This window comes from Coptis chinensis, chromosome 2 (genome assembly GCF_015680905.1).
Source record: "Coptis chinensis isolate HL-2020 chromosome 2, ASM1568090v1, whole genome shotgun sequence".
NCBI lineage: Eukaryota > Viridiplantae > Streptophyta > Magnoliopsida > Ranunculales > Ranunculaceae > Coptis > Coptis chinensis.
Genome location: NC_141457.1, coordinates 66,633,075 through 66,705,163, shown reverse-complemented (window position 1 = coordinate 66,705,163; position 72,089 = coordinate 66,633,075). Strand labels below are relative to the sequence as shown.

The window sequence follows — 72,089 nt, the reverse complement described above, 5'->3', positions numbered from 1 at the left end:
TAACAAAGATTTTCCCTCACATGAGTATTATTAACTCCCCACAAAGGGAAGGTTAGTTCATGATCCTTAGGATAAAGGATGACAAGTGTAGATAGAGAGAGAGAGAGAGAACAAAAAGAAAAAACTATCTATATAAACTCACTTGCATTTAGATTTGTTTTTAACTAGAAGAACACAAGGTTTCCTCCATTAAAACTATTACAAGCTTTCTACAAAAACTCAAAACTAAAATAAAATCTAAGACTAAGGAACTAAAATAATGCATGGTAAAGGAAAAGAAGTCAAAGGAGTAAATGGAGTGTCTCTCCCCTTGTTTGTTTTTTTCCTTCCTTTTTCAATTCTTCCCCCTCATCCCACATGAAACACCAAACCTCATTTACTTCATTTTTATCCACCACATTAAAGCAAAGTGACACCTTGCTTTTTTTTCACTATTAACACCTAATCCAATTAATTACATGCAAGGTGTCAACTTTGCACCAATAATTTGGCATTTTTATCTTAACATGCTCTATGATTGATGACTCATCAAATCTTGCAAGCCTGCATAGTGGGTCCATGTGTAGTCCAGTGGCAGTCCAGTCTTTTGGCAATTTTACAACTTTCCGCCTATGTGTAGAGTTCATCGCCCTGATTGTCTGAGCAGCTCACTTGTTGCATTTGGAGTCCTGGTTCAAGAGGTAGGAGCTCCAGAAGTTTGATGCTTCTGTGCGAATTTGTTGGGCTTCACATGGCTGATTTGGAAGAATTCATATATACATCGTTCCTCGTGCTTTAACGCATGTTTAACCAATATTTTCATGTTTACTGCGAATACCTACAAAAGTACGAAAATATACTTATTTCATGATTATTAAACACATAATTAACCAAATTTATATGTCTCAATGGGGTTTCATATTACAGTTTTGGGTGTTTATCACACTACCCCGAAACAGCACTTTGTTTGTCCTCAAGCAAAGAAGAGACATTAAAACAGATAAATGGCAAAAAATGTATAGTCCTAACTAATTCTCGTTTCGCAGAGTGCGGTTGCATTGACCATATGCAACAAGGCCTTAAACTACTAGGAATTCCCTAGTGGACGAGTTATAGCCTCGTGAGAGTTTTTCAAAGAAGATACTCACAAACTTCATTTATACTACAACGACTCAGTGACAAAAACTCGTTTCCTAAATTAATCTTAGATATCCATACATCTCCTTAGCAGGGAACGGGGATTGATTTCTTTAAAATTCAAGTTAATATGCATTCAATAATTAAAACATCTACATATGATCATGCATGCAGTGAACGTTTTATTGAAATATACTAGCAAGGTCGTTTCTGGATCCTTTGGAGAGCGTACCTAAATGGGTTCTCACAGGTCTATGTCGAAACACAAATTCACTCAAAAAATTTCTACTCAAGTTTCGTTAACTCCAGTGTGCAGTGGGCACACGTTTCCTCACATCTCAATAACAGTCAGAGGAGCCGAGGTAGATCAATCACGTCTACTACTTATTATCACACCTTCCTACTCCTAAATGAGTTAGAGGTCTTTATTAGGTATTATGGGGTTTAGGTGATGGTATAGAATAAAATGGAAATGGATAATCAAAATTTACGAGTATGAGAGAATAGGGTCTTCAAGATATTTATACTAGAGAAATCCTTGTTTTCTTTCCTTCATTTAGCTGCGTTTTCCAACCTTGTTCTTAAGCCTCTGGATACTGATGATTTTATATATATATATATAACTTAAGAACATGATTCTATTTTTCTTTCCTGAAGCAAGTAACTGACTTTTATTTGGGACAACTCTTTCTCTTTATTTTTCCACATTTCATCCTATTTCTCATACTCATCACTTAGGTAGGTTCTTTTATTTGGTTTACTAGATGGGTAAGGAATTTTTGGTGAAAGTGAAAGCTTTGATGAAAGGTTTAGTGGAGTGACTAGCAGTAAAATTTGTAACAGGTAAGAATTATTTTAGCTGTGTCGATCCAAAGAAGGCCTAAATTCTCGCCTAGGGTTCGGGTGGTGATCAAGTAAGTAGACGTGTGATTTTCTCTAATCGGAAAAACTACTCCTCTATGTCATTACTCACATATCACACATATCGAGGCTTTTTTGTTAGATTCTCACAGGATTAATCGTTTAATTAACTAACCGTTGGTTCTAGAAACTTACTGCTATGTACACTCGATGATACTTAGTACATGAATGTTCATGAAAAGATGTATAAACTATTGCATACGTATTATCTTAAGTTTCTTAAAAACGAATCCTAATTCAGATACTAATGTGAGATTTCTAGACAATTTTCCTCATTGAAAAGGAAACAAGACTTTGTCACGAAGTACAATTATTAACCAGAAAATAAAAACTATATACAGGTTACAATTTGCCTAATTTTTGCTACAGGTTAAAAGCACCCCCAAACAGAATGATGCTTAGTCTTCGAAGTATCAATAAATAAAGAGAGAAATTACCTAAGAACCGTGAACAAAATTAAGGCTAGATTGCTGGAACAGAAAGGTTAGAGAACATAATATATTATACAGAAAGGAACAATGAAATGTATAATAGCACACGAAACATAGCACACGAAATAATGAAAGACAATAGCACACGAAACATAATTTTTAGCTAGATATATGTACAATGGCAAGCTCAAATTTACCATCCAGCAGGATGTGTAGGTCTGGCGTCCTCAATAAGAAAATGCATTTCCTTAGCATCACGCCAAAAGATAATAGTCTGCCAAATTTATGCACATTCTTTGTCTCCGGATTTGTTCAAATGTTTCTTCATATTTTCATCCTTCGGGTAACAACAAACATGCCTCAGGTACCGAGCGGGACGTTTCCATTGCCTAAACCTTAATGAGCAAATGATTTTGTTTGCTGGGCACATAAAATCTACCTTGACCCAGTCATGAAAAGTAGCTGCAAACTATGGGAAATGTGTCTTCATGATTCGGCAAGCGATTACAGGTAAAAGAGAGCTCATTTCAGGTTGGAGATAACACAACCTAAAATGTTAAATAATGTATGACCTTGAGCTAGTGCACTGAATACTACGCAGTCAGCCTCATTGGCAGTAGAAAAATGCCAATCTCCCATGATGTTCAGGAGTATAAACAACATCGCAGTCCCCATGTTCGTGGTCATGCTTGTTAAGGGAATGGTGATGTCGCGCCATGGTACATGGCCATCTCCTTCTCGTTTAATCTCAAGACCATCACCGTAAGTTTCGCGAAAAACTTGCCACTGAAAGGAACGGTAAGAATTATGATAGATGTAATGCCATGATGCGGCCGGTTCATGATATGGAAGATCCAAAGTTAGGGCAAGCTGTTGTTCAGAAAAAAAATATGATGTGTGTCACCAACTAGGATTGTGAACCCATCTAAGTAGAATCCATGCGCATGATTGAATGCTGGTGTGTCCTCCATATTAGCATAAAAGTATGTGGCCAAACTCGGAGAATAAGTTTGGTCAGGTTGAAAAACTAGGGAAGAACACCCAATGTTAGTGATGTAGTCACGGAAGAGATGGCCATAAGTATTGGAATCCATTATAGACTGAAAGGATTGCTCAGGAATGAGTTTTGGAGGTGTCATGTTTGATGAAGATGCAATGTTTGATGAAGATGTCACGGTAGATGAAGTAAAGAAATGGGTAATGATAAAGGCAAACTGGATGGATAAATGAGTATGGAAGAAAATAGACCCTCCTGTAATGACATTGAAAATCACATGTTAAAATTATTTTAGTCACAACGTAAATGATGACAATTCTAGTAAGCATTTCAAAAGAATACATAAAGATAGCAACAAAATTCATAATACGACGAAAAACATAATAATATATACGATTATTTATTTATTGACTTAGTATTATTATTCTATTTTTATTTAATAAGAAAATCATGGATTATTATGATGATTCTGGAGACACAAATCGTGCACCACACTGTTTAGTTCTTCTATTTGTTGGCGGAGCTGCATCTGAATGTCCCCTTGGCTGGTAGAGAGTGTAGTTTGATTCTACATTAGGAGAGCGTGATTTTGCAAGGACTGAGAATGATTTTCCAAGATTTCCTCCTGTTCAACATCATGCATTGCTTGATGTTCTTGGAAATCCTTAAGAGTTGTAATGATGATATTCTGACGAGCGTATAGTTCCCGCATGTCGTGATGAAGAAATTGAATGCCTTCCATGGGATTAAAAATGTTTAGCATGGCATTTTCATCAAAGTAAAGTTCAGAGTTTGAGCTTAGGTCGTTCTGTTCATCTGTCAGAGTGTCAGAGTGTCAGGAGTCCAAAAACCAATGGAGTAGTCTGTTTGGAGTACACTAATATTTGCTCTTTGAAGGGGTGTCTCTGGAGAAATTATTGGATAACCCCAACGCATCATAATTTGCATGACTAAAGTAGGTAGAGGTGCTGACCTATTTGTTTTCCTGGTGATCGCGTTCCAGAGGTGTTGGATTAGACAAAAATCATCCCTTTGAGCCTGCAAAACCCAAAGTAGGTGAAGTTGAGACTTTGTGACTTCTGATTGGTGTGATGTACCTACCACATTGTGTCCCAACCAGTGGAGCACAACTCGTTGATTCTGTTTCAAAGAGCGTTGAAGAATAAGGTGATGTCTATTTCCGACTTCGCCATGAGATACGGTAGCTCGTAGTAAAATTTTGATGGAATCAAATGATGACTCTGGAAAAAGGAACTCCTGGGTATTCATTGGGATTTGAAGTATGTCGGAGATAATTTCCCTAGTCAATTTCAATCGTCGTCCATAAGCATTGAAATAGCATTTTCCATTTTCAGTTCCACTAAATTGGTAGAACATCATAACCAATTCTTGGGAATAACCAGCTACTGAATGATATAGAAGAGGTGTCCATCCTCGACGTACAATTTCAGTGTCAAAATAAGGAGAAAACCGGCCATCTTCAAAAAAAATCAGGTAGTCTTTCTCAGGCATTATTTTTCTTGGTTGATCCATTTGGAAGTATTACGAAGGGAAGTATAGTGAAGAATGCTTGAAAGAGAATGGCTAAAAAGAAAAGATTTATAGGCAATCTATGAGTCTGTACCAATCAGGATTCCAAGTTTAGTTAAATCCAAAATTAATATATGAAAACACAAGTGACTCATGTGTTGTTGTGACACCGACCTTTATGAACAGCAACAATGGATATCCATAGTAAGTATTTTCATGTCAGATTTCTACAAACAATTAATGAAATGTTAAAATGATAGAAAGTATGGGGGAAGGTTTCACATAGCAGTTAGACCTACCCATAATTTTAGAATTTATGAGCATACCTCAGTAATAGAATATGGATAGAATAATCGAGCTGCGTGTGTGATAAGTGTTATGCGTATCGTGTAGCGTGCGCGATCTTTTCTGAACACCATGAGTAGAGATAGAATTATTTTGGTGAGATTTGGATGGTAATTTCTTTGTTATGGTTTTCTTAGTTGTTGATTTTTTTTGTTTTTTTTTTTAGGTAAAAATACAACTAATACACACAAATATTTAATACATAACTTCTCCATTTAATACGTAAACCATACAAATGTGTGAGAATTATTTAACGCACCATACTAATATACAAAATGACAGAAGGAAAGAGAGTTGTCGGTTACATAGATTTAGATATTCTGGATCATGTTATGCATGATCGACAATAGTATAATGATAAACACTGTTATCACGAATACTGTGATGGCCCATTCGCATTGCTCCTTTTCCCATCGCTCGAGTTGATTCATTATGTTGAAGAAAATGAGAATTTGTGAAGAGGAGTATTTGAAAAGTGAGAGAAAGGGATGAGTGAAAGTGGAAGAGGAGAGTTGGATTTATAATTAGAAATCTGACTGTTGGGCATCTGACCGTTTGGATCAGTCCGTTGGATTTTTACCGTTGGGTTTTTGAGAGTAGGCCCAGTGCATCAAGGAACAACTAATATATTACGAAGTACAATAATTTCATATCATAAACAATTTCTCATTCAAACCATCTGGAGATACAAAATTATGAGAAATCAAACGATATATAATTTTTTTATCACTAGAAAAATAAAAATGCAATGCATAAGGGAAATAAATGACATAGTCATTTCTAAACCAAGGAAAATAAACAACTACTAGGAATCCTCAGGGTTAGCAGAGGATGAACTAGGGTTTCTACGTCATCGGCCACGACGTACTCCTGGCTGAGATGACTGGTCTGGAATGTGGCTCAAAGACTGTAGCAGTTGATCTTGGAATTGTTGCTGATTTGCCATCATCATTCTCTGGAAATGACCTTGGTGATTACGCATTTATTGCTGGAAGTCATTTTAGGAAGTAAGCATCTCTTCCTGGCGAAGAAACATCCTGTGCATGCTAGTGTTCATGTGTCTTAAAGCTTCCATGGGAGTGCTGATTCGGCTCATGGTATCCTCATTAAAATAGTTGGGTGGTGAAGGAGGAGGAGGAGGTACGTTATCACGCTCAATATCATCTCTCGCTATCGGGTCCCAGTGATCCATAAAACAAGTCTCGAAACTCGCAAAATTTTCAAAAGACCTTGTTGGAGTTAAAGGACTAGTGGACTGGAACCCTAAGTTAAGCATAAGCTGAGTAACAAGTACAGCAAGAGGAGCTGACCTGGTTGACGCAGACGTAAGAACATGGCCCAAGAAATGGACCATACAGAAGGTATCCTTCTTCTCCTAGAGGATCCACAACAGGTGTAAGAGTGTCTTGTTCACGTCAGACGTTTTTGAAGTTCCAATGACGTTGTAAGCCAGCCACTGAGTAACGGCTAGTTGGTTATGTTTGAGCGAGTGCTGGTACACGCAGTTTGAGGTAGCATTGTATTCGCCCTTGAAAAGCGTGTCAAACATCAACTCCATTGTATTCGGATACTCCGAAATCAGCAGTGTCGCACTATCGGAGTTGATTGGAATATTCGTCATTGTCGAAATCAATTCCAACGTGAGTTCACGTTCCATCCCATCCGCCGTAATCCAAAACTCATTCCCCCGAAAACCTCCATTGTTATAGAACTTCAACACTAAATCTTCGGAATAATGAGCTGGAATTCGATGCAAAAGATATTCCCACTCTCTACTAGCAATTTCCCCATCGAAAAATGGATGAAACATTCCGGAATTATAGAGATTTGAAAATTTTCTCTCAACTGTGATTCTCCAATTTCCATGCATAGAGGGATCGAGTTGGATTTTTGAGGGCCTATATTGGTTGTGCGGAGGGAGGGGATGTTGGTGTAAAAAAATTGGATGAATTGGTGGTGTAGTGTCCACGTGCGCTGATCAAATTTAGGGCTGTGATACCGCGTGCACAAAAGATTTCTATGGGGGACCAAGATCCGGATTTTAGGGGAGGGAGAAAAGTGAGGGGCTGACGCCGTGGGATGCCCCGCGTGGGTTTTGTGACCGACGATGATTTTGTCGTCCAATTTTTGGCCCAAACCCATAGTAAAATCGGAAATTACCCATATGTCCTGAAATGGTTTGAAATTTCAAAAGTAGAATTTCGATTCGTTTTAACTCCAAATTAAACGAATGAGATATCAAAACGATCGGCATTAAAAATGTCATCCACTGGAATATGACAAAATTGCATTCAAACTTTTTTATTTTTATTTGGAGGGGATGAATCTTATAAAAACAGAACGCAACCCCACATTTTTTTTTTCAGTTTTTATTTATTTACAAATTTTATATACAAATGTACAAGGGGAGATGAACGTGTTAACAACACCGGATTTCAAGAAGAAAATCATTACTGTAAAATCAGGCAACTGTCATGTCGGCTCTGGGGCGAACCCAATCCAGCCAGACTGTGGCTTAACCTTTATGTTTTGGGGGCCTAGGGTTCAGGACGATACCATCCCTAACCAATGTGCAATGGTCTAATAATAATATTACCCTTAGTACATATGATATAGCCTCAAACCACCCCGAAATGTCATCAAATTGAAAACTATTCAGGGTTGGCCTGGTGAAATCCATTGCCCGTGCGAACGAGGGACCATCCGATGTCGCATATCACGACTCTCTTTGTGCACAACACTTAGTGCAAAAGTGAAAATAAAAGACACGAGTATAAACAAGTTGAGTCTTTTAATGTCAGATCCTCAAGACGAATGTGAGTCTTTTAACGTCAGATCCTCAAGACGAATGTGAGTCTTTTAACGTCAGATCCTCAAGACGAATCCCAACCTGTGGGAGCAACGGGACGAAGACGAAGTTTATCCTGCTAAGCTGGTGTCAAACAATAATATACCTTATATCGGCTCATATCGGATAGTAGATCAAGACCTGGACATAAAGGTGTTTGACAATTCATACACCACCCCATCCTTTTCACCCGTCTCTTTTGAGCAAAAGTACTACGACCATTACCTATTCGAGATGGGTGAGATTTATACCAAATGATGAGCTGAAGTTCGCGAGGAAGAGAATAGAAAAGGGAAGAGAAGGAAGGAGTTGAAATTTTTGGTACCCATTGTTTACCAGCAGGCATGTTTGCTCGATTAACAGAAGACATTTATACTCAGTTCCGAAGTAGAGTTTTTGTGGACTAAGGTTCTGGCGCTTGCAACCACACACTCTAGGGATTTTTAGAAAAGAAAATAGAAGAGGGCCCGGCTACCCTAATGGCGTACTTTCCCTGTTTATATCACATGGAAAGAAGTACACCAGTGAATCTATTAGTCTGTGTAGACTGGATCTTTGAGAAGAGTCTCTTCGACATCTGGAAAGCACAACTCATGATAATGTTTAACGCGTTGGCCATTTACTTGAAATTCACTGTCATCATTTACGTTTTTCAAAGATATAGCCCCATAAGGGGTGACAGCAGAGACAATGAAAGGACCAAACCATCGAGTTTTTAATTTTCCTAGAAAAATGTGTAATCTTGAGTTGTACAACAAAACTTTTTGACCAACTTTGAAATCTTTTCTCAATATGTGCTTGTCATGCACTATTTTCATGTTGGCTTTATAAGATTTCGAGAGATCATAGGCATCACTCCAAATTTCCTCAAGCTCATTTAACTGTAATTTTCTCTTTGCGCCTGCCGTATTAGTATTATAATTGAGGCTTCTGATGGCCCATAGAGCACGATGCTCAAGTTCAACTGGCAGGTGACAAGGTTTTCCAAAAATGAGGCGATAAGGAGACATCCCTATAGGTGTCTTAAAAGCTGTTATGTATGCCCACAAGGCATCAGATAATTGTAGAGACCAGTCTTTTCTAGATGGATTAACATTTTTTTCCAAAATGGATTTGATCTCTCTATTAGAGACTTCTACTTGGCCACTGGTTTGAGGATGATACGGAGTTGCCACTTTGTGCGTGACTCCATATTTCTTTACTAATGATTCAAAAAATTTATTACAAAAATGTTTTCCCCCATCACTAATTATAGCTTTTGGAACGCCAAATCGAGAGAAAATATTTTCCTTTACGAAAAAAAATGACAGTTTTATGATCATTAGCACGACATGCCAATGCCTCAATCCATTTTGACACGTAGTCAATTGCTACCAGTATGTAAAGGAAACCATGAGAATTTGGAAAGGAACCCATGAAGTCGATGCCCTATACATCAAAGATTTCCATAATTAAAATGGGATTTAAGGGCATCATATTACGTTGAGTAATGCGTCCTAGTTGCTGGCAGCGGTTGCATGCTTTGCAATGCTCATGTGCACCTCTAAACAGTGTTGGCCAATAAAATCCACATTGTAGAACCTTGGCTTCTATTTTCTTACCACTAAAATGACCACCACAAGATTGTTCATGGCAGAAGGATAACACGTCATTGTGTTCCCAGTCGGGAATGCTGATAAAACATAAAATGAATAGTTTACCTACGAAATGAACGATGAAACTCAAAACATAAGTAAACTAAATCTATTTTACGTGTCTATGTTTATCAAAGATTATACTCTCAATCCTATGAGATATAGTGGAGTAGAGTGATTCGTCCCACTCCTAGTCCTTCCGCATGCTGTGTTCTCTACGTATAAGTATTCTTACTCTAAAAAGTCTAATGAGAGATTTACGAAGTGGCAACTAGACTATGATGCAACTACCCACAAGATGCAACTAGTCGATTATCAGAACAACTATGGGAATGCTATGTTGATTCGATGATAAGGAGTTAGAGGGGGATTGATTCCACCTTAACTCAACTTAATTCTATTAACGACGAATCGTCGAAATCCGACTTGAATTGCTTCGCAGAACAATTAGTTCTTCCTAATCCCTAATTACACATGGCATTCCTACCAATTCATAACTAGCATGTGAACGATTAAACCCATTCTCATGGTGAACTAATCGTTTCTAGAGTGGAAGGGAAATTACGACGACTCTACGATAATCGGAATCAAGCTTTCATCAAGGCTTCTCAACCCCCTCTAATGAAGGTTTAGCCGAGAATCATTACGCAATCATTTCCAATTAAATTAAAACTAAACATAATATAAAGAATTGAAATTTATTAATCTAAATTAAACAATAATTAAAATCTAATTAATAACTAAGAATTGAATAACAAGTAATAAATGAAATCAAATCTAACACAAATGTAAATGACAAGAATCGAAATTAACAAACTAGCTATTTTATTAATCAAACTAATTAAGAGTAATGATTCTAAGAGTTTAATCTAAAACAAGAATTGAATATAAACTAAACTCAATTTAATTAAATAAAAACTAGATCTATTGTTTTAGGTCTAAAACTAGCTACCTTAACTATCTACCCTATCTACCATTAACAAAGAGCTAAGCTTTGGTTTTTATACTTTCAGATCCAAAAATCGTGCATGGGCTTGGAGCCACGTTTTGGGCCAGAGAATCAGGCCCAAAACCCAATTCTTTCAGTCCAAAAAGGCCTCTTCAGCTGCAGTTGGCTTCAACAGACTTTTCATCCATGTCTGCTCCTCTGATTGGATCAAGACTTAGACCATTGGAAAGCTCTTTCCGAGCCGGTCGTTTTGACATAAGGTAGGCCCTATTCCGAGGTCTGAGTCCAAAGATATGGCCTTCGGAAGTTCTGCTGACTTTGTGTGCTGTTTCTGCCCGCGTCGACTTTTTAGCTTTTAACCGGGCATTAGAAAGGCTTTGTCTTCTTGAATCTTGGCCTTTAACCACGGAACTCCTTAGTAACCGACCTTTGCTTCTTTATCTCGCTAAAGTGGCACATTTCTGCACATTATGGACTTTGAAGCCTGAAATGCATAAAAACATGTAATCAGTGTTAACTCTTAATTATTACTCACATAATTGGTCTAAAAGTATGTCTGTTACAGGGTTAAAACTATAGTTTTGGGCTCTTATCAAACCAACGATGGATTAGTTGGTTGGAACAATACTTGAAGAGGTAGGGATCATCCCAGAAATAAAATTTCACAATGGATAAGAACCTTTTTCGGTCATTACGAGACCAAGATGAAGGGACTTCCTCGGTAACTAAGTAGTTTACTATGTCAGCGTACTAGGGGGGCGAAAAAATGGAATATAAGTGTTCATCCAGAAAGGAATCACAGATAGGTTCGGTATTAGTATCAATATCACTGACAAGTCTTGATAAATGGTCTGCAACCACATTTTCGCAACCTTTTTTATCTCTAATTTCTAGGGTAAACTCTTGCAAAAGGAGAATCTAGCGGATCAACCTCTGTTTTGCATCTTTTTTCGCTAATAGGTAACGAAGCGCCGCATGGTCAGTGTAGACAATTGTGGAAGAACCCACTAGGTAAAGACAAAACTTATCCAAGGAATATACAACGGCGAGAAACTCTTTCTCAGTGGTGGTATAGTTACGTTGAGCTTCACTAAGGGTTTTACTCGCGTAGTAAATGACAATTGGCTTATCTTCTCGGCGTTGCCCTAGTACAGCTCCAATAGCATAGTCACTCGCATCACACATTAATTCAAAAGGTTTAGACCAATCAGGTGGTTAAATTATGGGAGCGGTAGTTAAGGCGGATTTTAAAGTCTCAAAAGCTTGTTTGCAATTGAAACTGAAGTCAAAAATGGCATCTTTAAGCAAGAGATTGGTTAAAGGTCGAGCAACCTTTGAGAAATCTTGAATAAATCTCCTATAGAAACCTGCGTGTCCTAAAAATGTGCGAATGTCGCGAACTATTTTTAGTATAGGAAGTGAAGCAATTTTTTCTATCTTAGCTTTTTCGACTTCGATTCCGTCTTTTGAAACGATATGTCCTAAAACTATTCCTTTTTTAACCATGAAATGGCATTTTTCCCAATTAAGAACAAGGTTTTTCTCTTCACAATGTGTAAAGACCTTTTCAAGATTTGATAGACAGCTATCAAAAGAATCTCCATATATTGAGAAGTCGTCCATGAATACTTCCATAAAACGTTCAACCATATCAATGAAAATGTGAAGCATGCAGCGTTGGAAAGTACCAGGTGCATTGCAAAAACCGAAAGGCATTCGTTTATATGCAAATGTACCAAAAAGACAAATGAGCGTAGTCTTTTTTATCAGCAGGATCTATGACTATCTGAAAATATCCTGAATAACCATCAAGAAAACAGTAATACGCATGACCGGCTAACCGTTCAAGCATCTGATCGGTGAAGGGCAGTGGAAAGTGATCTTTACGAGTGACTGCATTAAGTTTGCGATAGTCAATACATATTCGCCATTTCATTGGAATACGAGCAGAGATGTATTCATCTTTATCATTGCGCACAACTGTAATGCCAGATTTCTTTGGAACAACGTGTACTGGACTCACCCAAATACTATCGGATATAGGGTAAATAATACCCGCATCGAGTAATCTTAAAACTTCCTCCCGTACCACATCTTTCATGGTTGGGTTTAGACGACGCTGTGGTTCACGCGACGTCTTAACATTTTCTTCAAGATGTATGTGATGGGTGCATACATTAGGGTCAATGCCGTTAATGTCATCGAGGGACCATCCAATAGCAGAATGGTGTTGTTGAATGACATCTATTAAACGGGATTCTTGATCATCAGTCAATTGAGATGATATAATAATTGGATGACTACCATCTGGATCAAGATGTACGTATTTTGATTCCGAAGAAAGAGGTTTTAAGTCAGGGGCAGGTGGAGTGGGTATTAAAGATTCTTGAGGAAAGTCATCATCCATAGAGTAAACAGATTGATGTTCATCCAAATCGCTGGACATCATGGTCGTAGGGTCAAATAATGGTAGTGACTCTAATAACTCGTTTACTTCTTGTGTATAATCATCGTCCTCAAATTCAGAATCGCTAAAGGAAAGAAATTGGTATACTTCATCTTCAGGAAAAGTGTTTGTTAAATACTCTTGCATAATGCTAGCAACCCTATTCACCTCACCATCAATGTCAGGCTCTGGAATTTGTTTCATCATCTTGAACACATTTACCTCGACCAAAAGATTTTCGAAGGACATGGTCATGGGACCATCCCTACAGTTAATAAGAGCATTAGCAGTTGCTAGGAACGGACGTCCTAAGATGATAGGAATGGAATCACATCCAACTTCTGTATCCAAAATAACAAAGTCTACAGGATAGAAAAAGTCTTGGACTTTTACAAGGACGTTTTTCACAATTATTTTTGGATACTTAATGGAACGATCAGCTAACTGTAGAGTCATGGTGGTAGGTTTCAGCTCATGAAGACCTAGTTGTTTAAATAAGTAATATGGAAGTAAATTCACACTAGCTCCTAGGTCTAGTAGCGCAGTAGTCGTATATTTGTCACCTAAGGTGCATGGAACCGTTAGTCTACTAAGGTCCTTGTATTTGACTATATCATTGTGTTCGGTGATGGATGGAAACTGTTTGGTGAAGAACGCTTGTTGAGGAACATTAGTTCTCCTTTTTGTGGTGCACATATCTTTCAGAAATTTTGCATGTTTTGGCAATAGCTTTAAGGCATCGAGAAAAGGTAAGTTGATTGTCAAATTCTGAAAAGTCTCTCAAATTTCATCAAAATTCTCATCAGGTTTATTCTTTGCCAAGCGTGCAGGAAACGGTGCCTTAGGGCGGAATTTGGCAAAGGGATCCGCTTGCTTGTTTCCTAAATTCGGAGATGTTGACTTTGTTGTATTTGGTGAATCCTCCGTAGGTTCATTATTGGAAATATATTCATTGGAACCGTCGGATTCCTTTGGTTGATCATCTGGCATACGAATTTGATTGTCTACAATTTTTCCAGATCGAAGAGTAGTGATTGTGTGCACCTCACCTTGGTTGGGAGTACTTGTACTAGGTGCATTGGTGAGTTCAAAGGCAGTGTTTGCTGGCTTAGGGTTTGGAACTGCTTGTCCAGGAAACATGCCTTTCTGACTCTTTTCTTGCGCCAACTGTTGAAGTGATTGTTGGATAGACGTTAAAATTTGAGATTGTTAGTTCATGTAAGCTAAGAAAGTCTCACTTGTCCTATCCGTAACGAGTGGCGCAGGTTGTGCAACAGGTACTAGATCACGATTATTGCTGAGGAGTTGTTGATTATAGTTGGGATTTGGATTGGCTGGAACAAGGCTACGGTTGGTTTGATAGTTAGCATCAGAAGTATTTTGAAATTGAGTCTGACTTTGTTGGTATTGTTGATTATGTCCTTGGCGGTAAGGAATAAAGTTGTTGGTTGGTTAAACTGGTGGATTAGTGAAACCTGGAGGAGCCACCAGCTGTTGGTTATTTTGGCGCCAAGCGAAATTCGGATGTTGTCTCCAAGGTGCATTAGGAATGTTGAATGCACATGCCTCCTCCGATGGTTGAGTAGAGGAAGCATATAACAAGGGACAATATGCATCAAGATGGTCAGGACTAAGACAAAGAACACATGGGGAGGTGTCAACGTTTATAACCTGTTTTGGTAGTTGATCGTTTACTTGAACTGCAAGGGCATCTACTTTTTTAGTTAGGGATTCTATCAAATTTTTTAATTCAGGATCGGGTTTTACCACAAAAATAGATGTAGCTTTTGTAACAGTATCCTTTGATGACCTAGACGATTCAGTGTTACCCCAGTGTGTACCTTTTTTCGCTTGTTTTTCAAGAAAAGTATATGCTTCAGTAGCTCCTTTGTCTATGAAGCAACCACCGTTCATTATATCAAGAGTTTCTTTTTGATGATCAGAAAGTCCATTAAAGAAGGAACGAACAAGGACGGCTTTGTCTAGTTGGTGATGAGAACATTCTAAAAGAATATCAGTAAAGCGACTCCATGCTTCCATAAAGGATTCATGAGGATTTTGACGAAAGAATTGAATTTTTTGAAACATTTCAGTAGTTTTCTTTTGAGTGTAAAATTGAAGCATGAAAGCTTGAACAAGTTTATTCCATGTGTCTATGGATCGTGGTTGTTGTCCTGCAAGCCAAATTGACGCTTTTTCTGCTAAAGTGAATGGAAATAGCCGAAGCAAGAGTTGTTCCTTAGAGACAGCTGGATGGTGAAATGTTGTGGGCACTTGTTGAAGCCTACGAAGATGATTGTACGGTTTTTCGTGATCCAAGCATAAAATTAGATCTAATTGACAGAAAGAACTTATTATTACTTGAATTTTATGATTCTCTTAAAGATTTTGGAGTTGAACAACGTAGGCCTAAGCTGCTGCTAATGTAGTAGTGAAGCGAGGAATACGTGTGTATAAAACAACGGCCAGGTTACAAGAGAGATATGAAGGAGGCTTTCCGTGCAAGCACAGTTCTAATTAAGTAACATCAATCTTTCAAGTTTCCTAGACACCGTTGGAATATGATTAAGATTTATGGAATTAAAATTTATGCAAGGTCGTTCTTAAATTTTTATTTATTTTTTTTTTTTTTTTTTTTAAGATTTATGCAAGGGTGAAATTACAAGCATACAAATACGATCTACTCATACAATACTAGATGCAGTAGCATGTGAAGATACTCTACTCATACGTATAGATATACGAATAGGCAAGGTTGTATCATCGATAAATACTTCCATACTTACAGACAAATATACATCATGTAATGTGATATGTACGCTTAATTTGTAAATCGATATTACATAGACGATATCAACAAGAATGAGAAAAATTTGAATCACTCATAATGATCTAAATACAAGAGCATGCTTAATATAGTATAATGTCGCATATAAATACGACAATGCTAAAACTAAACATGCAACGTATTATACATAAACTAAAATACGACTCTTGTATTGTATAATAAATCGATTTCGGCAATACTCATTGAGATTGTGAGTGTCATATAAAGAGCAGCTTCACCCCGTAGGGTTTAGAAACAACTTACCCAACTCATATTTTAACCCTCGTTGGAATGTTCTCCTCTTTCTTGACAAAATTGAAGTATTATACAAGACGTGTACTTATACGTAGAGAAATACTAAACATGCAACAATAGACACTTATACGTAGAAAGACATATAGCCATGCAAAACAGTACCATTTATATGTATATATACATTGATATGCAATTCATGCCCAGTTAATCGTATATAAATATTTACAGGTATATAAACATGATTCATGCATATTTCTAAGCTAATACGTAAATAATAATCCATAAACTAGTACATAATAACTACGTACATGGCATTCATACAAAAACAATAAAAATTTGGAACCTGTAGCGTCACGCTAGTCGCCAAAGAAATGAAACACATGTTTTAATCCGTCGACGTAATTAATCCCAGAAGATATTTGAATTTTCTGTTACCGTTCCAAAGAATTAGGCCTGGATATGGATTAAGATAGATCATTGGATGCTGGAGCTAGAACATGAGCAGCAAAAGAGTTACGACACCTGCGGACGTGGGTTACACCTGCGGACGAGAGTCTAGTACCGCGCACGCTGAGGATTCTCCCACTTTTAGCTAAAATTTTCACAGCAACCTTAGATTCTTGTGTAGTTTACTTTCCCGGACCTAACTTTTTGTTCCTGGAAGTACAGCAAAAAATCCGATGATCGTCAGGTCGTTTGCGAGGCAAAAATTTGAAAATAAAACAAAAACGTAGAAAACAGCAAAAACGGAAGGAAAGATAAGGGTAGGGGTTCCCCTTGGAGCAATTTCCAGTGTGTAGCACAAGTCCTTGGTCTTTATAATGGCAGCGGCACCATTTTGATATTCACCTTTTTGATATGTTAGAGATTTGAATCTCTTCCTTGGCCAAAATGCGAAAACAAAGTATTTCCTTACTCACGATCTTCGTGTTCATATAATTTAGAGTAGGGATTCGAACCAACCTAAATTCTATGACCACTTACAACTTGGTTTTACTCTTTTAGGAAACTAGTGAGTAAGTTTAGCTATGATTGTGTAAATACTAAATACTTGGTTTTTTTACTACACAAAAATTGAAAACATTAAGTTATGTAAACATGCAACTAAGACACGATAAAATTTTACTTAAAACGAAAATGGAGAGTTAATTCTCCTCATATGAAAATAACTTTTGTTATTTGATTTTAGTAAGTACATCTTAATCTTCCTAAAACTCTTAGACAAGTCCTAATAAAGGAAAACTTGATCCCTAACATATATGACTCATCTCTAAGCTTCATACATGCTAGCATGTAGAACCAAAGCAATGACTTATCTCTAAGCTCATCACTTTGATCCCTAAGTAGACTATACACCAACTATCATTTTGGGATAGGATGTAGGTCTAGTTGTTCTTCCTAAACAACTTACTAAACCAAATAACAAAGATTTCCCCTCACATGAGTATTATTAACTCCCCACAAAGGGAAGGTTAGCTCATGATCCTTGGGATAAAGGATGACAAATGTAGAATGTAAAAAGAGAGAGAGAACAAAAAGAAGAAACTATCTATATAAACTCACTTGCATTTAGATTTGTTTTTAACTAGAAGAACACAAGGTTTCCTCCATTAAAACTATTACAAGCTTTCTACAAAAACTCAAAACTAAAATAAAATCTAAGACTAAGGAACGAAAATAATGCATGGTAAAGAAAAATAAGTCAAGGGAGTCAATGGAGTGTCTCTCCCCTTGTTTGTTTTTTTCCTTCCTTTTTCAATTCTTCCCTCTCATCCCACGTGAAACACCAAACCTCATTTACTTCATTTTTATCCACCACATTAAAGCAAAGTGACACATTGCTTTTTTTTTCACTATTAACACCTAATCCAATTAATTACATGCAAGGTGTCAACTTTACACCAATAATTTGGCATTTTTGTCTTGATATGATCCATGATTGATGACTCATCAAATTTTGTGGGCCCGCATTGTGGGTCCACGTGCAGTCCAGTGGCGGTCCAATCTTTTAGCAATTTTACAACTTTCCGTCTATGCATAGAGTTCATCACCCTGATTGTCTGAGCAACTCACTTGTTGCATTCGGAGTCCCGGTTCAAGAGATAGGAGCTCCAGAAGTTTAATGCTTCTATGCAGATTTGTTGGGCTTCACATGGCTAATTTGGAAGAATTCATATATATATCATTCCCCGTGCCTTAACGCAGGTTTAACCAATACTTTCATATTTACTGCGAATACATACAAAAGTACAAAAATATACTTATTTCATGATTATTAAACACATAATTAACCAAATTTATATGTCTCAATGGGGTTTCATATTACAGTTTTGGGTGCTTATCAACTGGGTAAACTTCAACGAGACGTATGGTGCAGGTATATTCCAAGTAGAACACCAAGGCCAATGTAATGTATCCTTAAAAAGTAGGGCCCTTAATACGGGCCTTGCTATGTTTTTTCTTAAGTTAAATGTCCTAGGAGATTGGCACTTTAAATCTGCAGATTCCCACACATGTAATGCCTTTAGTGCTTTAGCATAAGGGAGTTGGTTTTATGATATATCCAAAACCATAGTGGCTAGTCTTGCCAGAGCACAGACTGTAAGGCATCAGTATCTTCTTATGCTAGTCATAGTCACTCGTATCATGACCTTCTTTTTCCTAGAATTCTGTACACGTTTCACTAATTGGGTCAAGGTTGACACAATGCGCATGACCAATGTTATAGTCTGTTCTTTACGTGTTATGGTTTAGCCTGGCTAGCACATCCAACCTCACCTAATAGCCCCATATACCCCGTCTGACCAAGTTGCACTAAATAGGTTAGCTAGGGTAGATGAAAATAGAATAAAGGCATGGAAAGTAGTCATAGATAATCAAAACTTAAAGGAACCTCATTTCACAAAGGAGGAGGAGCAAAGGGAGGATAATGCCTGATTAGCGCAACTATATATGGTAATATTAATTTCCTGTTAGAATCTGCTTATGTCCCAAGCGATTCTTAATTCATGTTATCTTCATAATAGATGGAACTCATATAGGAGTTGTGTCTGCAATTTATTTCTTTATATTTGTATCGTTTAAACTTTCTTGTACAGGTTCTCCCATTTACAAGCATGTTCCTATGGTACTCTCTATCCTTTATTTTCATTCCATACTTTGGGGACAAAGTATGATTCTGTTTGGGGGTGGTATAGAAATGCGCTGTAAATATTTAAGCACATATTAGGTTATATATTACGTATTATTTGTCGTAGAAAAAGTAGAAAAAACATTAAAAAAAAAAAAAAAAAAAAAAAAAAAAAACAAAAAAATAGTTTATTCTATGCACTTAGGATAATGGTATTATTTCCTTTTCCATAATGATATTAGTCTAGAAATCTCAAGTATCAATAGAATTAAGCATAGTTCTTAGAAACTTAGGTTAATATGTAGGTAATAGTCATTGCATCTTTTCATTTACATCTTGCATGAGCATGTATGAGTGTATTTGGTAGTATTTTTCTGAGACCTAGGTTAGACTACTTAATTTTACATATCCTATGAGAATCTAGCCTAAAAGCCTCATATGAGTGAGTATCTGAGTGATGACACAAAGGAGAAGTATAATCTTAGTAGAGAAATTACATATCCACTTATTTGATCACCATACCATATCCTAAGCGAGAATTTAGGCCCTTTTTGGATCGATATAGCTAAGAATTCATACCTATAAGTAATTATCCGCTAGTCACCCCACTGAGCCTTTCATTTAGCCTTTTCGCAACCACAAATCCTTTATCCATCTTTAAAACCAATAAAAATAAAAATAAGTCTACCCATCTTGAATGAGTCTGAGAAATAGGATGAGTAAAGGAAAATAAAAAGAAAGACATGTGGAAAACCAAAATTAGTTAGTTGCTTCAGAAAAGAAAAAAAAAATCTATCCAAAGAAAAGAAAATAAAAATAAAAATAGTAAATAAAATATAAACTCCAAAAAAATAGAATAAAAAGAGTCAAAAAGCCAAAACAAAAAGGCTAAGGATGGAAACTCAGTTTTGAAGCAAAGTAAGAACAAGATTTTCTCTAGTTACATGTAATTGAATAACCTATTATCTCAGACTGGTTTATTTGAATATCCATTCCGTTTCTTCTTAAATCATAACCTCAACCCCGTATCACCTAATAAATATATCTAGCTTAATTAGGATTAATTTGGTGTGATAGTAAGTGGTAGATGTGATTGATCAACCTCGGCTCCTTTGGACGTCATTGAGTTATGAGGAAACGTGTGCCCACTGCACACTGGAGTAAGCAAAACTTGAGTGGAAAAATCAAAGTATTTTTGTCTTGACAAATTGTGAGGACCTACTTAAGGATGTTATTCCAAAAGTTTCATAAACGGACCTGCCATTGCATTTCATAACATAATTCATAGCATGCATGTGTATCTTAAGATGATTTGATTATTATGCGTGTATTAGCTTAGGTTTCAAAAGCATTGTTCTTATTATATTGTTATTAAGATGTATAGATATCTTAGATTAATTAGGAAATTTTACTTTTATCTCTTAGTCATTGTAGTATAAATGAAGTTTATGAATATCTTCTCTAGAAAACTCTCACGAGGCTATAACTCGTCCACTAGGGAATTCCTAGTGGTTCAAGGCCTTATTGTATATGGTCAATGCAATCGCACTCTGCGAAACGAGATTAGTTATGACCACATTTTTTGCCACTTATCTGTTTTTATTTCTCATCTTTGCTTGAGAACAAGCAAAATGTTGTTTGGGGGTGGTGTGATAAGCACCCAAAAGTATAGTTTAAACCCCTTAATATTATTCTATTTAGGCCAATTATGTTTATAATAAATGAGAATTAGTACTATTTAAGTATTTTTGTACATTTCAGGACTTGAAGTTGATTAGGTGACTAAAGGCACCACTTTTGCATGGAAGACGAGTCAAGATGATTATTGAGGAAGTTCTACATTTAAAGCCCAAGAATCATGAAGAAAAGCCTTTTTTAAGCCCAGTCAAAGTCAACCCGGGTAGAAAAAGAACATAAAAGTCAACAGAACTTTAATAGGGCATATCTTTGGACTCGGGCCTCAGAATTGGGCCTACTCTATGTCAAAATAGCTAGTTTAGAACCAGCTTTCCAATAGATCTAGCCTTGCCCCAATCAGAGCTGTAAAAGTGGATGAAAAGGGTACATAAATAATTTCCATCAGTTGTGGCCTCTTTGGACTTAACCTAATTGACTTTGGGCTCACATTAGAGGCCCAAAGTCTCTCTTTTTTACCCATGTACGAAAATGTAACCCTAACCCTCTCCTATATAAAAAGGGTTAAGGCTAAACACTTCTCTCCTCTTCTTTTCTCTAAACCCCTTACTCTCCCATTAGTTTTAGTTTTGTTTAGGGTTAGAATTGTTTTATAATTGTAGCCTCCATTGAACCTTCTTCAATAAAAGCTTTAGTATTAATTTCAATTCTTGTTTTTATCATTATGTCTCTATTTAATTGTTTAGTTAATATGATTCCAATGACACAAGGCTAAACCTCCATTAGAGGAGGTTTATGAAGCCACGTGAGGATGATTAGCCATTAGTTTATTATTGTTTTGCATAAAGAACTTCAAGTTCTTCGTTGTGAGTGTCTAAAGATAGAGCTTATAACGGAGAACTAGAATTTAGAGCCACCACCAAAGAGATTTGTGGGAGAGCAAAACTCTAAAGCTAGTAAAACCTTGATCCGAGACGATTTGGTGTTCACTATGGATCAAAACAAGCGATTCAATAACTAACTAATAGTCAATCGAATCGCATGGTGGAATTTACCCTCTCTAATATCTTCTCTCATCATATAAAACATTGTTTAGTATCTCAAGTTTACTATTTTCACTCTCCCTAGTAAAGCATTTATCTAATCTAGACTTACATTCAAGTAACGTACGACTAGAGTGGATGGAACACGACTACTCCTCATTATTTCTATGATATTGAGAGTTATTTAATCACTGTTTTCACCCTTAAATCTACTATTTTTTCATCTTTTTATTATTATCTTCAAGGAAGAAGATGGGATGTGGGCGGTCACGTGGGCTAAATAGATTGATAGCACGTGCCTCTCACATGCTTTTTTAAAGAAAATGAAATTTTGGCCAAAGCCCAAATGAAATTAGGAAATTCCGATCATGTCCTTAGTGCCTTGCCAACTTCAAGAGTTGATCCACGCTTCGTTACTCGTTCGATCTTGACCCGTAAGGTACCAAAACGATCAGCATCAAAACTACAATGTAATAGTATAGGGTACATTCATATCTAATAGTGGATAAAAAGTAGATGAAGGAAAGAACTAAAAGGAACTGTAGGGAAATATGTACAGACAACAGAAGGAAATTTTTATTTAATTTTTTTGGGTTTTAAATGGGTTTGATTGAAATTTTGAAAAGGCGGGTCATTTTAAGTCAGATCCCCAAGACTTGAAAATTTTTGAAAACTTGAGTCAATCCCAACTAGATGGTTGGATTACTCTCCTTAGCTATGCTCGATGAGTAGGTGGCTGCCACTTGAAAACTTTGAAAATTGAATTTTCACTATGAGGTTGAAGACTGAGGCAAGTTGGTGTTTGACAGTTCGAGCACTAGCCATCTCTCATAGCTTGTCTCTTACGTGCATATGAACTCTTACCTAAACCAGGACTGATTTTCAGTATATGTGTTCATATCTTTAGCTGCAATTCTCTAGGAAGTGCTTGCACACGATCATTGAAACTTATCCATCTAATCTTGCTAGGTGGACGGTTTTTGTTCGTTACAGAAGACATTTTTGAAAGCTTTTATAGAAAGAGAGAGATTTGAGAAAGAGAAAAGATTTAAACGAAAGGGGAAGGATTTTTAAGAAAGGAAAATTTTGAAAATTTGTACAAATTTGAGTCTTTTAACGTCAGATTCTTGAGACAAAATAGAGAGGTGGAGGAAAAAGATAGAATTAAACAGAGAATAGTATCACTTTGTGTTACTCTATTTGTTTAATTCTCGTTTTGAGATGCCTCATTTTTTTTTTCTTTTTTTGGTTGGTTTTCTCAAACAAAATATATCTCTAACCATATAGAGGTTTTGACAAGAAGATAAAGTTATAATTGAATCCGGTATCACTTTGGTTACTCCAGGGCGTATATCTTTTATTTTTATATCCTCTAGTTTTGAAAACTATAGAGAGATGTTTTAAGAAACTCGTACTCAAAAACTGTGATTCTAGACGCTACTACTTTTTTTGAAAACAAACTATAACAGATAATCTTAGGCAACTTTCGTGTCGGCTCTATGGCGAATCTAATTTAGATAGACAACGCTTCAGCTACGCAAGTTGGGGGATTTACTGTGCAAGACATGGAATGTCCTAACCCGGGCGAATAGCTTGGTGATATAGGCGACCCTTAGTAAGCAAAGCTGATCTCAAATCACCCCTAGATTGTGTTGTTCTAAGGGTTGGTCTGTGTAAAATTCATTGCCTGTTTTGTTTTTGAAAAATCACTTAACTATTGATATATCGAGAATCATCTATTATAAGCGCGGTGAAAACAACAATTTTATTAAAGAAAGAAAGAAACATTTGTTTTTGGTTTTTTGGTTTTTATGTTCCTAAATTACTATAACAAAAAAAAACTATAAAACTACTAAGAAAAATCACTATGACGAAAGTGATCCTTCCAATAGAAGGTGCTTAAAATTAAGTGATTCTAATTGAGAACCTGCATGGGGTTTGGCTTGCCTTAGATTGTGCACTTCCTTGTTTTGCAAGAAAGCGAATCTAGTGAAGAGGGCTAACTCTATTGCTAGATAATCTAGTCTCTCCTCTCCTAATCTCTAGTTAGCCCTATTTGGTAGCTATTCCAACCAGAGAGAAAGACGAAACTCGAAACAATTAGAAATCACCTTTCGAAATTAAGGGCTCCAGCTGCTAACCATCCCACGGTATTGCATGCCTATGGAAGACGAGACATACTAAACAACCATGAGAGACAACCGAAAGACACCTTCACTCAATCCCCATTGCCCTCTGCTTTGTTTCACATCTCTTCTTTATAAAGGAAAGACTACTCAGCGTCAAAAGTGAAGATTGAAAGAAAAATGCTGTAAAAATAGAAAATGTAAAAACTGAAAAAAAAAAATGAAAAATAAAGACAGGAATTGTAAATGACAGGAATGGAAAAGCTATTCTAAGAAGAAAAGTTGTATACTTGTTCCATAAGGGTACAGTACTCAAACAACGAGTAAAAGTGCTAACGTGGAATGTGTAAGATATATTGTGGACTCAAGGCTCCGGCTCTTACAACCACACCCTACAAGTAGAGAGGTCCAGTTACTTTATTGATGTATTCCCTTTAAAGCAAAAGATGAAATGAAATGGGAAAGGAATACATTGGAAAAGAGGATTTAATCCTCATAGATGGGATGATTAAGAAAGAGTTTTTAGCGCTCCAGCTTCGTTCACGTCACTTGTTGCTTCAAAGACTGTGTTTGTTGGTTTAGGATTTGGAATAGCTTGTCTTGGGAACACACCTTTCTGCGTTTTGTCTTGGGCTAACAAGTTCAGAGATTGTTGCATGGATGCTAGGATTTGGGTTTGTTGTTGCATAACAGATAGCATTATTTCAGTGAGTTTATCTATTTGAACACTAGTTGATGGTGTAATGGGAACTAGGTCTCTTTAGTTGTTGATATGTGGGTTTTGGTAGTTCTGGTTAAAATAGGATGGAACCAATGCTCTGTTATGACTGTTATAGGTACATTGTCCTTGTCTAAATGTATTTGGTGGTTTGTTGAAACCTGGAGGTGTTTAGTTTTGTAGAATATTCATCCATGCGAAGTTCGAATGTTGTGTCCATGGTGCATTTGGTACATTGAAAGCACATACTTATTCTGGCTAAAGTGATGATAGGTTTGTGATCAAAGGACAGGTAGCATATATATGATTTAAGCTTAGATATAAATTGCATATTGAGGTATTTATGTTCATGACAGGATGAGAGGTTTAGTCTTTTTGTTTGGTTGTGCGGGCATCTATCTTTCTTGTGAGGGTTTCAATTAAGGTTTTGATTTCAGGATCGGATTTCACCTCAAAAATACCACTAGCCTTAGATGTACTGGGTTGGGCTATTTTGGAATTGTTTATGTCACCCCAATGGGTACTCTTTTCAGCTTGGTTTTCAAAAAAAGTTAAGGCTTCTATTGCACCTCTATCCAAAAAATTATCATTACTCATGATATCGAGGGTTACTTTGTGCTATAGGAGAAGACCTTTGAAGAAACATTGGACAAGAGTGGATTTTTCTAGTGTTTATGGTGAGGACATGAATGGAGTAAGTTAGAGAATCTATCCCATGCTTTGGAAAATATCTCACACGGACTCTGTCTAAAAAACTGTATCTTGCTTCTTATCTTTTCTGTTTTCTTCGGCGGAAAGTACTTCTTCATGAAGGAGAATGATAAGCACATAAATGCTACACATGTATGCCCACATTTATGTTATATTGTCTAGTTAATTAATATAAGTTCCTTTGATTAGTCTATTTCCTTGGTTTTACATAAATCAATGCAAATACGAAGAAACGGGCTTAGACTGAGGCATTTACAGAGTTGTGAGATTCTCACGTCTTGATTACAAAGAGACTACACAAAACAAGATATGAAATAATATATGTATGACATTATAAAGCTACTGCAAAAAGTTGAGGTACTATTGTCAAGAGGTAATAGCGCGCTTGAGCTATAATAAGCCTATGTCAGAGCGCACCGCGCCCCCTTCTAAAAACGCAGAATTCCAGTGTTTTCACAATACCCTTCGAAGCTTGCTTCCACAGCTTGAAATCGATTTGGATAGTTCCAAAAACACGGAAATGAAGCTTTCTAAAAAAGTTCCAAGGCTTGTACGCCCTAAAGGGTCTCTATATAAACAAAGGAAGTATAGAGCTCTCTCTCTCGCCCCAATCACAAACACTCAAAGAACAGTTCGATAGCTTGTTGGAGAAGAAGAAGTGGAGTTGCTAAAGAAGAAGCCAACACCTACCACCACAGTTTTGTTGATGATTTCTCTTCCTTATTCCTTTGTTTCTTCCACCATGTTTATGAGTAACTAAACTCAAAGCTAGGGCTTTGGTGAAGCCCTAGACTTGCATAGGATATCTTATGTTACTGTTACTGTTCTCAAACCAACTTTAATTGATTTATATATTGTTTTCACACTAATGTTAGTGGTTTACTTGTATTGATTATATCTTGAATGATTAAATTTCATATCTTGACTAGTTAATCGTAGGATTACTATTCCATTAGCATTATAGCATGGCTTTTAATTATATATTGAATCTGTGAGGAGTTGTGCCGTAATAAGACAACTCTTGCTAGGGATTCATATGTTTGTATGCTGGAATTCAATTCGACTTTATGTATAGATGCATATTAAGGCTTAAACGAACACATATTCGAGGAAGCTAGGGTTTCCTTTCCCTCATGCTACTCGTACTTACATGAGAACTTTAAAACACTGAATTAAGAGAACCTATAAGAGTCTAAGGTGGAATCAAACGCCTTAGTGTTTCCACCATTCATAGTTAATACAAGTTCATAATTTGCATAGTATAATTAAAATAATAGTAGTTAAACACTCTTTCAATCACAAACAACCATAATATTTGGATTAGGTTAAGTAGTATTTTAGAATTCAGTTATTCTTAGATCACAATCTCTGTGGGTTCAACCTTGTTCTCGCACACCTACTACAATAGACCTTGTGCGCTTGCAAATAGTAATAGTAATAGGAGTTAATTAACCTGTTTATTTAGGTTAGTTAAATCTCTATCATGTTTTTGGCGCCGCTGCCGAGGATTGTAGTGGCATAATTGAACGTTAAAACACTGTTTTTCGTATTTTGTGATTTTTCGTAGTTAAAATTAGCCATAGTGATAATTTAAGTGTCTGTTTCGTATTTCCTGCACAAAACCATAGGAACAAGTTCCTGGCCTCTGAGGTAAGTTTCCTAGAAAATTTGAAACCCACCTGTGAGACAGTTAGAGCGCGCTCACGCCCTATTTTGCTCTTTTGATAGCACGCCCGCGCTATTTTCTCATTTTCTGCAAATTAAACACATAGCGTGCATGCGCCTTGACTTCTATATTGAGGCATCTGATTTTTTTTTTTTTTAGGCTACTTCCAACTGCTGTAAAGAACCCAGAACCGTGCTCATACAAGTGTTCCAGTGCTGGCGGACACAATGAAACTAAGGGAGATATTTTTCTTACTCGTAGTTTAAATTTGTTTGTTTTGTGTGCCGTGATAGTTAAATAAGAGTCCTAGGTTTTAGAAGTAGTTTATGGTAAAAAATTAGGCTGATAACACACCTTTTATAGCATTTGATCCTGAGATTGAACGTACTCTCCATAGGAGAAGTAGAAATCCCGAGTTAGAGGTACCCGTAACTTTTGTTGGCAATACACATACCTTTGCTGACATGGAGGGTAATAACAATGACATGGTTGCCCAAGTACCTAGATCTATTAAGGAATACATATATCCTACTAGGACAACCCGACCATCTTGCATCGTTCCCCCTGCAACCAATGTTAATCACTTTAAGTTGAAGCCCAATCTGTTGGGGATCCTTCCTAAGTTTAGGGGAACGGAGGAGGAAGATCCATATCTTCATGTAAGAGAACTTAAGGATATTTGTGGGACTATTAAGCTTCAACAATTTAGTTACGAAACTATACAAATTAAAATTATTCCCATTTTCTTTTAAAGAGAAAGTCAAGAGTTGGTTTCACACTCTCCCATCGAATTCCATAACGGGATGGGAAAAGTTATGCATTGTGTTTTTAAAAAACTTTTTCCCTAATCATAAGGCAACTGCCTTCATAAAAGACTTGTCATATTTTTTCCAAACTGATGGAGAATCATTATGGAAGTGTATGGAGAGGTTTAAGGACATGCTCTTGTAGTGTCCTAACCATGGCCTAGAGAAGGGTAGGCTAGTGCAGATTCTCTATGAGGGTCTTGATTTTAATTCTAAGGCTATGATTGAGACCATGAGTACTGGAGATTTCTGTGATAAGACTGTAGATGAAGCGTGGACCTTTTTAGAAGAAGTCTCTGAGAAGGTCCAGCAATGGGAAACTAGCCGTGAGCCTAAGAATGTGGCTAATAGTACTACATAGAATGGTTTGTTCCGCATTGACAAGGAATTTGACATGAATGCTAGAATGGCCGCTTTAATTAGAAAAGTTGAAGCTCTCAAGCTAGAAAAATAGGCAAACTCTCTAGCTCCAGTTAACAATGTTGATGCCCTTGGTTGTCTTTTATGTGATAGTCTTGATCTCGTTATAGATAATTGCCCTGGCATAACTACACAAGTCAATGCTTTTAATTCATACCAAAAGCCAGTCAATAATCCTTTTTCTAACACGTATAACCCTGGGTGGCATAACCACCCCAATTTGTCTTGGTCTAAAGGTATACATCAGGGAGGTCCCGTGGGTGACTCGAACCCCGTGCAACAGTATGCACCCCAACCACTGAAACCCTCACCTTTAGAGGAAAACCTTGCTCAATTAACACAGGCCACTTTTCAATTTCAATAAGATATCCAACAATAATTTCTTTCAAACTCGCAATCAATTACCAAGTTGGAAGTTTAAATGGGTCAAATTGCTAGTAATTTGAATGAGAAGGATAAGGGTAGGTTTCCTAGTCAACCAGTAGCTAACCCAAGGGGTTAATTGGAAATAGGTTCTAACTTGAACCAAGCTCACCAGGAACAAGCCAAGTCTATCACTGTTCTTAGGAGTGGTAAACATATTGATAATAGGGTTGAGATGCCTAGGGACGCTGAGGTCAAATCTGATCCTATAGAGTGTGAGCAGGAGAAGAGTGATGTAAGTGAATCTGATAGTCATAATACTTCTAGGAAGGGTGTAGAACCTCCTACTGCTGTGGAGACTAACCCTGTGCCATCTTATATACCTAAAGTTCCTTTTCCTCAACGTTTGATTCAGGCTAAGAAAGGTTCTAATCTTAACGAGATTATTGGGATTTTTAAACAGGTTCAAATTATTATTCCGTTACTTGATGCTATAAAACAAGTTCCTTCCTATGCCAAGTTTCTTAAAGATTTGTGTACACAAAAATATTAGTTGAATGTGCACAAGAAAGCTTTCCTTACTGAACAAGTGAGTTATATTATCTAAAACCAAACCCCGCCTAAGTTTAGAGATCCATGATGTCCTATTATTTCCTGTGTTATTGGTGATCCAAGAGTGTTAAAGCTTTCTTTTGGTAATATGACTACAGAACTTAATGTGTTTAATGTGGGTCAAGAACCCCCTGAACCTGATGATTTTTAGGATGTTAATCTTATTGATAGTATAGTTCACGAGACTTTCTTGGAGAGTTATTCTGATGACCCTCTTGAATCATGCTTAATTAATTCTGGTAGTGGTTGTGATATAGATGATGTCATTTGTGAAGTTAATACGTTGCTTGATGCAACCCCAATTTTAGAAACTGATACATGGAAAGCCACAATAAAGCCTCTGACTCCATCTGAGTCTACCCCAGCTTCTTCCATATAGAGTCCTCCTAAGCTAGAGTTGAAATCATTACCTGATACTCTTAAATATGTCTTTCTGGGACCTGATGATTCTTTACCAGTTATTATTACTTCTAATCTTGATAGTGAACAAGAGGGTAAATTGATTAGGGTTCTTAAAGAGCATATAGCAGCTTTAGGGTGGAATATTGTTGATATTAATGGTATAAGCCCAACTGATTGTATGCATCATATTCACCTTGAGAAGGATGTTAAACCAACCCGTGAGTTTCAGAGACGACTTAATCCCAATATGAAAGAGATAGTGAGAGCCAAGGTTCTCAAGTTGTTAGTTGTGGGTATCATTTATCTAATCTCCGATAGTAAATGGGTGAGCCCTGTTCAGGTTGTTCCTAAAAAGTTTGGGCTTACAGTAGTTGAGAATTCAAAAGGAGAGTTAGTTCCCACCCATATGACTACCGAGTGGCGTTTTTTCATTGACTATCGTAAGTTGAATTTGGCCACTAGGAAAGATCATTTTCCCCTTCGTTTATTGACCAGATGCTAGAGAGGTTAACTGGTCATAAGTACTATTGTTTTCTTGATGGTTATTCCGGTTATTACCAAATATGTATTACACGTGAGGATCAAGAAAAGACTACTTTTACTTGTCTTTTTGGAACTTTTGCCTACCGTCGTATGCCTTTTGGATTATGTAATGCACTTGGTACCTTCCAGCGATGCATGCTTAGTATTTTTTCTGATATGGTAGAAAGGTTTCTTGAGGTGTTTATGGATGACTTCTCTGTGTTTGGTGATTCTTTTGATGAGAGTTTGCACCATTTAGAATTAGTGTTAATTAGGTGTAAAGAGAATAATCTTTTGTTGAATTGGGAGGAGTGTCATTTTATGGTTCAACAGGGTATTGTTCTTGGTCATATTGTTTCTAGTAAAGGAATTGAGGTCGATAAGGCCAAGATTGATGTTATTTCTAGTCTTCCACCACCTAAGACTGTGAAAGATATTAGGTCATTCTTAGGTCATGCTAGATTTTATAGGCGTTTCATTAAGGACTTTAGTAAGATTTCTCTGGGTAATTTACTTGGTAAGGACATCGCTTTTATCTTTGATGATGATTGTTTAAAAGCTTTTGAGAAGCTTAAGCATTTATTGACTACCGCTCCTATCATACAGCCGCCTGATTGGAGTATGCCTATTGAGTTAATGTGTGATGCGTCTGACTATGCAGTTGGGGTTATTTTAGGTCAACGGTTTGACAAGTTGCCCCATGTTATTTATTATGCTAGTCAAACTATTAATGATGCACAGATGAACTACACTACAACTGAGAAAAAATTGTTAGCTATTGTGTTTGATTTAGACAAATTTAGGTCTTATCTCATAGGGTCTAAGGTTGTCGTGTTTACTAATCATTCGGCTTTGAAGTATCTCCTTACTAAGAAGGATGCTAAAGTGTGTCTGATTTGTTAGGTACTCTTGTTGCAAGAGTTTGATATAGAGATTAGGGATAAGAAGGGTACGGAGAACATGGTAGCTGACCACTTGTCTAGACTTATAGTAGAGTCATCTACTGATAATTTGCCTGTGAATGAGTCTTTTCCTGATAAGCAACTTTTTGCTATATCCCAATCGCCTTGGTATGCGGATATTGTTAACTATCTTGTAACAAAACAGTTTCCCTCTCATTAGAGACAACAGGATAAATCTAAGTTTCTTGCTGAGGGTAGGAATTTTTTTTCTGGGATGATCCATACTTGTTTAAGTCATGCCCTGATCAGATTGTTAGGAGATGTGTCCCTGAGAGTGAGTTTCATAATATTCTCTCTTTTTGCCATAACCATGCATGTGGTGGTCACTTTGGTCCTAAAAAGATGGTTGCAAAGGTTTTGCAGTGTGGTTTTTATTGGCCTACTCTCTTTAGGGATGCACATGAGTTTTGTTTGAGTTGTGATAGATTCCAGCGTACAGGGAATATTTCCCATAGGAACATGATGCCTCTTTCCCCTATTTTAGTTGTGGAGCTTTTTGATGTATGGGGTATAGACTTCATGGGTCCTTTTCCTCCTTCATTTAGTTATCTTTATATCCTTGTTGTCGTAAACTATGTTTCTAAGTGGGTTGAGGCGGTGCCATGTTAAACGAATGATCATAAAGTCGTAGTTAACTTTTTAAAATATAATATATTTTCTCATTTTGGTACTCCTCGTGTAATTATGAGTGATAATGGTACTCATTTTACACACCGAGCATTTGAATCTTTAATGAAAAAGTACTATATTACTCATAAGCTTGCTACCCCGTACCATCCTCAAACTAGTGGCCAAGTTGAAGTATCTAATAGGGAAATTAAGCAGATTTTATAAAAGACTGTACAACCTGACCGTAAGGATTGGTCTCAACATCTTAATGATTCCCTTTGGGCTTATAGAACTGCTTATAAGACTCTTATTGGTATGTCTCCTTATAGGCTTATGTTTGGAAAGGCATGTCATTTGCCTGTAGAATTGGAACATCATGCTTTTTGGGCCATTAAAACTTTTAACTTTGATATGTGTAAGGTAGGTTCACAACGTAAACTTTAGTTAAATGAGTTAGCTGAGTTAAGGAATGAGGCATATGAGAACGCCAAGATTTACAAAGAGCAGACTAAGATTTTTCATGATAAATCTATTCTTCGCAAGTCTTTTATTTGAACCTAATAAAAAAGTCTTGCTATATAATTCTCGTTTGCGTCCTTTTCCTGGTAAGTTACGTTCTAGGTGGACTGGTCCTTTCATTGTTAAAACTGTTTTTCCTCATGGTGATGTTGAGATAGAAGATCATACGGATGGTCGTGTGTTTAAGGTAAATGGTCAACATTTGAAACCATACCTTGACGGTTTGGCCAGGCAGGATGTGGAAGAGGTAAGTCTTATTGATCTTGTTTATCATGACTGATTGATTATAATGTATGTTTTATTGATTTTTGTTTCTTTTTAGGTTTTGTTTGTTTCTTACTTAGCCAAAATTAAGGGTCGAGAGAAAGAAACAGTACTGAACTTTTCTTGGAAAAATTTTGTCAGGCGCGCGCGTGCTCGACTAAGCCTATGTTAGAGCGCATCCGATCTCCACTACATTTTTAGAGCATTTAGGTCACATTGATTCCATGTATTGCATTTCAGCTCCTAGTCTACTTTAGCTTTACATAGCGCTAATCCAAGAATCAGTTTTGTGAAGCATTCGTCTGCTAGAGACGTTAACTGTAGCGCTTGTGGGAGGCAACCCATGTTTTTATTTTTGAGTCTTGTGTACACATATCTCATGCATTCCACTTTAGCACCTTTTCTCCGTCTTTTTGGAGACATGTAACTCTATGGAATGAGATATATGACACATGTTAGTAGTTGTAGTAATTTGGTTCCTTATATATATTATCACTATTATATCTTTGGCGTGGTACTAATTTCTACATGTGACTCAAGCTTTATTTTTCATTCATGGAGCTATTGGTAACCTCTTTCCTTTATCCTTACTTGTCCATGTTGTTATCTTTTTCATTTGCACATATATGTCAACATTGAGGACAATGTCTACATTAAGTTTGGGGGTGGGAACAAAATATTTTGTTTAGCGAAAAATAAAAAAATTATTTATACTATGCACTTTGTGATAATGGTATTGTTTTCTTTTCTATGATGATAATAGTCTAGAAATCTCATTTAGCATTAGAATTAAGAGTAGTTATAAGAAACTTAGGTTAATATATAGGTAATAGTCTCTGCATCTTTTCATAAATGTCTTGCATGAACATCATAATTGTTTTTGACAGTACTTTTCTGAGACCTTGGTTAGAGTGCTTAATTTTACATATCTTGTGAAAATCTAGCCTAAAAACCTCATATGAGTTGATATATGAGTGATGACACAAGGGAGAAGTTAATTTCGAGTAAAGAAATCACACGTCCACTTGCTTGATCATCATACCATATCCTAAGCGAGAATTTAGGCCCTCTTTGGATCGATATAGCCAGAAATTCCAACCCAAATAATATTTTTTCCGCTAGTCGCCCCACTGAGCCTTTCATTAGCCTTTTCATAAACCGCAAATTCCTTACCCTATATAAAAGAAAAACAAAATAAATATAAATATAGCCTACCCACTGGATAAGTTTGAAAAATAGGATGAAATGAAGAAAAGAAAAGAGAAAGGCATGTGGAAAACCAATATTTGTTAGTTGCTTCAAAAGAAAAATAAAGAAAAGAAAGTTTCCATCCAAAGAAAAAAAAAATGAATAGAAATAAAATAAAAAGTTAGAACTCTAAAAACAGAATCAAATGAGTCAAAAGCCAACACAAAAGGGATAAGGATGGAAACAAAATATAGAAGCAAAGTAAGAACAAGGCTTTCTCTAGTTACATAATTTGAAGACCTTATTTTCTCAAACTTGTCTATTTTGTTTATACATTCCATTTATTCTTAAACTATCGCCTAAGCCATACATAACACCTAATAAAGACTTTTAGCTCAATTAGAAATAGGTTGGCGTGATAGTAAGTGGCAGATGTGTTTGATCGATCTCGGCTCCCTTGGATGTCATTGAGATTGAGAGAAAAAGTGTGCCCACTGCACATTTAAGTGAGCGAAACCTGAGTGGAAAAATCAGAGTATTTTTGTCTTGACATATTTGTGAGGACTTACTTAGGGACGTTATTCCAAAGTTTCATAAACGGACCTGCCATTGCATTTCATAGTATAGTTCATTACATGTTTATTTATTTTTAGATGATTTGATTATTATGCATGTATTAACTTAGGTTTTAAAATTAGTATTATTTATTCCTTGCTAGTGAGATGTATAGACACCTGAGATTAAATTAAGGAAATATTACTATTACTTTTTAGTCACTATAGTATAGATGAAGTTTGTGAGTATCTTCTCTGAAAACTCTCACGAGACTAAACTCGTCCACTAGGGTAAACCTAGGGGTTTAAAAGGCTTGTTGCACATGCTAAGTGTAATCGTGATTCCTACGAAAATGAGTTAGGATTTTTAATTTTTGTTATTAGTTTAGAGTTAGTTTGCTCGAGGACTAGCAAAATATAAGTTTGGGGGCATTTGATAAGCACATAAATGCTACACATGTAAGACCACATTTATGTTATATTGTCTAGTTAATTAATATAAGTTCATTTGATTAGTCTATTTCCTCGGTTTTACATAAATCAACGCAAATACGAAGAAATGGGCTGAGACTGATAAGGGTGGAATTTGAGCCGAGGGCTCGGAGCTCGGCTTGGGCTTGGCTCATTTAAGTTCGGCTCGAGCTCGCTTGTTTACTATATGAGCCAAGCTCGAGCTCAAATTAAAACTCGTGTAACAAATGAGCTTGATGAAGCTCGGCTCGTTTAGCTCAAATAGCATATTTATAGTGTAAAATGATCGAGCGGCTCGGGCTCGGCTTGGGCTTGGCTCGTTTAAGCTCAGCTCGAGCTCGCTCATTTAACTATATGAGCCGAGCTAGAGCTCAATTTAAAGCTCGTGTAATTAGCGAGCCGAGCTTGAGTATGGTAAAGCTCGGCTTGTTTAGCTTGAATTCCACCCTTAGAGACTGAGGCATTTACGGAGTTGTGAGATTCTCATGTCTTGATTACAGAGAGACTACATAAAATGAGATATTAAATAACATGTGTATGACATTATAAAGCTACTGTAAAAAGTTGAGGTATTGTTGTCAAAAGGTCAAAGTGCGCACGCGCCTGAAGAAGCCTTTGTCATAGCACACCCCCGCCCCCTTCTAAAAACGCAAAATTCCAATGTTTTCACAGCACCCTTCGCAGCTTGCTTCCACTGCTTGAACTTGATTTGGATAGTTCCAAAAGTGATTAAAACATGGAAAGGAAGCTTTCTAAAGGAGTTCCAAGGCTTGTACACCCTAAGGGATCTCTATATAAAAAAAGGAAGTAGAGAGCTCTCTCTCTCGCCCCCATCACAAACACTCAAAGAACAGTTCGATAGCTTGCTCGAGAAGAAGCCAACGCCTACCACCACGGTTTTGTTGATGATTTCTCTTTCTTATTCCTTTGTTTCTTCCACTATGTTTATGAGTAACTAAACTTAAAGCTAGGGCTTTGGTGAAGCCCTAGACTTGTGTAGGATATCTTATGTTGTTGTTATTGTTCTCAAACCAATTTTAATTGATTTATATATTGTTTTCACACTGATGTTAGTGGTTTACTTGCATTGATTATATCTTGAATGATTAAATTTCATATCTTCACTAATTAATCGTAGGATTACTATTCCATTAGCATTATAGCATGGATTTTAATTGTATATTGAATCTGTGAGGAGTTGTGCCGTAATAAGATAACTCTTGCTAGGGATTCATATGTTTGTATGCTGAAATTCAATTCGACTTCATGTATAGATGCATATTAGGGCTTAAACGAACACATATTCGAGGAAGCTAAGGTTTCATTTCCCTCATGCTACTCGTACTTATATGAGAACTTTAAAATAGTGAATTAAGAGAACCTATAAGAGTCTAGCGTAGAATCAAACGCCTTAGTATTTCCACCATTCATAGTTAATACAAGTTCATAATTTGCATAGTATAATTAAAATAGTAGTAGTTAAACACTCTTTCAATCACAAACAACCATAATATTCAGATTAGGTTAAGTAGTATTTTAGAATTCAGTTATTTCTATATCACAATCCCTGTGGGTTCGACCTTGTTCTCGCACACCTACTACAATAGACTTTGTGCGCTTACAAGTAGTAATAGTAATAGGAGTTAATTAACCTGTTTATTTAGGTTGGTTAAATCTCTATCAGAGAACACAACTTTTTCTCATGTATCAAAATAATTGGGCTTCTGAGAAAGAAGCCAGCTAGAGTGAAAGGAAACACTCGTAGCTTAACCTGATCGTCGGTGACGCCCAGATGGTGGAAAGTATTACATACTTCATGTATTCAGCGTAGATGCTCGTACGGTAACTCGTGTTCTAACCCGTGGAAGATAGGTAGAAGATTAAACACATTTGGTGGAATGCAAAAATCGCTCGTGAGCGGTGTAAGTCATATACAAGATGGAGGTCCATCTTACAACAGTGTGTAGAAGTTGGAGAGAGGCTCTTCAGCTTGCAATACTTCGTCAGCCATTTTAGTGGATGGAAGACTAGAAATAGGAGATTGTCTATGACGACATGCTCTCCTACGTAAGTAAGTTTTATTCTTGCTAATACCAGTAGTGCCTGAACACAGTATCATGCACTTTTAGCAAGACCCCAAAACTATCATAACATGCGCAAATGATGCAAATGATGCAAAGTATGCTCAAGCAATCGAAATTCATTTTTGCAAGTATGGCATTTTGAAAACTTTGCTTTGGTCTATAATTTACTATGTCCTGTTCAAGATAACAATTAGGCGCGAGACTAGGATGGCTCTACTTCACATCTCATAAGAGTCGGCAGTCACTTCACCAAGTGGTGTGCTACCAAGAATCTTACTCACAATGAATCTGGGGGAGGGGGGTGAGGAAGGTAGTTGGTCCACCGGAATCTGGTAACTGATTACTCTAAATCCTCGTGACTATATTTTTGTCCTTTTTGGAGGAGTAGTGTGACTACTTTGGGCTCTAGTTAATTGATTTTAATTCATTTTCTTGGTCTAGGGCTTCAAGAATCAAGCAACGTCCAATTTACCTACATTGGGGAATGACTTCCCAATGGTTATTATGTGGCTCGGGTTCAGCCTTATACGCGAATGTAAATTGCAGTGCGGAAATTAAATTTCAAACAATCACGTAAGCATGCTTGAATACATAAGGTATCCTCTTACGTGGGCTACGAGGAGGTTTAGAATATACCTCTCAAGCCATACTTACACGCTGCTTGAGGAGAAGGCGACGTCAGTTAGCGCGTGATCTGAGAATCAGGCCCAACCTTTTGAGCTTTACCCTATTTTAAGTTACAAATAAAGGTGTTCTTAAAAAGCCCACAAATTGGGTTTTTGATAATTAAACAACTTTGCCTTCAAGGGCCCAAAACTTAAAACTAAACTAACACTATACTAACATAATAGACTAACTAGATTAGATTGATTATCTAGATTAACTAGAATTAAACTTAGTTAGAGTGTTGATTACCAAGTTTATTCAAAGTGTGCAAGCGATGATTCACGACTTGCCTCGCACACTTGAACTTCCCAAGGCAATGAAAACTCTAATCTCTTGGTAAGTTTAAAACTTCAACCAAGTGTTCACCCAAGTTCATCCATTCAATCAATGGAAACTCATATTTACTAAAAAAAAATTGTTTTTCTTTTTATCTCTAACTATTACAAACAAGTTTCACTGATTTATACTACTTTATTACAAAATCTGGGTTCGGAGTTCAAATAAACATCTCAAAACAAGTGGAACTGGAAAAAAATCAGGTGCTGGTGTGCTAACGTGGGCCCACGATCGCCCACCAACTAGGGCGCGGTCGCTCGTTCGGTTCCGGTGAACTTTCGTCGGTTTTTGTCCATAGCTTCAGCTCCTCTCCATCATGTTGATCCCAAACCCTAATTTGTTAAAAACTAAGTCAGTAATGAAAACCAACGAAATAAAACAACATAAAGTTTTAAAAAAAATAAGAAATGGAAAGGTGAGAATGGTGCTTCCTCCTTAAATGCTCAACCAAGCACTCTTGCTCCTTCAATCCATGACAGCGGTGCCATTTGAAGTAGTGTTATAATGAGTATTTCAAAGTTTGTTTTTGATGTGGTTCATCCTAGATTGTTTAGAGTTTGAATGTTGGGAGTTGAAGAAGAAAGAAAGTAGACTCTTACCTTAGAACTAGTTTAGTTTTTAGTAAATGAAGAACATTGAAAACTTAAGTTGTTTGAAGATTTAAATGACATGAACATTGAAAGAAAGTATTGAAATGAAAGATTGAACAAAGAACAACAAAGGAAGATTGATTAATTAATTAAAATAAAGCAAAATAACAAGATAAAAATGAAGAACAAATAAAGTAAAATGACTTGAAAATGTAAAAGACTAGAAATTAAATCATACATGACACTAGATTAAGTCTAGGTGCATTCTCTACTCCTACAAACCAATTGGTTTGGACCCTAAATGCAATGGATGTTTTATCTCTCCTTCACTTTTAGTTTATATACCTCTACTTTATACATTTTACTGATTTGCCTTTCTCCATTACAATTGAGACACCTCACACTTTACTTTATGTTTTTGCTTTTCCTTTTACTTTTTGATTTCATTTTTATCAAGATAGATTTTGGAGAATACCATATTTTGAGATAAGGACCTCCATCTCTAGTCTTCTGAGTTTAGGGCTTTGACCTTTGACTTTGACCCTTGACTTTGACTTTTTTAGCACTTTTTCATAGCAGCTTCTGGTCTTTATAATAAGTGTGTTTAAGGCTCCTTTTGGTTCTAAGATGCAGCTTTTATGATAAGTGGTCTGAATTTCTCTATAACCTGAAAAAACCAATAAAAGCTATGAGTTGTCTTTTCATTAAATGTAAGAAGGGCTGTAATGCAGTAATATAAGGGTAATAAAACACACAGTTGGAGCTGATCAACAATAGGGCTTATCTGGCAATTCTTGGGGAGTGAATTGCAAATACCGCATATAATCTTCTTTCCAAACTCTTCTCGATATATCCTCAAGTGTCGTGTTGATAGCCACATAGTTCTTGGGATCTAATTCTTCTTTTAATGTTCTCTCAAATCTCCTTTTAGGTGGGTATTGAGACTCCGCTCTTGCATAATCACCCTGAGATCTCCTCTTATCTGGTTTTGAATACTCTCGACTTTCACTTCGGTCTCGAGTATCATTTTCCTTTTTTCCCGAGTCTGACACTTGAAGCACAATTTGAACTGTAACTGATTGGATCCCATCCTCGACTCGAATATCTCTTTCCGCTTTGTCATACAATTCTTGTAGACTTTTAACCTCCTTGCGTAACAAATATTTATGTGTACCCGATGCTGGGATCAAACCAGTTTGAAATGCCATGACAACCATCATCTCAGCCTCGTCCAGCTTTTCAATGGACTATGCTTTAGCCATGAACCTCGCCAGGAAATCCTTAAGTGACTCTTTCTTTCCTTGCTTCAAATGAAATAAAGCTGATACCTGCTTTGGTTTTATTCGTTGATGGCCATAATTCGTTAAGAATCTTTCTTCGACTTCCCGATAGCAAGCAATTGATCCCTCTGGCAATAAACATAACCATTTCAATGCCTTACCCATTAGGCTTGATGAGAATGACTGACATAACAAGGAATCCCAGTACTCGGTTCCTTGATATATTGAAAATTGGTGTCAGTAACTTAATAGATTATCCATGGGATCCATTGTCCCATCATACTGAGTGTACTTCAGGTGTTTAAACCTAGGAGGTAACGACATCTGCTCAAGTTCCTTTTTAAGAGGGTTACGACTAACGCCACCTGCCAATTTTCACACCAATGCCGATACCTTGTCTGACAATTTGTTTCCAAATTGTCGTTGCATCATCTCTTGAACCATTTCTTTTGTAATTGGTTGCAATGTTTGCTTTAACTCCTCTTCATGTCCTACTTTCTGTACTATATTTGTCCACAGATTGTGCTTCTTCAAGATGACTTTTTCTAGCCACTGGGGTGATCGAGGTCGACTCCTCTCCAGCCTTCTCATAGAATTCTTCGTGTGTAAGTTTCTCATTTAGTTCTCTCACCGGCTTATTTTATGCCATTAATGCTCTATTTTGCTTCTCCAATTCAGTAAACTTCTTCAACAAGGTGTGTAGAGAAACTTCTTCTTCATGTAGTTGTTCCACTTCCTCCACCACTCGATCTACTTACAGATCTTCTTGTTCGTCGTTCATCATTCTTGGATGTACTTGCTTCGTTCACTGCTACCTTACTAGCTGGTGCACGCTTACTAGGAGTCATTGAATAACTATTGATTAGAGAAAAAAATTCAACCAAAATTCACACCAAACTGATCAGTGAAGTGTGCACAAATGAGGGAGAAAGATCAAGACTTGATCTTTCAAGCTCTAGATGCACGGACGGTGCCAATGTAGTGATCAGGTGTGATCAATGGATGAAAGAGGTTTATGATTGAAGATTGAAAGTAAATTTGATATGATTTAAACAAAGCTTTATTGATCTCTAATGATGGTTACAAACTCTCTCTGTTTTCTCTCTTTCTCTCTCCAGTTTACAATGATTTTGTGGGGGAGAAGATAATGAATTCTTTCTTCTGAATCAATCTTTATATAGTCTTTCCAATTAGGTTTGACCCAATCAGATCAAGACGCGTGTCCATTCTTCTTCTTCCTCCTTTTCTTCCCGCTCATACATGCAACGTTCAACATACAGAGAGATATCGACATAAGATCTGCAACGTTCAACATACAGAGAGATATCGACCCTTATGTCGATATCTCGATATTTGACTATGTACATGGGCTGAAATATCAGCTAATGATATTTGCCCATGACAAACATAAGTTCAGTCCTTCAGTTTGATCTGTGATTTCTCTAATTGGATGACCAAGAGATTTATTTCGGAGGTTGGACCAATTCCACTATGCTCATAAGATTGTGAAACAAACAAGTGAAGTTGTGGTAGTGCCCTTCAGTCCTTCAGTTTGATCTGTGATTTCTCTAATTGGATGACCACTACAAAATACAAATGCATTGCTACAATAGTGTACATGAGATCTGGCAACGGCAGCACGAATTTGGATGGATGACTCAGCCATACCTACAGGAAATCTAACATTTTATTTATTTTTTATTTTTTTTGGTAACCCGACACCTGACATGTTAGCATCTCTCAAGTAAGAGTCTTATTGGTTACAAATAAAATATTTCATTCCACCATTAGATTTTTGATGAAGTCTAAGTGGGTGTTTGGTTCTCATTTTTTCAAAAAAGTATTTTTTCTTAAAAAACACTTTTATGAAAAAGTATTTATTCTAAAAACAGTTTTTCAATAAACATGTTTGGTTGTGACTTTTCTTAAAAGCTATTTTATCAAATCAGATTTCACACTATGTTTCTCGATATATTTTGGCATATCGTGGCATAAATCACTAAAGTCTAAAACATCCGGGGAGTTCATTTGCCTTTAGCTCCAAAAGTGTTTCCTTCAAAGAAAAATAGTTTTTTAACTTAAAAAACAAGTTTTATCTAATTATCATAAAACAAGTTTTTGGGACCAAAAAACACATCAAATCAGATTTCACACTATGTTTCTCGATATATTTTGGCATATCGTGGCATAAATCACTAAAGTCTAAAACATCCGGGGAGTTCATTTGCCTTTAGGGTGTGTTTGTTAACTGGCAAATGGGGGTGGCTAATTGTATTTTCCCACTAGAAGTACCATTTGCCAGTGTTTGGGTGTATTTAAGGGCCCTGGCAAACACTATTTAGAATTAGCCGGCAAATCAAATTATCCCACTAGAAGTGGGAAAATAGAAAACACCTCCCCCCAAAGTTGAATTAGTCACCCGGTATTTTCCCACTATGGTAGGAAAATAGAAACAACTCTCCCTCTCCATCTCTCTTCTCTCTTTCTCACTGCCAATAGAAACAACTTTCCCACTCGATCTCTCTTCTCTCTTTCTCACTGCCGCCTCTCATCAACTCGCTCTCTTTTCAGGTATACTCTCTCGCTCTCATCTCTTATTGCTGCTTGGGTCAAAGATTATATACTTGTCCTTATTTTTTCCAGTTAATAACGATGAAAAGGAAAGAATAAAGCTTAATTTTTGTGTTTTTAACTGAACCTAGGTTCTGTCACTTGATTAGAACATAGTAGAAGAATGTAAATGTCTTTGGGAACGCTGGATTATGACATTTTCTTGTTGTGTTTCACGATTACAAAATGTTTTAAGAACTATATGATCGATGTCTATAAAACTTTATTTATTTTTTCAAAACAGAGACAATAATTTTTGAGGATTATTTCTCGGGATACAAATGGTGGCCAAGGCTTACAGTGAAGAATCTAACGACCTTACAGTAAACAAAAAATAACACAACTTCACTTGTTTGAGTTGTTTCACCTGCATTGATTGGGGTGGACGGGGGACAAATGCTCACATAGACCAATTTTGCGGTGGTTGTTATAGTTTAAGCGCAGAGCCTTTAATGCTATATATATACCATAGAAAATTGTCTTGACGAAATTCTATCAAGAAGTTTTTCCTTGTCCGCATTGGCGCATTGTACCTTGGTTTTATGAAGTTCATCTGATCCTGGAGATTGAAACTGGTTTTCTCTTTGTGGATCGCAATATAAATTATCTGTTTGTCTTTGTAGAAAGTCCCTCCCACCATACTTTATTCTGCTCTTGGGTGGTAGCTGTATGCAGTCTACTTGTGTCAGTTATTACATGTGGGCTAGTTTTTTGTTGTGCTCCTCGCTTATTCAATTGCCTACTGCCGGAATTGATTTGGGTCCAAATGATGCCTTCTAGCTTATCTTTTGATCTTTCTTCATAGTAGTATGTTTCTTTCCTTTGGGAATATAATATTTCTATAATTCATGATTAGTTGAGCAAGTGATTATTGTTTAATGAACCGTCATTCGAACTTAAGGACATTTGTAACTAATTTACTAATTGTAGTTTAGACAATAAATCAAGTCATATGTTGTCATATTTAGTTGAAACCACAGTTACAATTTTATCTGGATATAAATCTGTACAAAGTGATAGTTGGAAGTTGTGCGCAATTATTTGATTTTGTTGGTTTTTGAGTTATAACTTATAAGCTTACTTTGGTTTTTGTTCCCTCTGTTTTCTAAGTTTTCACCTAATCATGCTCTAGCATTAGTGCATTACCTGCTAATGTCATATTTAGGCTCTCACCTGTTTTGGTACCATATATTTTAAGTTTAAGAAGTCTTCCTCTAAAAAAATCTGCTCGGATCATAATTTTCTGTTTGTGTTATTTTGTTTCTATGTCAGGAGATTACTGTTACCTGCATTCGTGTCCTATAATATTTCATCTACATTGTTCATGCATGTATGTTTGTATCAATTTGTTTGTTTCGTTAATTGAGTACATGAATTTGTATACTTTATTAATTTTTTTTTTCTTTTTGAGATATTGTAGAATGATTACCAACGCGTCAGTAGGTTAGTGGCATTTCTACTTATAGTTATAAGTGCATATATAATGATGACATGGTGGTATAGGAGAATGTATATTGGGAGGTATAGGCCTAGGCGTAGGGCTCCCCCCGCTCTTATTAGAGGTCCTCGTAGGAATTGGGATCAAGTCGCGGAGAACTCAGATTGGGTAGGATGTATACAAGCACCGACAGATTTTGCCACGAGCAATTAAGGATGAGGCGATCAATGTTTAAAATCGCTTGTGCACTCGTTTGCATGGTCATGGTCTACGTGAAAGCAGACATGTTACATTGGAAGAGCAAGTTGCCCTATTTCTCAACACTGTTGGGCATGACATGCGTAATCGGAATGAAACATTTCAATTCTTCCGTTCAGGAGAAACAGTTCACCGTTATTTCCATCTTGTGTTGGATGCAATCCTTTGTTTATTCAGAGAGTTAGTAACAAATGCTACCGCTGATAACTCCCCTCCGAAAGTGTACCAACACACATCATTGGCATTGTTATTTCAAGGTCACCAACTTTTGGAAAATGGATAGGATCATTCTGATTTCAATGTTTAATAGTTCAATAAATATTTATGAAGTTTTTTATGTTAGGATGCTGTGGGTGCGGTTGATGGTACACACTTTCCAATCAATTTACCACTAGCGCAACAGGCTAGGTATCGTAACAGGAAAGGTGTCGTGACCCAAAATGTGTTAGTAGCTTGCACATTTGACATGAGGTTCACATACGTGCTAGCAGGGTGGGAGGGATCGGCACACGATGGACGGTTGTTGAGGAGTGCTGTGGCTCGTCCTGGGCATAAGCTTACTGTTCCAAATGGCAAGTACTATCTTGCGGATGCTGGATTTGCTTTAGTGCCAGGGTTCCTCACGCCTTACCGTGGTGTACGGTACCATCTTAGAGAGATCGGTGAAGTTCAACCTCAAAATCATAAAGAACAATATAATTTTCGCCATTCATCTTTGCGTACTGTTGTTGAAAGGACAATCGGTCTCTTGAAGAAGCGATTTGCCTATCTAAGGCATGCAGTTTTCCACGATGTCAAAACACACACAAAGGTTATCCTTGCATGTTGTGCATTGCACAACTTCTTGCGAAGAAGATCCCCGATAATACATTGAGTGATGAGGAGCTCACCGATGATGAGGAAGAGGTCGACAACTCTGAATGCTCCAAATATGAATATTGATATGCAGCCAAGCATTGGGTGGACTAATTTTAGGGATGAGTTGTCAATTGCAATGTGGGCGATAACGAAAGTGATGTAATAGATATTATGATTTTATGAGTGATGTTTTGTAGTAGACTTATGATTTTATTAGATTGTTTTTGTAATAGACACTATTATGTTTCAACTACTTATAATGTTTTATTCACATGCAATCTTTCTTATTTGTTACCTTGATATGTTACTATGATATGTTCTTTGTTGGTCATTGCTTCAAACTAGGTATGGCTGGAAAACAGAAAAAAGTTGTGAAAACAAGATCGCCCCAAATTAGATGGTATCCCAACATGGAAGCCATCTTGGTAGAGGTGTTGTTAGAGGAGCTAGCTCTTGGGGGCAAGAGGCGATAATGGGTGGAGGAAAGAGAGCTTGAAGCGCATCACTGATGATAGATCAATACGCGACTTGGAATGAATTGTGTTTCGCATAATGTCAGTCGAGGTTGAAAACAATGAGACTTGCTTGGCAAGTTCACGAAACATGCAGTTGATGCTAGTGGGTTTGGTTTGTCTTTCAACAAAGAGACCAAGAGAATTGATGCAGATGAGAATGCATGGGAGAGTTATGTAAAGGTAATAAAATAATCTCATTTTTTATAGGATTTGGTTTTGGATGCCATATTAATTGGTATATTGTGGGATTTAGGCTCATCCGTTTGGCAAACACTCTCCGGCAAAATCATTTCCTTACTATGATGAATGTTGTCTCATTTTTGAAATGATTATGCAACCGAGAAGAAGGGGGCAATAGTGGGTTCGATGATGACATGGTGGATGGAGGTAAGTTGATTAGATGTAAATAGAGTTGAATTTTGTGTGTCTAACTAGTTTTGAAATTAACTTTTTGTTTCAACTTCTTGTTTAGATGATTCTAGGCAAACCCAAGGAGATGGGGGTGACGATTCTCGATGCTAGTGAGTCCTCGCTTTGGTGCTCCCTCGATACTAGTGGGGATACTTCTCAAACCGAGAGTGGTCCTAGAAGCACTACACCTACTTCTAAGAAGACTAGGAAGTCTCGATTCTTTGAGGATATACCCAACCCCCTTCGCTTAAGGTGTTAATCAAGCGGTGGCAAAATTGCCGAGGCCCTCAAACCCGTAACCACAAGAAGAAAGTAGACCAAATAGATTTGTTGAAGGATGCTTTGCGTCTCTTCCCCGATATGAATCCCGAGCTTTTCTTAAGGTCGCTTGACTTGTTCGGGTCGAGAATGATAGGCTTATTAAGGTCTTCTTGGGCCTTAAAGAGGATATCAAGGCTTCATGGTTGTTTAGGAGGCTAGAACAAGCTGGACGTTGATTCAGCCTTGTTTTTTGGTTTATTTCTATGTTTGAACTATATGTTTTTGTGGGATTGTTGTTAAGTGGTGGACCGATATATCATTGTTAAGTGACATTGATGTTACTTTTGGATATTTTATTGTGTGTTCTTGTTGAGTCTTTGTGTGCGTGTAGTGGGTTGGTGTGTGTGGTAGTGTGTGTAGTGTGTGCAATTAGGTGGTGTGGTGGGTGTGGTGGAGTGGTGGTGGTGTGCTGCTGCTATTGCTATGCTGCGATGGTTGTTTAAGAAGGCATCCTATAGATACTATTAAAGTTGAGTTGTATTTTATTTTATTTTATTTAATTTGTATTTTATTTTATTTTTTGTTATACTTCATTGAGTTTGAAAACCAAAAAAAATATCTCAAAAAAATTGAAATATCATTTGCCACTGGAGAAAAACCATGTAAACAAACACTGGCAAAACTGACAAATCTTATATTTTCCCACTATAAATTTTTGCAAACAAACACTGGCAAACTAAAAATTTCCCACTATAGATTTGTCTGGCAAATTTATAGTGGGAAAACACTGGCAAATCTTATATTTTCCCACTAGAAGTTTGCCAGTTAACAAACACACCCTTAGCTCCAAAAGTGTTTCCTTCAAAGAAAAATAGTTTTTTAACTTAAAAAACAAGTTTTACTAATTATCATAAAACAAGTTTTTGGGACCAAAAAGTGTTTTTTGGATGAAAAACTATTTTTTTTTTAAATAGAAACCAAACACATTTATTTTTTCAAAAAATATTTTTTCACTAATAAACACTTTTTAGCAATAAATAAATAGGATCCAAACACCCCCTAAAGATTAAGCCTATATTTCGAAAATTGGACAGAATTTGAGGTCACATGGTGGATTATGCATGCTTGGCAAACTGTCTCAACACATATTTTTATGCTGGTTTGAAGGTACGTAGGATATGTAGAATGCCTTTAACATTATGGACATTTTTTTTTCGGCTCATTAGTTATTCAATTCTCCTCGACTTCTTCGATTAATTCAATAAGCTGGCAGAGGCTTAGTGGGTGTTTGGTTCTCATTTTTTCAAAAAAGTATTTTTTCTTAAAAAACACTTTTATGAAAAAGTATTTATTCTAAAAACAGTTTTTCAATAAACATGTTTGGTTGTGACTTTTCTTAAAAGCTATTTTATCAAATCAGATTTCACACTATGTTTCTCGATATATTTTGGCATATCGTGGCATAAATCACTCAAGTCTAAAACATCCGGGGAGTTCATTTGCCTTTAGCTCCAAAAGTGTTTCCTTCAAAGAAAAATAGTTTTTTAACTTAAAAAACAAGTTTTACCTAATTATCATAAAACAAGTTTTTGGGACCAAAAAGTGTTTTTTTGGATGAAAAACTATTTTTTTTTTAAATAGAAACCAAACACATTTATTTTTTCAAAAAATGTTTTTTCACTAATAAACACTTTTTAGCAATAAATAAATAGGATCCAAACACCCCCTTAGCAAATGACATGGACAATGTAACATACTATAGGTGGTACTGGGGAGAACAACCGATGAAGCTGTAACCCTGCTAGGATATATATGTCATACCCTATTCTTATTACCAGGGGAAAAAAGAACAACAAAACAACTTGTCAATAGCCAACACGATTGTGTTTCTAAGATATAGGCAATCGCAATGTTTTTAGTTTGCAGAGTGACATATACATTGATCATTTAAGGATTATGCTTGACTGACAAATGTTGTAAAATGAACATAAAATAGGGTATACTACAATGTAATTTTACCGAAGGTTTTAGTTTTTTTTTGGTAATTACCGAAGGTTTTAGTTGATCCAGTGTCTAACACAATAAACAAGTAGAACTTATATCTGAATCCTCTGCAAAAGAAGTTTGTCAAGTAATTTTCATATTTGTGTGTTTTCTATAATTTATAGGGTTAACGACCAAAAACTACACGTACTTTAAAAATGCAAAGTATGTACCTTTTTTTATTCAAAAAATGTAACATCTTTGATTTGGTTTCAATTGATAAATGTCATTCAATTTCTTTAACGTCATACTTATGTGAACCGTTAGTTTCATCTCCAAATTTGAAATGTTGACATGTCATTACATTTGAAATTTGCAATATTGACATGTTGTCATATTTGTTTTGGTTTTCTAATGTTTCAATTTTATAGTACGATTTTTTGGTTGACATATATTGGCCACCTCATGGTTTTGTAGGTTACCACATAAACATTTTAAATTTAGGGATGAAACTAACTGTCCACATAAGCATGGCGTTAAAGAAATTGGTGGCATGTATCAATTGAAACCAAATCAAAGTAGGTTGCATTTTTCGAATATAAAAAAAGTAAGTTTGTATTTTTTGAAACCAAAACCAAAATTCATTATATTTTTAGGTCGTTATCTCGAATTTATATTTCTTTTCTTGGTTAAGATTTTGGTTTATTTGGATAAGAATCTTTCCATGGAAATCATAAAGGTGTTAGCGATCGGATAAACTCTACTTCTTTTTCCCAGGCCACTTCATCAGATGCTCCAACGCAAGCTGATGGAGAAAGAAAGGGAAAGGGGGAGGAAGGTGTCGTCAGGAAAGAAAAACACGAGTTAGTATGAATTCAAGAAGAATAGTGAATAGTCATCACTTCAAAAGTAAGTCTAAATTAAAATACGCCATTTAGGATCTCTTAATGTACTTGCATGCCTCTTACATTTCTGTGATAAAAGATAACAGGGAACTTACAAACAAATATAACTTCCATGAGCTCATTTAAGTTTTACAGTTTAAACTAGCCAAAGAAAAAGTGGTTCAGATTCCTGATTTTTTTTGTCCGTACCGCTTAGGGTCGATCCATATCAGGCAACTTATAGAAAGGAGTCACTGCTGTCATATATGTGGGCATTCACCAAAATATCACAAAGAACATTCTCTTTTTGCAATTTATTTTGTCATTTAAACATGCATCCGTTATCCGCCAGAGGCCACACCATGTTATTTGCTATAAATAAGCATTTATATGGGATTCTTGTTCATACCCAAGCCTTGAAGTGTTTTCACAATCCTTATACCTGACATTGCTCTGTTACTAAATTTATTTCGCATATACTTCAATACAGAGAAAATTTATCTATCAATAGCCATTTTTTCATTTCATATATACAGTTTCAATTCTGTGTTTGTGTGTTTCTCTTGTCTTGCTTATTGAGATGGATAAGGTAATGAAATTGGCCTCAAAGACAGCGGTGGTGATCTTTAGTAAGAGTTCATGTTGCATGTGTCATGCAATTAAGAGTCTCTTCTACGATCTTGGTGTTAGCCCTGCAATTTGTGAGCTCGATGAAGAGCCTAACGGAAGAGAAATGGAGAAAGCACTCCAAAGACTAGGATGTAATCCTTCTGTGCCTGCTGTGTATATAGGGGGTCAACTTGTAAACTCTACCAACACCATCATGTCTCTTCACCTCAGTGGTTCTTTGGTTCCAATGCTTAGAGAAGCCGGTGCTATCTGGCTGTAGCAACCTTCATAAATCCTTTGCTCACATATCATGACATATTAACACAATATGCAGAGCCTCTTGACGTCACATTAGTACAACTATACTGGCCGGATGTAGTCCTTACTAGTCTATCGCATGTATGTACTGTCTTGATGATAACAATAATAAAATAACTCTACATTCTCTTACTGTATCTTGTCTTGTACCATCTATTGGATATTCTTTTGATAACTGTAGTCTATAAGCAAGAACAGGGGTAACTTCAATGAACTTATAAGTTTCATTCATACTTTTTTTCGCACCACCGCAAGGATATATATTATAAATAGAAGAATATTACATCCAGAGTACTGTTGTTGTTACATGGTTGTTAAAGCAAAATACTACAACCAGAGGCTAGTCGAATCTATAGTATGTCTTGAAAGGACATTCAATAGCTGGGACGAAGCAGAGGCTAGTCGAATCTATAGTATGTCTTGAAAGGACATTCAATAGCTGGGACAAAGTCAGGCCTAGTAGTTCTCCATAGGCAGTCTCCTGATGTACTCATGAGTGCACCTTTTTTTGCTGCAGAGTCGGCTCCAAAGTTTGCTTCTCTTAGAGTATGAGTGATCCACCATTGTTCCATATGTAATGTTGCTCTCTGCATGCCATCGTGCTTTCACAGTCCAAGGTAGAGTCCCACCTTCAACCGCCTGAATCACAGCCATAACTTATTCCATCCTTTGTCTACACTGCCATTTCCATGGCCAGTACGTACAGCAGTACTACGGCAGTGCATTCAGCCTCAAAGTTTGTAACAACACCTAGTCCATGCACTAGTATTCGCAAAAGTTCAACTTGTGAGTTCCTGAAAATGATGCCCGCCCGTCCAACACCTGGGTTACCAATAGAAGAGCCGTCAGTGTTGGCTTTCATACTAAAAGCACAAAGCCGTAAATTCCTTATCGGACAAGCCTGGATGTTTTGTAACATCAAAGAACTCTACAAAATTTAGGCATTTTACTATGTTCTGGATAAGAGAATTGAAGAAAAGTATGTAAAAGTCATATTTGTTTGTTTCAATAAATATGGAGAGAAAGCGGGTTTACAGTTCTACCTTTATCATGTCAGTCTGTGAATCTGTGATGCTAGGATCCGCTCATGAACTCTTATCTGATCTGTTTTACATCTGCTTTTCTCGTGGAATCTCTTTACATCTAAAGGTCACATTCCATCTTCCATCATGTTTCCACATTTATAAGCACATATATATAGGATCGCACTAACTAAGCATTTGACTCATGTTAATTAAGTAGCTAAATAGGCGTATGTTCTTCAACAGATGACATTTATTTTACAATCATTCGTAATTAAAGGCTAGATAAATGCACTATCAGTTCGATAACCCCTTTGGTTGTGGTCAAAGATGATGATAGCCTTCCGGCCTACTTGCATTAAAAGAAAATAGAACTATTGGAAGGAATGGAATTGAAGTTGATTAAGATGGTCGTCTGATGTGTATGCAGCATGCCCACTATCGCTAGGATGTTATGTCTCGTACAAAAAATATAAGGTTAGATACTATTCTTACTTATTCCAAATAAATCAGCTAAAGTAAATTGTGTGAGAAGATTTCATGATATGATGTAATTGTAGCCAATATATTAGGTTGTTTCTCACACTGTTCTATCGACTTTTTAGTTTTTCCACGTTCTAGCATCATATCATTTAGGACCTAATTTCAAGGTGAATGTGCATGATACTGGAATTAATAATATGGACAATCACTAAACTTCAGTCATATGAAAGATCAAAATGTTATACATTTATAAGAAGGTGAAACATTGACGTATTTTACTATAAACAAACTGAAAAAAAAAAAAAAAAAACGTGAAGTGTGAACAAAGAAACTATGTCGCACACCCCTGATTTCCACCACAAACAATCTCTTTGAACATCATATCCATATATTTCTCGATCTCTAGATTTCTTTTTCAGGATATCTGGTTGAGTTTTTGGTTCTTTTGAATTGGATAAGAATCTTTGCATAAAAAGGTAAAGTTGATGATCAGCACTGGATAAACTTGATCTACTCCTTTTTCCACCCCAACAGATGCTACGTACGACAACTCATGCTTATGATTTATGAAACCTTTAATTTTGATTTTAGAAAGCCCAGGCCGTTTCAAAAACTTTGGTGTAGAGCATCGATGTATAACCTGTGTTTACTTTGCATAATCAGTAAACAACAATAGTCATTCGTGATCAGCTAAATGCCTAAATAAAGTAATAACAATAATATTGATAAAGAAAGAAGGGGCTAAATATAAGAAAGAACAGATGGAAAGTACAAGAGCAATACATAGTCACAGACTACAGAGTTTGTAGACGACCATGCTAATTACCTTATATATTTATATATATGCTCAGGGTGACTATCGAAGGACATACTGTGTTTTTTAGTTTCATAAAACATTTTATGTTTAATGACAGTGTATCAGTTCTTAATTCTTATTATAATCTAAAAAGAACTGACCAAAAGGGCAAAAGTCAGGTTGGTTCGATATTCTTGATTTTTAATTTCATCCGTACATCTATGTATGCATATCAAAAGATCAATATCTGTAGCGCTACCTATTGAACTGAGGTCATATCTTTTTACATGGTCCTGTGGCTATCCAGTATCCACCAAAATATCAAAGGGAACATTCTTCTTTTCAATTTTATCAGTTAAAAAATGTAATCTACTACCCTCATCATCCTCTATAAATAATGAAGACTGCACTTCCATCATACTCAAAAGTACTTCTTCATCACCTTTCTTTTTGAGTGCATTTCTAGTACAAGTTTCTTTGTTTAATTGTTTCCATTGCTTCTTTTGTTAAGCTCATCATGGATAGAGTAATGCGATTGTCGTCACAAAGGGCAGTGGTGATCTTTAGTAAGAGTTCATGTTGCATGTCCCATGCCATCAAGAGCCTCTTCTATGACCTCGGAGTGAGCCCTGCAATTTATGAACTCGATGAGGAACCTAAAGGGAGAGAAATGGAGAAAGCACTACAGAGACTGGGGTGTAACCCATCAGTGCCGGCTGTGTTCATTGGAGGTACACTTGTGAACTCCACCAACACCATCATGTCTCTTCACCTTAGTGGTTCTCTGGTACCAATGCTGAAGGAAGCTGGGGCCATCTGGCTCTAGCAAAATTACCTACGCTGCTCTAAATAATATGCGGCATTCGTATAATAAAAAGCTTAGCTTGGTCGATATTTTGGAATCTTCGTCCCTGCCTTGGCATATGATCAACATAATTTACAAAGCATTTTGGTAATATATATATAGATATGATGCACTAACTAATAGGCTTATGTCTTTGCCTATGTATCTGCTGTTTTGCCGTTTTGGTAATATATGTTTTTTGGCCTATGTATCTACTGTTCATATCATATCTCTTTTTTTTTTTTTCTTGTTATCAAAGAAACAGCCATACAAAATGCCGAAAATGGGGGAGGAGAAAAAATTAAAAATGATAAAATGGAAAAAAGGGGTGACGAGACAAGACTGCCTTGCACGCCCCTGCGGGAGGTACACAGGACTATGCACCTCTAAATCTAAAGTAGACTCTATGGGGATCTTCCACTTTCAATCAAGGTTAACTTGAAACTTTGGTGACATAATTCATTACTTGGCGGCAGAGGGATTTTAAAATTCTATCTATTAGCCAAATGGCTTGAATGCTTGATGGCCTATAGATCGCCATTACATGCGTGCAGGGTGGTCTGCCTCCAGAGATGAAATTAAAGAATGTTCTTAGGTTTGTGTTATTAAATTATATATATAACTCTACTAAAACAGTAAAACGAACTCCAAATAATGAACTCCACTACTTAAATCAATAAATTAAAAACTAATTTTGGTTTGGAGATGTTCTCCACACAACAGAGATTATCCTCACAAAAAATCAATTCATTTGAAGATATATAACGTTATCAAAAATCATTTAGAATATTATGAAATTATTCAACAGTTCAGATATTTTTAATTTCATAACAAAACTTAATGCAATAAGATGCCAGCTTTAACATTCAGGAGCCTTATTACAGCAACAATAAGTAACTGTAACATTAGGAAGTTTATGGCATTAGCTAGATAGTTCATACAAAGTTAAACGCTGAAAGATGACATGTTTATTTGTTGCCACCGCTAGCTAGTAGTCCCAGCAGTGCTCCACTTCACAAGAGCCACGCTCGCATTAGCTTTTGTCCACGCACCTAATACACAGTCCATTCCGGCCCACGGCTAACACATCAGCAGCCCGGCCCGGTGACTAGCTGGATTTGACTATGTGTAATGTACTTCTAGGTTAGCATAAAAAGCTAGTATTGAAGTGGTTGGAGTGTTGGATTATACCCTAATTAAATCCCCACTGGCTTAACAAATTTACGTACTCTCATGTAGTTTGTAGTTTGTATGTACCAGTACCACTTGGCAAATCAATATGTGATGCTGGGAGCCGCTCATGCATTCCTATTTGTTTCATCATTCCACTTTTTATGGAATCTCTTTTACATCAAAAGTGAATTCACATTCTATCTGCCACTTGTGTCCAAATTCATGATGCAAAGAAAGAGATCTATCTGCAAGAGGGATCGAGTAGATTTGGAGACATGGATCGCTATAAAAATCTACGTATGTATCCTTAAACTTAAGTACATGGGGGATTTTCACGATAAGATCAATTCGATTAAATTTAATCTAATTAATTACATACAAAGGTGACCTATAGACACCTAAATTATACAAATTTTGAGAATATGGGTATAAACTTTTTTGTTTTAATAGGATTTGGGTTTAGCAATCCCCACTGTTTCATTAAAGACGCAAATATACCTAACTTTCTCTTATCCTCCTCCACAATTCTCTGTAACTGAGGTACTAGAGGAGTTAGGTATAAAGTAGTTGTAACCTTCAACAGATTCAAGAGAAATCAAGAAATCGGCTGCTCTATTGTATTCTCAGTATACATGCATGGATAAATTCTACAGAGAGAAATCTCGCTGCAACTTCTAAAATTTCTACTTTGATATTCCAGCATTCCCAAGGTGTTTGTTCCTTGTTAAGCAATATGTGTACTACTGCCCACATTGAGTCTGAAGCCACCTCGATTCTATGCTTGTATAGTTTCACATCCCTTAAGTCCCACTAAGATGGCATTCATTTCCTGGTATAGTACAGTTTTTAGTTTTCTAGCTCCTGTGTATGCAAGTTTAACATCACCTTTGACCCCTAATAATGTCGTCAATGCTTGCTCGAACATCAATGAGAGAGCTATTAGGGTTGAGCTTAATTAACCATCCCTTCAATTCTCTAGGTTTTAACTAGGCCAGCTACATTGTTTTGCTCCATTGTTGTTGTAGTTTAGTGTGATACCTAATGCCTCAAAAAGAATTTTGGCATCTTGATTAATTTGAACTGAGGCTAAGGAGCCTTGTATAGACACTTTTATGTCTGTCATTAGTCGATCACAAACAACCTACCATGGTTGTGTTCTTGGATCTTCTGTTGTTTCTTTCTGACCAAATGAAGCTAACAGTTGCATAGGGAAAAACCTTGTAGATTTCTGCCTTTGTAGAGTTAGAACTACATAATTTGATGCATAGATGGATCTAGGGGGTGCATGTGGGAGCGGTCACACCTCCGAAGATTTGTAAAAGTCACATAATGTGTTAGTACGTAATTTGCTAGAAAAATGGCTAAACTATAAAGATTCCCACCCCCACCCCCCCCCCCCCCCCCTTAAATTTTTTACATAAGCTCCACTTCATACCGCACCCTGCACTAGCCCAATTATATTACTGGGTTGCATATACTTTTACACCTGATAAGTGCCAAAAATTGTATATATCATATATATTTTTATAGACATTTTATAATATCATTTATACTTAATTGCGTATTTTTAACGTAAAACCATACATTCTCTTTATTCCATTTATTCTATGGCATGCATTATGCACATTTTTTTTGTTATAATGGATTATATATTTGCATATATGTGCATATCTTTTGGAAAATCTCATGCAAAAATAAGTTGTATTAATTTGGTTTAATATTTTTTGTAGAAAATAAATATGTTGATCAAAGCCTAAACAAAGCCTGAGCCCATGAGCCAAAGATGATTATTTAAAGAATCAACAAGTGAGAGCTCGTGGAATATATTGTGCTATCAAGAATGGAAGGAAATATTATAGAATTGAGAATTTTGGAAGGAAATCAAGAAAGAATAATTGCACATACCAACCACCATATATTTTTACCATTTTCACCACATTAAATTTCTCAATTTCCATTGCTTATTTATTTCCTTGATTTCATTATATTAAATCATTCCTTAATACCTTATATTTTTGTCACCATATATATTCCCCCATATTCTTGCCAATCACTCCATTCCTAAATCAAACCCACATCATTCCATTTTATCTTTTATTTCATTATCAATTAATATTTCCTTCCTTTCTCATGCCTTAATAATATCTTTTTCATATTCCATTTCCTAAATTCTTTTCTCTTATATTTTTTTTCCATATCCCAAAAATTGTTTTCATTTTGTGTGAAGATATTATGCATCAAGGTCTTGTTTGTGGAAGCTATAAATAGTGAAGAGAATTGGCATTGAAGTCATCCAGACTTGAGAAAAAAAAATCACATAAGCTAGTTCTATATTCATTTTTGTTAGAGAGAGAGAGAGTATTAATTTTTTCATGTTTCTCGATCAACAATCAATATAATATAATAGTTCAAGTTTCAATTCAATGGTGGCATTCATTTCAACTCCTTTTGTGCATTCTAGATTCATGATGGGGTAAAATCTCCACCCTAATGGTGAATGACTTCACCCCTTCATGAATCTAGATTGAATGCACAAAAAAAGTTGAAATGAATACCACCACTGAATTGAAACTTGAATTATTCTATTGATTGTTGATCGAGAAACAAGAAAAATTAATACACGCTCCAAGTTCTCTCTCTATAACAAAAATGAATAGAACTAGCGCTTGTGTGATTTTTTTCTCTCTCAAGTCTGGATACCTTCAATGCCAATTCTCTTCACTATTTATATCTTCTACAAACAAGATCATGGTACATAATATCTTCACACAAAATGAAAACAATATTTGGGATATGGAAAGAAAATATAAGATAAAAAAATTTATGAAATGGAATATGAAAGAGATATTATCAATGCATTAGGAAGAAAGGAAATATTAATTGGTAATCAAATAAAAAATAAAATGGAATGATACGGTTTTGAATTATAAATGGAGTGATTGACAAAAATATGGAAGATATGAAGGAATATATATGGTGGCAAGAATATAAGGTATTAATGAATGATTTGATATAATGAAATCAAAGGAATAAATAATCAATGGAAATGGGGATATTTAAAGTGGTGAAAATGGTAAGAATATATGGTGGCCGGTAGGTGCAATTATTCTTTCTTGATTTTCTTCCATAATTCTTAATTCTCTAGCATGTCCTTCCATTCTTGATAGCTTAACACAATATATTCCATGAGCTCTCACTTATTGATTCTTTAAACGATCATCTTTAGTTTATGGGCTCGGGTTTTGTGTAGGCTTTGATCAACATATTTATTTCCTACAAAAAATATCAAACCAAATTATTACAACTTAATTATTTTTTGCATGGGACTTTTCCAAAAGATATGCACATATATGCAAATAATCCATTATACCAAAAAAAATGTGCATAATGTCATGGAATAAAGAGAATGTATGGTTTTACGCTAAAAATACGCAATTAAGCATAAATGATATATATATGGTTTTTGGCACTTATCGCACCTCCAGACATTGAATCATGTTGGTTTCGTCCCTGATCTGATGATCCGGTGCCATTCACTGGTTGAGTTTAGAGTTGCTCATCTTATTCCCAACTTGTTCTTCACTCGATCCCAGATTGCGCGCTTTGCTGTACTGACACTGAAAGAAGAGGTGTCGAGAATTTTTCCTTGATTGGCCTATTAATTACATATATAGGCAACATGAGGAATTAATTATAGAGTACATTCTTGTGGATCAGTCTGTCCTGACTCATGAGTTGGTAAGCGCTATTGGCAAATAGCTGCCAAGTGGTTAATGAATGCCTTGGCATATCATTACATACTTTTCCCACACAAGGTTGTACCATATGGCCTTTTTCCCTTGGAATTTTTAGGGCATGATATGCAGATTTTGATGTAAATGTGTCACTAGGTGAGGAAGTACGTCTAGATATATATAACACAATCTTCTAACAAGAAGTTGTTTATAAGTTGTCTTGCATCAACTTCTTGAGTTGTCCATCAGGTAATCTAGAAACAGTATCATTCCACTCACCATATATGCTATAAGAGAACTGACTCTGGCATTAAGTGGGACATGGAGATGATTGCGAGCTTTAGGCATATCAATGAGCAATCTATTAGAACATGGGTCATACATACCATACTCGACCAAGTATTCTCACCATTTGTAATATTATACTTGATGTACTGTATAACAGTAGCTCTAGTATCAAAAATCTTACACCACACCCACGGCCACGAGCAGTCAGTGGGGCATTTCATCTTCTATAAATATTTTATCTTTTATATGGTTCTTCCATGTCCAGTTTGTCTATAAAGAGTTTTCTTTCGAAACCAACTTGTAGACATGGCCAAAGTATGCGGCTTTAGTCCATAGTTTGAGGTTTATGATCTCTAAACCCCTTCCTTCCTTCTTGCTCAATGCTATTTTGTGTTTGCCTGCATGATGTATCTTATTCTCCATAGATGACCCACTCCATAAGAAATTGTTAGAGCCCTTGATGAAGCAACCAATTGAAGGTGTTAAAAATGTAAGAGCTACCTCTGCGCTGTCCAGTCCGTCCTATAATTGTCAGCTCTTCAAATTGTTGTCGCATGTGAGTGATCCGCGGTACTCTTGTACGTAGGAATGGCATCTCCCTTGTATGCAATGTTGAACTAGTTAACCAAAAACCAAACCCAAGTACCCAACCCACCAAACTTAAATCAGATACACCGGCCGCCTAACTCCAATGTTGACACTCAAAATATTATTATTCAAGAAACGGTCCACGTGTCCATCCGCCATCAAAGAATAGTCTAGTCAAAAGTCAAAAGTCAAACTTGATAATATTATCATCGGCATATTAATACTTTGATAAATAAATAAATAAAATCCCTTCTTTCTCTCTTTCTTATTCTTTTCTTCTTAATAAATTAACAAACACTCCCAAGTCTTCTCTTCACATTGAAAAAATAAATCAGGTACTACTAACGATCTCTTTGTAAAACTTAGATCTGATTTTTTAAGTGTTACAAAACTTATTAATTTCACGGATCTGAATTGATTTTATAGGTAATAATTGTTGATGGGTTCAGTGTCTAAATGTAATACGAGGTGAATACACTTTTTTTTTTTTTTTTTTTTTTTACTTTAGACAATTTACTTACTGATTGTTGAGAATTTTGATGTGATGATTAGGTGGCAAGGAAAGGATTGAGAGTTGTTGTGTTGGGATTTTAATAATTTGTAAGTTTTGAGGAATGAGAAGTAGTGCGATTATGGCGGAAGGAGAGGATAGTGTTGAGCTTAAATTCCGTGTATATGATGGTACGGATATTGCTCATCGGAGTTATGCTTCGTCTATTTCTATTGCAACGCTCAAAGAAAGACTCGTTGCTGAATGGCCCCAAGGTATAGTCCATTTTGTATATATAAGTTTAATTCGCGATTCGTACTGCTTAGATGTTATTAAATTTGATCCCGAATTACCATTGAGTGGAGCCGCCTCTGGATTTATATATTGTTATATGGAGGTTTTAGATTGCGTATGTAGGAATTAAAAATATCAAGTCTGGGAGGTTGAGTATCAATAATATTGATGTTGTGGCCAAATTTCGTGTGAAAAATCAATTGAGCTGTTTGTTTGTCAACTAGAGATGGTAACGGACAAGGGGCAAGGCTTTTAATGTGTTTGCTCCATTCACTTGTGATAGATCAGTTAAAAAAGAATGTACCAACTGAGTGTTGTTTGTAGACATTTAGTTTACTGAATTATCTCTCTTGTTCCTGTGAGCTGGTTTTGGGTTGTTTTCAATCACTTGATGAATTTCTGATGTATTTTATTATATTGTCATTCGCCAGATAAGACAGTCATTCCTAAATCAGCAAATGATGTGAAGCTAATATATGCTGGGAAAGTACTGGAAAACAACAAGACACTTTCTGAATCAAGAATACCGTTTGGTGATTTTCCTGGTGGGGTTATTACGATGCATGTGGTCGTGCAACCCCCTGTAGCTAAGAAGAAGACAGGTCTGTTGATTTTCCACCATCACTTATACTATTGAGTATTGACTTCAGAGTCCAGCTCCTCTATAACCGTGTACAGAGATACCATCTCTGTAACTGCTGCCAAAGTGATGCCACTTGTCCATTTTAACACCCACTAAACTCCATTAGTTTGCGTTATTTTTAAATAATTTTACCCTTTTTTCACTTTAAAAACCCCGCATATCAAAAAGAAAAAAATTACCTCCATCTTCTTCGACTAAACCCTTATTCTTCCTCCTCCAAACCTTAGCCTCCGTTTCCTACCCCATTCATTCATCAGAATTAGTAAAGGAAACCCACATATAGTACATGTTCATGTCCATTATAGTTAAAACTTCAATACAGGCAACATTTATATGCTCCAACCATGTCACTAAAAGTAGCATTAGGTAGCATCAAAACCATAATACAAGGACTCTGTGGTGGCATCAATTATGTTGCAATCTGAGTTCCTGATCAATGAGGTATAACATGAATTTAGAACTACAGTTTTCAATTGTATAAGGGAACTGAACTAGCTTGTAATCTTATCAATGAATAGACACCGGAAAATTTATCTTTGAAGATTAAGATTTATGTTTGATAATTAGCAAGTGAAAGTGGTTGTATAAATAGCGCAGATAATGAGTTTAAGAAGAAAAAATAGAGCATGGTAAAGATTTTTGTGTAGGATATTGGGTCGGGGTTGAGTTTTTGCAGAAGGTGTATCAAGATGCTTGAAAAAATTGAAAATAGATAGAAAGAAAACAATGAGGGTGTGGAGGAAGATGAAGATGAAGGGTATTGAATGGAGCAAGAGGAAGAACAAGTTTGGTATTAGGAAGAGCAGACTCTATTTACGAGTAATCACTATTTTGGTTTAAGTGTTCTGCAAAAATAAAAAATAAAAATAATGTCCAGTTTGTTGGTGTTAAAGTGGACACATGGCATCAATTTGGCAATAGTTACAGAGATGATATATCTGTACTACTTATCGAGGAGCCGAAGTCTTGATTTAATTTGTTTAGAAATTGATCCGAATTGCAATAACATTTGGAAGAAGAAAGTTGGCTGAAGAAGTTCATTAACTCAGTCCCACTTAATCGTTTATTTTTTGTTTTTTTAGTTTTGCCAGTAAAACCTTTTTGAAAAACCATCCCTCAATGATGACGTTATTAGATATATTATCGGTTTTGTAGAAATAAATCGATTGGATGAATGCTGTACTGAAAACCTTGTTTAAAATCGAGAAATATGAAAATGACGGTGGACTTGTTTTTCAAATTGTAATGGTTCCATTAGTAAAACTTTGGAGTACAATGATGTAATGCACAAAGAACTGAACCAATCGTGGATAAAATGATTAGTATTCTTTGGATAAAAAAAAATGAGAGGATTGTAATGGTGATGGAACCATTACTATGAAAGTGGTTAGTATTATTATGTCCATAGTTTGATATTGAGAATGAAACGGTTTTCCCCTAAATGAAAAGAGTACTTGATGCAGTATAGGATAGGCGCACGCCTATAAGCTATCCTTGTTGTGTGTCATCTTATTTTAATAAATTGTGAACCTTTTGAACACCACAAAAGGGTATTCTGGTCATTATTTGAGTCGTGTTTAGGGTTAGGTCGCCTATATAAGGCCGAATTAGGGTTTGTAAAAGACAGCTTTTGTTTATTAATATTATTCTAGCTGTTTTCTTGGTTAAAGACAGCTCTTGGTTAAAGAACGATTTTATCATCAATTCTCGGTTAGAGATCGATTATTTAGATAGTTTGTGAGCTAATGCTTCGCTAATCTCCATTAGTACTTCACAAGAACATCTTAGGCTTCTGGCTATCAGTTCACAATCCCATTTACTCTTCCTGCTTCAATAATATTTTATCATCTCAATAACACATACAATTTTAACGGCACAAAACAGTTTGTGTCTCCGCTTTGTCAAGTGTACCGATCGAAGTATACCTAATCTTGTAGTCATATTTTAACAAGATGTTCCTCAGTAGATTTAGTCAACCTTTTCCACAGAGTAGTTCTGTTGTTGGGTCTGTATGCTGTATATTTCTTATTTTTACTCACTTCTAGAATGCCTGTTTTTTTACCCTCGTCTAAGATTTACTCAAACTCTTCTAACTTGGAAATCCTTAAAAGTTTCATTCGAGAGCATATCGTTTTGGAGGTTGCTTAATTTATGTTTCTTTGGTGGTGCCTTCAGAGGAACAAGAGCTATGGAGTCAAAAGATGCTTTGTCCATTTCATTTCGGTACCATAACTGGTAGCATAATCGTGCTCTTTTTCTCTGGTTTCAGCTTTAGAATCAGAGTGAGGGATTCCTTTATATTTTACATTACATATAGGAATATGCTTGAATGAATGCATCGAAGGATCGAGTGGTTCTGATATTCTTTTCCTTTTTTTTCGTTGCTTTAGCTTTTGATACACTGCCTCACCCTATTCTAAACCTTTAGCTTGTAATCCTCAAATATATGAAGCGTCGCTTACCTAATCATTCAAGTAGAGTTTTACTCATGTTACAAAATATAATTTTGTTGTTTCGTACTTGGATTCTGGCATTTTCTTTTGTTTGGGTCCAAACAATAACGGTGGGATTCAAGTATCCAGATTCCAAAGAAGTTTTGATAAATCCAGTTGAGGTTTGGTTCTAACACGTATTTGTGGTGTCACTAACGTTGAGCATGAGTTGGTGGATGTTGGTGTAATTTGGTTAGAGGATTTCCATTTTGACGTTGACTAGATGTCTTAGGAGATTTAGACAATAGTTTATCCATACTTGCTTGGCTGATGGATTGAAGAACAGGGCTTCATTCCTATCATGGTGGAAAAGTCTGGTCGGTGTGGTGTATGGTTGTAAGAACGAAAAGGGGTGGGACAAGCTTTAGTATGGTGTCATTCGCTTGGGCTTCATCATCTTGGCTTAATCTGGCTTTTCTCTAAACTTTAAACCCAAGCTACAGTGCCCTATTTTCCAGCTTGAAGGTTGGGACTCGAGGTTTATATATTAAGAGTTGATTCTAGTCATTGTTTAAGGCTAGGTTTTAATGCCCAAAGAGCATTAAGTGTTAAAGTTGACTGACTAGTTAGGAAGGAAAGCTCCTACCTTTTTGAAAAGATTCATAAAATGTTTGTAGACACTTCTCAAGAAAATGGTGGTGTTATTCAGTCTTGGTCCCAATCCCAATGAAAGCCTCCAAAGTCTCTGCCTGCGTGTTTAAGTCTTGTCTTTAGTTAGCTGTCAGGTTTCTTCGGTATCGAATGTTTTATGTGTTTCCAATCTCGAGTTTTGCAGGACAGGTGCCTAATCCAAACCCTAACAGTTTGGTTTAGATGGACAAGTCTATAATCCAACCTCTGGATGGTTGTCACGTGGCTGGCGTTTTCCTTTTTATCTTCCAAATAATACCCACATTTGTATCTTGGAACTTCATGGTCTCGGGACAAACACAAATATCATATTGCCTGCAAGAGAAGGAGCTTGGTAGTGTTAGTTATCTGAGGAATACTTTGGGAAATGAAATACTTTAGTTGGTGCTTTTTCCAGCCGTGAGTTCTGCTGTTGGATTTTGGGAATTGTTTGGCACAAGGATGTAGTTTTTGTTTATGATGATATTCGATAAAACAAAACTCAGTTACACAACAGCGTGGAGAAGACGGACAGGTAGGGCTGCCAGTGGATTGGTTTGGTATAGGTAAAACCGGAACCAATCCTATTACGTATGAGAAAACTTGTTGAACCGGATTCAGGCACGGTCCTTCTCTGCCAAGAGAATGTATTTAGTGGAATTGAATTAAATCCCAACAAATTTTCGTAAGACTTGAAGTAGTTTGATATTTGAAGAATGGTTATAAGTAATAAGCCAATAATATCTAATGTAGGACTTTTGGATAACAAATAATGTTCTGTTTAACCACTTGTTGCGCGTATTTATATATGTGAATGATTTTCATTTGTACATTATGAGGTGTTATCTATTCCTATTGATTGCTTTGCTATATAGCGTTAGAACACAGTAAAATTACTCAAAAGCCGTAAATCATTATATATCTAGTAGTTGCTCTAGCACCTATATTCTGTTCTGAATTGCAGAACTCGGAACTGATTCACCAGAGTAGTTGTAACTTTGATTGTCTTTGTTTTGGCTGCACAGACAAGAATCAAGATGAGAAGCCAAAGCAGAACTTGTGTTCATGTACAATCCTTTAACTGGGGAGTTACCTTCCCATGCTCCTGCAATGCTACTGATTGGACCACGGTATTCTTTTCCATTTTTTACCGGAGTTGGTGTGAAAATATGATATCCAACATCATATTCACATTCTCCATTGCTTATATATGTACGTGCGGTTATGTTGTAACATTCAAAAAAAATGTGTATCAGTTTGATGAATTTATAATGGAAAAGTCTTCAGTTTCATAACTATCTCATTTGGAGCTAAGACTTTGGGTGTTTGTTATAAGAACCCTTTTCTTAGTCTCTCAATGCCTGCTTCATATTCATATGGAGCCTGCCTAGTGTTATGTTGGTGGGTTTATAAGTAGTGCACCTACTAAAGATCGATTACACCAGTTTAAAGAAGTTCAGATAATAATCATTTTGATCTTTTTGCCTGCCCATTTGACCTATAATGTACATGTGCCTTGCTGATATTTGGAATAATTCCAATTCTCACATTAGAAATTCCACTGAAAGATTCGTTATTTCTGCATCACCTTTGAAAATCGAAACAAAAGAACTGTTAGCTCTCGCCTGTGCTGGCTATTTGAGAGATGATTTTTGCAACGTTGATCTTGACACTCATATAGCCTCACCAAATCGCCAATCCCATATTCCCATGTTCTTTTCCAGTTAATTAGAAGTGTAAAAGGCTGTCGATTTCTTATTTAGTTTATCCTCAGGTTGGAAATTGAGAATTCAATTGCTTTTTGACATCTTACCCTCTTATCCTAAGACATCACTACAGCCCTCAATTCTACTTATGGCTTGATTTGCTGAAAGAACTAAAAAAACAAAATTTTGACGTTCCAATGCTTATTTGCTGGTAAAATGCTCCGTGAGAAATTGAGCTAAAACGCCACTACTGATTTTGAACAACGTGAAACACCTATTAACACGAAAAAACATCTGTTTTCTACATCCAAACCATCTCTATGGAGAGACAAGTTTTTCATGCAAATGCAACTACATTTGGAAGAACACAAATATGTGCACAGATTTGTCTGTTCTGTGGTAGAACCAAACTATTCCATCTATATCCATCCCTGCTGTTGATTCCACAAATGTTGTTCGATTTGAACGGCAAATTTACCGAGTGAAGGGCCTATTTGGGATTGCTTAAAAGCTGCTTCTTACTCTCTTCAAAAGAAGATATTACAGATCACTTGTGTTTGGCATAAAAAATGTAAGAAAAAGCAAAAAGTGTTTAAAACAAGAGCACTTCTTCAGTGCGCGAGATGTATGGTGCGCAGAGGATATAGACCTTTGGATCAGTACTTCTGCCGTCCAATACACACGCACCCCGTGGTATGAGTGGCCCAGATTTGCCAGCACACCATACGACCTGCGCAGGGTAGATTTAGCCTTAAAACAAACCCTCGAAGGGATTATTTGGATTCCATTCCGACTTTCATTGGATTTGGTCCCAGTTAGGACTTAGGAGTATGCCGTCTTTTAATCTGAAGAAGATAACTTCTTCTTTTCCGCTTTTGGGCTTACCCTAGCTGATCAACCTTTCTTATTGTGAATGTAAACGCTTGCGTTCTGAAGCAACTGAGTGAGTTCTAATTGAAAAAATTGTAAATAATGTTACAAGGATGCATTTACTTCATCCTTCAACGAATAAGACGGGAAAAACGAAATGTAACTTATCTAACACATATCCCTTCTCAGAACCCCCGAAGCTATACTTCATCAAGCAAACAGCTTATGTGTGATATAGCTGCAAAATTGATGGCAAAAAGATTTTATGCAACTGAGGCTGCAAAACAGCTTATGTCTATGCCGCACTTGGTATTTTACGGTCATTTGAGTAGCTACATACTCAAATGACAATCAACCACATGGAAGAAACCTTCCGTCACTTCATAACGTCTGCACAGAATATTTCCCAACTTTCTTTTCAACAATATCTCTTATGTAGCTCCCCATCATTTGGTCATTAGTGTATGAATCTATTGATAACCAATCTGTTGGGAATAATTATCATGTACGTGATAGAACAGCTGAAATGCTGAATGAATGTTGAATGTCTTTTTCCTGGTATCCACTGATCCAACCCTTCGATATTCCTTAGGGACTCGGAAGACCCAATGGGTAGTAATGTTAAGCACCACCTCCACCCGCTCAGATAACCTCTGGAATTTTATGTAATCTCCAATGCACTTCCAAGTCTTCACCACGACATCCTCTCAATCTCAATCTAGAGTAAAAAGTGAAGGCTCCAAACTCTCAGTTGCAGCAAACCTGTGTCAGAGCAAGACTATATGCACGTAAGTAAAAAAAAGGGGGGGGGGGAATAAAATATATAAACGAAAGAACATATCATACATTGGTTACAATGTTCAGCGTTCAATTTTTCTTTATGTTTAAGACCCAAGCTTTCAGAAGAATTTCAAAAACCAAATTCCAGGAAAAAGTTGTTCCTGATAAATTGGCACATAGCATAACTGGTAGAATTTGACTGATCTCCTAACTATTGTTTAAAACTGAGATTAATTAATCAATAAGGAGGGTGGGAGTTGTGCAAGTGGTGTTACAAGCTAAGAACTTGCTAGAAACCATAACCTTTTTTGCTTACTACCAAAATTATCACTGGATAGCAAGCTTTGTCAGTTTGAACTTTGAAAGGTGCAGGTGCCGACTAGCAAAGTCAGTAAAACCTTTGGGTGATGATACCAGAGGTCTGGGGGTCGAACCCTGCCAGCATCAAAGAGTTACTGATCTCATTTAAAACAGGCTTGCCAATCAAAACGAAAAAAAAAACTTTGAAAGGTAAAATACAAGGATGAAAGCACTGAATGGTGCAAACAAAACAACTAATTACTTTAATATGAGACTGTCAGTGCAAACATAGTAAACAGTTTGAGAAACAGGGAAGAAAGAAATATTTTGAAAAATTAAAAAATAAAAAGAATTAAATAAACAAACCCGTTCTACTACATGTTTAAAGAGACTGTCAATAACAGTAAGATAATAGAAAGCATGATAACTAGCACATTAAACCATACTATAGTAATATATTAGGATAAATCAACAAAGGACTTGTTTGACAAAAATTGTAGAGTTGATAGAAAATTAAAAACTTTAAACAGAGCTAGATAACTACTTCCAGTAAAAGAAATAGCAATCTTGGAGAATAAAATTTTTACACTACTCAAATATTATCTCAAGGTGTACACCAAAAAGAGAAAAAGATGAAACTTCGTCCTAAATATCAGGAACATGCAAAACAACCTTCATCATGGTCATCTTGCCGAAAGTGATCCGCAGTTCGATATGCCCTTCCCTACAATCTGAACACGTCTTCCTCCTCTACTATACGACTCCAAACATTCTCGCAAATGGTAATCAAATCAATAACAACCATAGAGAACAAAGATTCAACGTTATTGTTCACCACATTCGATTCCATAATCATCAAAACCATCATTTTTTTGTACTACTGATATCTTCCTTAAACAGGCAACTATACCAAATAAACAATCTATACTTCAAGCTCCTTCTCTAGAGCTTATGGCAATCTTTAAATAAAATTGGGTTTCATGTTCTTCATATTGGGCTTTGGCTCCAAAATGAACAAGCTTGTCATGATTGCATGAATCCTCCTTGGTCTTTGAATGGACGTAAAGCACTTTAAGTTCAAAGTCATACTTCTAATGCTTTTATTCCATTAAACTTCGTACGATGGAAAGATCCATGACATAATATCGTTAAACGTCTTCAGCAATAAGCAGCAAGTCCTGCATTTGCACCACAACTGGGCAACAATGTATACTTGTTTACGGTAAAAGGAACCGGACACACAAGCTTCGTCCAAGCTTTCCTCGACAGAAAAATGTTTGGCAATATGTCTATTAGAAATGGGCATCCAACTTAAAACCAATTGGTGATAAGTGGAGAGGTCCCAAGACTTATATATTTTATGCGTGGCTTAACATATCCCATGTAGGACTAAACAATGTCCAAAGATATTCCATTAGATTGCTCTTCCTACACATCATGAGGATGATGCTTTCCTAAGGAAAAAGTAAATCATCCTCATCGCATTAAGCTACCGCCTCCTCCAACAGGACTTTACAGCAAAGGAAAGTGAACAGATAGAAGCATTAAAACTCAGTAAGCATATGCCTTTTAGGAATATAATGGCACAAGAACTCCATTGGTACCCACCAACCAGAAATCTCCCCTTCCAGAGTGCGCGCGGAAATAGATAATGAGTTTAATGCCAACATCACTCTAGTCTTGTTAAAAGTATAAAACCATAGTAAGGGGTGAAAAATGTCATAATTTAAATGATGAATCCGTCAGTGCTAAACCTTGAGATTTGTAAAACCCTTTACAGAATTCATTGAAGCTCCTCACAACCAACATCTTAAGTTCTTAACCTCTTCTACATTCTAAACAAAGTTAAATTCCTATTAAAATATTAAAGACACTGCAAGAGACACTCTACAAATACCCCAATATAAACAATGAGAGTTGAACAAATCAAGTAGGTATCATGATGAATCTAGCAGGTGCAAGAGCTAACATGTAATTTCAATAACAGATGTAAGTAATCTCTCTCAAACAAATCTAAGAAGAATATAGCGGCATATGTCATGGAAAATGGCAAGACAAAGAAATGCAGACTATAGTCTTTTCAAGTTTAAATGGTTGAAAGCGCATATAAAGTTGATCCCAAGTTACTTGACCAGATAAGTACAGACCCATCCGTTATTGGATATTTCAACTCAAGTCTACTGTTTATAATCTAGCTCTATTTCTTAGGAGGAAGACAATAATCACCTCCTTGTCCCTTTACTTTGGTTCCAGATATCACTTGGGAGATCTTTCTTTCCTGACAAAAACCAGGGGCCTCTTGACGTAGAATTACCTAAATGTTAGGCAAAAGTGCTACTATTCACCTGCTTTCCAAGAGTGAGTACCTAGGGTGAGGGCGTCGGGGAAGATGTGAAACAGAAGGCTCTTTGATCATGAGAGTAGAACACGTCTGATCAACAAAATTCTTTTTGAATGGGCTATGAGGATTTAGATCTCCAGAGGGCTCTCAAGACCCTTTGCTTCAATTACATTCTATGGTGACATAATGTCGAATGTACTTCAGAATCTAAGCTATCAATATTGCGATTAATTGGCAAATTAATTGCATATCACTTGTTAAGCGATTAGTTGTAGTTTTTTTTTAAACAATTTCTCATTTTTTTCTCACTAACCCGATTTATCCTAACTGACCGAGATGACCAATTTCTCATCTAACCGAGAAAAAAAAAATCACTGAAAATGTAGGTCCCCCACCCCAAAAAAAATACGTAAAATTAACAATTGGACTCTTAAACCGAAATATATGATAAACGTAACCAACACACAAAGCTAAGAGTTTTCTCATTTTCTCCTCAATAGTGAAGGTTAAATGTAGTAATTCTTGTACAGGTTCTCCAATATATGTTCTCTCTTCTCTCTCTCTCTCTCTCCCCCTTATTCCTTTTAATCTTTAACATATTTGTTGTGCTTGAAATCTCCATAGTACTCCAAGATTGAGTTGGTTGGATGTGATCATGAGAATTTGATATTATTTGTTGCATTTCGGATAATCATTTGGAAATTTTTGGTATGATTATACCATTATATGTTTTGAAAGGGCCAAATAAATATATCCGATTAAATCGCCAATTAACCGATTGATTAATTGCATATCGCTCATTGACCGATTTACTCCGAAAACCTATATCAACAGCTTAGACTTCAGATGCATAGCTTGCCTTACTGTCTTTCTAAGAAAGCAATAGGTGGATGGCAAAGGATGAGTATGCTAAGGGCTGTCAACATAGTTCGTATCAAGCCCAAAGTTTTCATATAGTCTGACACACTGGACCTCTGAATTTCCGATGTATCTCGCTGATATATCATGAAAAATCAGCAGAAATATCATTGTCAAGGCAAAATACGAAAAATAAAATAAACTCAGATGATATATGTCATAATCAGCAGACAGGTTCTCAAGATTTTGATATATACTGCGTATCTGCAATATCTATTGCTGTACTAATTTTTTCAATAAATTATTTGGATGTCTTGGTACTCATGCACCCAATCGCCTTTAGCCCCCTTTATTAAGATTCATTGTTATATTCCTCTATCAACAATGAAAACATTCTAATACAAATTATGTCTGCCCATAGGACGACAGTTTATTTAACAGGCACAGAATAATTGCTTACAGGCCCTCTAGTTATGAATTGTTACAGAAACACGCATCCTCGGGGTACATAAACCCACTCGTGCAACTTGTTGGGCATAAATGCACGTGTTACCACGACACCAATATACCAACTTGGCAACTTCTATAAGGTAGAAAGTTAAGTCAAAACCATAACATTCTTAATTGTGGCTTTAAGATTAGTAGATTACATAATTTTGAAACGTGTCTATCAAATGCTTTAAAGTTTTCCTCAGAAGTGTCAACTATAAAGACAAGTCATTATTACCTCAATGTTATGCACTTTGCTGGACTAGCCGATAGCTTTGCAACATCCAATCAATATAGTCACTAGTACCCTCAATCTTATCCTCGACAAGGTTTCCTAGTAGCAATGAAATTTCTCTTGGCTGGTCACCTTGTCTCACAAGATGACACAGCTGATAACAAGAGCGGTCACTGTCCCTGACTCTCTCCAGAACTTTCATCAACTTTCTTGATACCTCGTTGTCACGCACAGAAAGATTCAACTGAACCATGTCAAAGAAGGAACAGCATTAAAGGGTATCACATATATCTGAAAAAAAATAAGGGAAATGGAGAAAAACAAAAGCAATAGTACACCACAGCGAAAAATGCAGAAATAGACAAATTGTGGCATGGAAGCAATAGACCGTTAACAACCAAGTGCTCCCAACTAAATGTTCCAAACACATTCTTTGAGTGGTATAGTTAGTGGATGCAAAAAAAAATTATCTCATTTCCCAATTTGAGAAACATAGTGCAGAACTACTTTTTGGCGCATTTAAGCATCTCTAGGTGAATCCCAACATGGTAGCAAACCACCTATTTGCCGGAAAAACCCAAAAAACGCATCTCTAAGTGAATACCAACTTGGTAGCATTCTTGGTAACAAATTTGCTGCTGAGTTTGCGGATGCAGAGCAACAACTCATGTGTTGCACGACAACCCAGTTGTCACTTGACTTTTTCAACCAACTTTATGGGCAAACTCTCGCCATGTTTCTAGGATATTAAAGTATTAAATAAAACATGGCATAAAGAAGGACCCGTTTTCACTACTTTTGTTTTATTTTTGGCATGAAGAAAACTATGAAATACTTGCAACTTCACTGTCTTATATCGCATGGCTGACCAGACCCAAGGTACTCGGTATTCCTAGCTGTATTAAGCTGATAGTCTATAGAAAAACGACTCAT

General features: G+C 36.4%; 4 protein-coding genes and 2 long non-coding RNA genes across 8 annotated transcripts in view; 4 read left to right on the top strand and 2 right to left on the bottom strand.

Moving 5' to 3' along the window:
- The first annotated feature begins 49,113 nt into the window (after positions 1-49,113).
- On the top strand, positions 49,114-51,191 carry LOC147517273 (uncharacterized). The gene is made up of 2 exons (XR_015211412.1): positions 49,114-49,219; positions 50,639-51,191. It is a non-coding gene; the product is annotated as an uncharacterized LOC147517273 (long non-coding RNA).
- Positions 49,204-50,253, top strand: LOC147517274 (glutaredoxin-C1-like). The gene has a single exon (XM_086589583.1). The coding sequence runs from the start codon at positions 49,775-49,777 to the stop codon at positions 50,081-50,083; it is 309 nt and encodes a 102-aa protein (XP_086445709.1). The 5' UTR covers positions 49,204-49,774; the 3' UTR covers positions 50,084-50,253.
- Positions 50,274-51,290, bottom strand: LOC147517272 (uncharacterized). Its single transcript, XR_015211413.1, has 2 exons — positions 51,165-51,290; positions 50,274-50,943 (listed from the first exon to the last, which is right to left on the bottom strand). It is a non-coding gene; the product is annotated as an uncharacterized LOC147517272 (long non-coding RNA).
- Positions 51,291-52,830: 1,540 nt separating this feature from the next.
- On the top strand, positions 52,831-53,473 carry LOC147517271 (monothiol glutaredoxin-S10-like). The gene has a single exon (XM_086594664.1). It carries the CDS (start codon positions 52,940-52,942, stop codon positions 53,246-53,248), a length of 309 nt encoding a protein of 102 aa, XP_086450790.1. The 5' UTR covers positions 52,831-52,939; the 3' UTR covers positions 53,249-53,473.
- A 5,245-nt stretch (positions 53,474-58,718) lies between these two features.
- LOC147517270 (membrane-anchored ubiquitin-fold protein 3-like) lies at positions 58,719-64,875 on the top strand. 3 transcript variants are annotated; one of them, XM_086589581.1, is made up of 6 exons: positions 58,719-59,384; positions 59,476-59,517; positions 59,602-59,814; positions 60,265-60,435; positions 62,652-62,711; positions 64,603-64,875. In XM_086589581.1, exons 3-6 carry the CDS (start codon positions 59,664-59,666, stop codon positions 64,656-64,658), a joined length of 438 nt encoding a protein of 145 aa, XP_086445707.1. In that variant the 5' UTR covers positions 58,719-59,384; positions 59,476-59,517; positions 59,602-59,663; the 3' UTR covers positions 64,659-64,875. The 3 variants fall into 3 exon arrangements, with proteins under 3 accessions (XP_086445707.1, XP_086445706.1, XP_086445708.1); XM_086589580.1 differs by lacking the exon at positions 64,603-64,875 and adding an exon at positions 63,744-63,913 and having other exon boundaries at positions 62,652-62,758; XM_086589582.1 differs by lacking the exon at positions 62,652-62,711.
- Positions 64,876-66,170: 1,295 nt separating this feature from the next.
- The window catches only part of LOC147517269 (protein transport protein SEC24 A-like), a 13,712-nt gene continuing 7,793 nt past the window's right edge, over positions 66,171-72,089 (bottom strand). The window contains exons 13-14 of the mRNA XM_086589579.1: positions 71,160-71,400; positions 66,171-66,915 (exon numbers count right to left, since the gene is read on the bottom strand). Coding sequence (XP_086445705.1) covers positions 71,167-71,400 — 234 coding nt within the window. The 3' untranslated portion in view covers positions 66,171-66,915; positions 71,160-71,166. The remainder of the gene's footprint in view (positions 66,916-71,159; positions 71,401-72,089) is intronic.

Coding starts and splice junctions, on each gene's coding strand:
- LOC147517270 (XM_086589580.1), top strand. CDS start 59,664: ATGAGAAGTAGTGCGATTATGGCGGAAGGAGAGGATAGTGTTGAGCTT. Junction 59,815..60,264: donor CGTTGCTGAATGGCCCCAAG/GTATAGTCCATT, acceptor GTCATTCGCCAG/ATAAGACAGTCATTCCTAAA. Junction 62,759..63,743: donor GTTTCAGCTTTAGAATCAGA/GTGAGGGATTCC, acceptor CGAGTTTTGCAG/GACAGGTGCCTAATCCAAAC.
- LOC147517274 (XM_086589583.1), top strand. CDS start 49,775: ATGGATAAGGTAATGAAATTGGCCTCAAAGACAGCGGTGGTGATCTTT.
- LOC147517271 (XM_086594664.1), top strand. CDS start 52,940: ATGGATAGAGTAATGCGATTGTCGTCACAAAGGGCAGTGGTGATCTTT.